We start from the raw sequence: 72,089 nt of genomic DNA, 5'->3' as shown, positions 1-72,089 counted from the left end.
GCACCGCAAAAAGGAAAAATCGGACGATTATGGAGATGGCTAGGTGCTTACTTCATGACAAAGATTTGCCTAAAAAATTCTGGGCAGAGGCTGTAAATACTGCAGTGTTTTTACTCAATAGACTGCCAACAAAAGCTTTACAACAGAGAACGCCTTTTGAAGCATGGTACGGTTACAAACCTGAGCTGTTTAATTTAAAGATATTTGGTTGCTTGTGTTTCTCTTATATTCCTCATATTAAGAGAGACAAATTGGACAAGAAAGCAGAACCTGGAATTTTTGTAGGCTATAGCTTGATTTCAAAGGCTTACAGGATCTATCTTCCACACAAAAACAAAGTTATTGTTAGCAGGGATGTGAAATTCTTGGAGTTTGACTGTTGGAGCTGGAAAGACAACAAATTCCCTGAACAATTTGATTGTTTGAACTGGAAAGCCAACAATGAGCTTGGATTGCAGGAGGAGAATGAAGATGTGGATGATGAACTTGTCAGAGGAACAAGATTGCTTTCTGACATCTATCAAAGGTGTAATGTTGCTGTCATGGAACCTGGTGGATATGAAGAGGCTGCAACTGACAAAAAATGGATAAATGCTATGGAAGAGGAGCTCAAAATGATTGAAAAAAATCAGACGTGGGAGTTGGTGGATAGACCTAGTCATAAGAAGGCCATTGGAGTAAAGTGGGTTTATAGAACCAAGTTCAATCCCGATGGTTCTGTGAACAAGTACAAGGCAAGACTTGTTGTCAAGGGATATGCTCAGATGTTTGGGGTGGATTTCTCTGAAACATTTGCCCCAGTTGCCAGGCTAGACACAATAAGATTGCTGCTAGCACTAGTTGCACAAAAGGGTTGGCTTATACATCAATTGGATGTAAAATCAGCATTTTTGAATGGATATTTGGAGGAAGAAATTTTTGTGGAACAGCCAGAAGGTTTTGCTCTTCAAGGACAAGAAGACAAGGTTTATCCACTGAAAAAGGCATTATATGGTTTGAAACAAGCACCAAGGTCTTGGTATAGCAGAATTGATGCACATTTAATGAGCTTAGGCTTTGTGAAAAGTCTGAGTGAGTACATCTTATATATTAAAAAGGTGAATGAAGATATACTTATAATATCTCTGTATGTTGATGACTTATTTGTTACAGGAAATTGTAAGGAGATGATTGACAAGTTTAAAGAAGAAATGGAAAATGTCTTTGAAATGACAGACCTTGGAAAGATGACATTTTTTCTTGGTATGCAAGTGCAACAAAAGAAAAATGAAATATTTGTGTGCCAAGAAAAGTATGCAAAGGAAGTGCTTATGAAGTTCAACATGGGAGAGTGTAAGTCAGCTGCAACTCCAATGAACCAAAAAGAAAAGTTCTGCAGAGAAGATGGTGCTGAAAAGGTTGATGAAAAGCTGTTTAGATCCTTAATTGGATGCTTAATGTATTTAACTGCCACCAGACCAGACATCATGCATTCAATGAGTTTGTTATCAAGGTACATGCATTGTGCTAGTGAAATTCATTTTCAAGCAGCAAAAAGAATTCTTAGATATGTTAAAGGGACAATTGATTATGGTATATGGTTCAAGAAAGTTGAAAGCTTAAGTTTTCATGGTTATTCAGATAGTGATTGGGCAGGATGTGTTGATGATATGAGAAGCACTTCTGGTTATTGTTTCTCACTTGGTTCTGGAGTTTTTTCATGGTGTTCCAAAAAACAAGAAATTATAGCCCAATCAACAGCAGAAGCAGAGTATGTTGCTGCTGCAGCTGCTGTAAATCAAACTGTCTGGATAAGGAAGATCATGGCTGATTTACACATAGAACAAGAAGACAGCACAAAGATTTTTGTGGATAATCAAGCTGCAATTTCAATTGCCAATAATCCAGTTTTTCATGGCAAAACAAAGCATTTTAAGATAAAACTTTTCCACTCCATGTCACTGATTTGGTTACTTGCCCTTAAACATGCCTCTTTTACACTGTCTTTGAACATGTCACTGTTATGTTGTTGCTACGTTGGCATGTTGAGTGTTGTGAATATTTGTTTGTGTCTGTTGTTACCGAATATCATCGTCACCCTTCCCGCACCCACTTCTATGGTCCTATTTCTTTTCTCCGAGCGAGTCCATCTTCTCAACTTACAGCCAAGCGAAATCCATTAATAGATAACAAAGTTATGCCCCCGTTGCCTATTTCCACCTCCGACCATCAACGGTGAGTTTGAATCAATGAACTGATATTCACCAGAGAAATACAACAGAAAGAAAAATGACAAAACAATACTTTCATATCATTCCATTCACCTGTAACCATCCCAACTTGATTTCCTTCACCCAAACAACTCATGACTACGGCGTAGGGGCACCGGCTCTCTCTTATCCGTAACTTCCAACATCCATTACCTCCAACATCCATTACCTCCAACACTAAACCCCAAGATTATCATCTTCATTCATCATTCACCTCTGCCCACTCTCCATCAGCTCCAACACCCGTGAACTCACTCCCATCTTCACCCATATACTGTTTCCCATATCATCATCTTCACCTTACCCCCACGGCCAATACCTTTCTTCCTCCATTTTCATCACCTCCAAATACCCATCATCATCCATCCTCTGCTGCAACGCCCACATCACTATCCACATCACCCCCGACATCTCCAACATCACTTCTACTTTCATCATTTTCAATTATCAAAAACCCCGAAACCATTAAAACAAAAAAACAAAAAAATCCAAGAGCCAAACTAGATATTGATCCTCTGTGCCCACGGCCCAAGGATTAGAGTCGCCATTCGTGAAGCAAGAAGGGTGCCAGGGGACCCGAGACAAAGGCGGCCTGGTTGGCGTGCGTGGTGGCTGGTTCGCAGAAGCAGTGGCGCGGAGACAGTCACCGGTAGCAGCGGCGGCGAGGATGCAAGGTGGAAGGCGAGTGCGTTCTCCTCTCGCGCACCGCGGTGGCCGTTTGGACGAAGGTTGGGAGGTGGTCGTTGAACGGTGGAGGTGAGCGCCTTTGGCTTCTCTTGCTCAGAGAGAAAAAAGACCCTTGGTCTCAGTGGAGTGAAATCGTGTGATGAGAAGAATGGAGAAACCCCTAAGGGTCTCCTGAGCTGAAGAATGGAAAGGCCTTGGGCCTGTTCGTTTTTCCTCGACCCAGCTCTCTCTAATAAACCAAAAAGTAAAAATAAAATAAAAACATTTTTCTCCTTCACGCACCCCCCGGTTCTCACCCGCACACCCCCTTTCATTTGGGTTTAAGCCCCTCCGTTTCTGCAAACAAAAATAAAAAAAAAGGGAGAACTGGGCCTGACGAGCAAATACTCAATGCACCTCCAGTTTTATCTTGACACCCCTAGCGAATACAAAGACAAAAGAGGGGATTTTGGCCCAAACAAAGGAGCATCAATTTCACACTGGTTTTATCTTTGTACCCTTAATTTTGTTAATTTTCTCTTGTTTTATTTTTTACGCTTTAGTTTCCTTTTTCTTATTATTTGTTTGATCATTAATTTTTATTGTGTAATCCCCTTGTAAGATAACCCTCATCCCTCTGTACTGTTTTTATCTTGTTTATTTATCTGCATACCTTCACTTTTTTATAATGAATAAAAATTACAAAAAATAAATAAATAAAATAAATATAATAATGAATTCGACAAAATCCAAAAAAATATGTTTTAAAGGTTTAGGCACATGTGTGATCGCACGCATCGTCCTTGTGCCAAAAACCTTTTCTTTCTCTTTCATCAAAATTACAAAAAATACGTTTTAAAGGTTTAGGCACATGTGTGATCGCACGCATCGTCCTTGTGCCGAAAACCTTTTTCTCTTTCTTCAAAATACCAAAAATACGTTTTAAAGGTTTAGGCACATGTGTGATCGCACGCATCGTCCTTGTGCCAAAAACCTTTTCTCTTTCTTCAAAAATACCAAAAAATATGTTTTAAAGGTTTAGGCACATGTGTGATCGCACGCATTGTCCTTGTGCCAAAAACCTTTTCTCTTTCTTCAAAAATACCAAAAAATATGTTTTAAAGGTTTAGGCACATGTGTGATCGCACGCATCGTCCTTGTGCCAAAAACCTTTTCTCTTTCTTCAAAAATACCTAAAAATATGTTTCAAAGGTTTAGGCACATGTGTGATCGCACGCATCGTCCTTGTGCCAAAAACCTTTTCTCTTTCATCAAAAACACCAAAAATATGTTTTAAAGGTTTAGGCACATGTGTGATCGCACGCATCGTCCTTGTGCCAAAAACCTTTTCTCTTTCCTAAATAAAAATAACAGAAATGTAAAAATCATCAAAAAACTAAAAAAACATGCCTTTTTCAAAACTACAAACAATATCGCCTTGTAGAACTACGTGATCCTTGATTCTCCATCAAAAGTGGAGATACGTAGGAGCAAGGCCAGTCCTTGTCAGGCTCATTCTCCCAAAAATCCAAATCATTTTCCAAACAAATTCTCAAACAATTTTCAAGCAAATTTCTCAAACTGTTTTCAAAAGAACTACGTAACCCTGATTTCTCACATGAGAATACGTAGGAGCAAGGTTAATCCTTGTCGGGCCAAGAAAGCTAAAAAATATTGTTTGTTTCTTTTGAGTTTTATTTTAAGGGGAAGTTAAATACTTTGAAAACCTCATCTACATTCGCACATTTAGTTAAAGGTACTGCCTTAGGGCAGGCGTTGTAGGGTGCTAATACCTTCCCTACACGTAACCGACTCCCGAACCAAGAATCTGGTTCATTTCGACCATGCCTTATCATTTTATGGTTTTTCCGTAGTTTTCCAGAATAAACTATGGTGGCGACTCCAAAATCTCTTTTCAATAAATAATCTTTTTTTTATTGGATCGTCGTCCCGTCGCGATTCCGGTTGCGACAGATGGCGACTCCACTGGGGAAGCATGAGAGTCAGGCCATTTAATTAGATGTGCGAATTCAATGTGGTTTTTCTTTGTGTTTTTCTTCCCTTTCTTTTTCTTTATCTTTGTTTGTTTTTTGTCATTTTTGTATACATGTTGTTTTGTTTATATTGAACCCTAGGGTAGAAAACATGTTATATCTGCCTGGGATTTTTCTGGTTGTTTTGCAGGTGAGGGTTTGGGGTGTATAATTGCATTCTCCCTTCACACACACACATCACATGCATATCATGAGTGGGGCCCTATACCCGGGTCTGAGCGCAACTTAGAAATAGAGGGGTTGTGTAGCGGTGTCATTTGGGACATACTTCCTGTTTGGCTATCGTGAGAACCCCAGCCAGAGTCTGTTCTCTTCATTTGTGTCTCCACATCTAGTTGATTACTCTGACTGTTGTGGAGAAACGGTGAAAAGAGCCATAGCTCTGGTGGCCTTAATTTAAGCATTAGGAAGCTATCCTTGTGAGTGCATATATTTGGCCTTAGAACTTCAGTCATCCAACCTTTGATAAGGCACAAAAGGGAGAAATGTGTATTCTTATAACCCTCATGTTTGCTTAATAAAAATCACGCACCTTGTACATATCATCATATCTCTTTATCTTTTTTTCTTTCTTTCTTTTGTTTTTTTCTTTTTTTTCGCTCATTGTTTTTCTTCATAATCTTGTCACGTTTTGTGGATTCTAGTCAAAAATTATAAAGTTGTGATTAAGGCCTTAAGCTAAAAAGGGGAATTAACATGGAATTTTGAGTCAAGAGGTACTCGAGTTCATAGATTTTGACGAAAAGATGCACGTCGAGTAAAGGAGGATAATATTGGTGGGGTATAAGAATTTGTTGAGTCTGTTAGAGGTGGAGGTCCAAACATCAGCAATTACTACTTTAGCCCAGTACTATGATCCACCACTAAAGTGCTTCAATTTCCAAGATTTCCAACTAGTACCACCAGTGGAAGAATTCGAGCAAGTCTTAAATATGGAAAAGACTCCATACAACTACCTTGAGCAGTATATCCTTGTCTTGCAGTTAGCGAGGATCAGGAAAGTACACTCAATGAAGTTGGAAAGCGAGTTCACAATCAAGGGCAAAGTGAGGGGCCTTCCTCAAAGATACTTATAGGAATACCTACATCGCTTGGCTTAAGAGGAAAATTGGGAAATGTTTACAGATGTATTAGCCCTTCTCCTCTATGGTGTCATGCTTTCTCCTAAAATGTTAAGAACCTCGTCGATTATGCCGCTATGAATGCATTTGTGGGAGACAAAGAGCGCTATGAGAATCTAGTCAGTGTCAACCTGGCTGAAGTTTATGAGACCCTTAATCGTTGTTATGAACTTAAAGGGGGAAGGATGTTATGTTGTCTACCAGTGTTGTATGTGTGGTTCATTTCCCGTGAGACTGGATGTAACGTCCCGATTATATAATAACCAATATTATATAATAAAGACGTTAACATCCAAATATAGAGAACAGTCGGAATATGACGTGTAATTAAATGTAATAAATTACAGTCATCCAAATAAAAGAAACTGAAAATTCAAACTTGAACATTTGAAAGGATTGAACAATACAAGTGTTCAATCAATAAATTCTAAGAAGACTATCCTGCGACATCGGTAACCTCCAGCTCTTGCTCCAAGGGAAACTCCGCGACAACATCTCTTGAAGACCTCCTAGCAATCTTGATCCTAGAAATACAAGCGTCTGGATCTCCTTCCAACTCTAAAGTTCTTCACTTCTTCTCTCCCAGCAACTTTCAAACTCTCTTCCTTCATCTCGGCTTTTCCTCCTTCCAACCTCTCTTCTTGCTCATTCCTTTATGTTCCTTCCTTATGAAGCAAGCAGCAGCTGCCACACCCAAGCTCAGACTGTCACGGCTGTAAGGAGAAGTTGATCATCACCTTGCTCACGGTTCACGCAAGGTGCAGCCAGCAAAGAGGAGAAGCGTTCCATGCACAACAGCGTCCAGCATGCTTCCAGGTGGTGAGACTCTTAAGCCTGCTGCCCATATAAAATTTCTCCCCCACCTCTTCAACAGTTGTCCCGTGAAGCTCTTCAACTTGTCCCGTGAAGCTCTTCAACTTGTCCCGTGAAGCTCTTCAACTTGTCCCGTGAAGCTCTTCAACTTGTCCCGTGAAGCTCTTCCCTACCATGCCAAACATCAAAGGATGCTCCCACCACTTCACATGCTCAGCTGCCCACATGGGGCCCACCTCCACCAAATTTTCTTTTCTAATATACGGTCCTTACATTCTCCCCAACAACAACAATTTTCGTCCTCGAAAATTAAGCTTACCAAAACAAGTTGAGATACGTCTCTCTCATCTTGTCCTCTAACTCTTGGGTAGAGTTCCCATCCCACTACTCATATAACAAACTTATCCGGGCAGTTCCCACCGCTCAAAGAGCTTATCAGAGCAACTCCCACCACTACTCTAGTGAGCTTATCAGGGCAGTTCCCACTGCTCAAAGAGCTTATCAGGGCAACTCCCACCACTCAAAAGTTTATCAGGGCAACTCCCACTACTCATCTAGTGAGCTTATCAGGGCAGTTCCCACTGCTCAAAGAGTTTATCAGAGCAACTCCCACCACTACTCTAGTGAGCTTATCAGGGCAGTTCCCACTGCTCAAAGAGCTTATCAGGGCAACTCCCACCACTCAAAAGTTTATCAGGGCAACTCCCACCACTCATCTAGTGAGCTTATCAGGGCAGTTCCCACCGCTCAGCCAAGGTGACAATTCTATGCCAACATACATATCACATCTCACACCAAAATCAGGTCATTTTTCACTTACTCACATAGCAAGAGATCTTCTCTAATTGAATGTCTCATACTCTCACAATGTGGCAAAAATCGCAAGCTACAAAAATCTTTTTTTTTTTTTTTTAACCGATACTATTGAAGACTCCGGTATGCATGACCGGAACTGTGGACACAGTGAGGTTCCTTGGCTATAAAACGAGGTGCTAGCCGCGTTGGGCGACATTTCGAAACGTTGAGATCTGAGAGAGAGATCTGAGCACTGAGAGCTTTGAGTGTGAAAACTTTGCGAGATCTGAACGACTGAGCGTGGTAGATCGGAGAGCCTTCCGGCAAGCTTCAAATCTGCAAGTTCCAAGGCTTTGCCCCGCCTCGAGTAAGTATTTCTTTTCTCTTATTTCTTTCTTTCCTTTACCCAGCTTCTCCTTCTCCTTTACTTCTTACTTCTTTTCTTTCCTTTCTTCTTTCTGCTTCCTTTCATGTACTTTCCTTTTTCTTTTTGTTTTCTGAGCTTTTATTACTCGCACTTACATTCTGCTTTCTTCTTTACTTTCCGCTTGTTATTTTCACTTCTGCTCCTGCGTTTACTTTCCTCTTCTTCTATTTTCCATTTAATAACTAAAATCTAAGAACACACTGCCTTAACAAAGATAAGGGGTATATCGGCTGGAAACCAGACGTTAATCTCCCCTCGATTGAGGGTATGGCAGAGACAATCGGGTAGAACAACGCCACGTACCCCATAAAAACAGAAAACTTAAAAAGAGGAAATTTATTTGTATGTACGAAATGGACATAAACAAACTTGGACGTAGATCCGTTTAGGAACATTTGCGAGGACCGTGAAACAGACCAGAGACTAGACACCGAAACAACAAAGACCGCCTGGACGAAGTAAACTTAAAAGTAACCAAAACAAATAAAGAAAACACTGACGATTTTTGTTTTATTCTTTTTATTTCCTTATTTTTATGCTTTAGAAACACTTTGAAAGGAAGGATGAGTGAGATGGAGATGGAGAGGTTCAGCAGTCAGTGGTGGAAACCTACTGATGATCAGGTCAAAATGATGGCCAATATCTTCAACCACGGGGTCACACATCCCAGCAGAGCCCAAGTCGCCGAGATTGCATCTCGACTCAGGGCCTTCGGAGAAGTCAGTGAATATAATGTACACTGCTGGTTCAACAATCATGGTAACCGGATCAGGCGCTGGCAAGCGGAATTAGACCCCACTGGCACCGTATTTTCTCAGCTGCCGCTGTACATGTATGGTAAGAACCCTAATTACCACTATTTTTATTTTTATTTATTTTATTTTATTTTTCCCCTTCTATTATTGACACAAATTTTTTTTTTTTTTTTGTTTGAAGAATACGGCTGGGTAATTATGAAGGCGCCAAGGCTGCTGGATTTGTTCCCCGTTCCTATCATCATCGACGATGACAGGGACGAACGAAAAATCCCTCAACCCATGCCTCTCGCATTCCGAACCAGAGCTCCCTCGACGGAGCTCTCCCTTAGGCCACCACAACCCGTTCGAGAATTTTTCCGTTAAATTTTTATTTTTATCTGTAACTTAATGATCACGAGTGATCGAATCCCGAACATCCTTTATTTGCTTTTGTTTATTTGCCTTATTTGCGTATTTTATGGACTGTAATATTTAACGATCACTTATGATCGACTCTAGAACATCTTTATTTTAATTAAGCATTGTAATATTTATCTGCCATGCTAGTTTGCTGATTATTATCTTTATTATCAGCCCCGCCAATTATATATTTTTCTAACGATTTATTTCCAGGTTAACGTCTTACCAAACTCAAGAGTATCAGAAGAGAAAAACCTCACAGAAACTCAACCACCTGTTTGTAATTTTTTTATTGTATTTATTTAAAATATACATATATATGTACTTGTTCATAAATTCAGATAAATTAATTTATTACGAAATTTTGAAATTTGACTCAGAGTTATTCTCAACTATTTTATTTTTATCTGGCCCAAACGAAAAACATAATAAGTTATCAATGAGTTTGAAACGCATGAAAATTATGTCTAAAAATTTATCAAGATTTTAACGATACTTCAATACTCGATGAGGTAAACAAAACACTAATTTGCCCCCAAACATAAAACAACCTTTGTGTTTGCAGACTCTAAATTAATCAATAGAATTTCACATTAAGGCAAAATAACAAAGTATTAATGAACTTTGAAAACACAGAACACATACGTTTAACACAACCTGAACTGGGTGAAACTGAAAAATTAGATTGGCTCACAATGACATTGAAAACAAAAGACATAAGAACGGGAGCCGAAATCTGGTTTAGACACATAGAGGTTGATAACCCAAAAATGATACATGTTAATGAAATGAATGAATGTTTAAGGTTGAACACGACAGGATTAAAGCATTAACTTGATGACAAAAACGGTTTAAACAGTGTTTAGGCTTAAACACGAGCAAAAGACCAAAACATGGCACATCAAGGTTAAGACAGGGGGAATTAAACTCATAATGATAACAAAATTTTTTTTTTTTTTTTATAACCGTAGTCATGGTGTACAATCGGAGCAAGTGCTCAAGCCTGTCTGCATACTCAGTCACGACATATTTCCCGGTATTAACTGAAGGAATTCAATCTCCATGTCATACCTTACACTGTACGGAAGTACTCAGCATATGATACCTCGTTCTCATCTGGACATTTCTTAGCACTACAAATTCTCTCAATGTCCCTTAACCATTGATCAGCTTCATTCGAACTGCACTTCCCATCAAACCGGGCTGAATGATGTTGCAGAAAGCTTTCCAAATTCCACTCTTGGACCAGAATAACTGAAGAGAAAACACCCTGAACGGTCCTGCCACTAGTCAATCACTTTAATGAATTGTCTTTAAGTGTTCTCAGATGTTACTCTCGCGTTCTCGGCAAATACCCTTGCGGCTTCTAGATTATGCAGGGTTATGGTATTTTACTCTACCAATGCAGCATTCTGTTCTTGCAACGCTTGGAACACCGCATTCAGCATCTGATTAGAGTCAGACGGATCAACTCCCTGGGACGAAGGAGGAGAAGAAGTAGGTACCATCTTCTGTTCATACAGGAAGAAAGACCATTAGCCTGACTCAAACCAACACAACTTCCAACCCGAGACCAAAGTACATAATCACAAACGAATCGCACCCACAACCTACAGGTTTCTAAGGAAGAACTGCTCTGATACCATTAATGTAACGTCCCGATTATATAATAACCAATATTATATAATAAAGACGTTAACATCCAAATATAGAGAACAGTCGGAATATGACGTGTAATTAAATGTAATAAATTACAGTCATCCAAATAAAAGAAACTGAAAATTCAAACTTGAACATTTGAAAGGATTGAACAATACAAGTGTTCAATCAATAAATTCTAAGAAGACTATCCTGCGACATCGGTAACCTCCAGCTCTTGCTCCAAGGGAAACTCCGCGACAACATCTCTTGAAGACCTCCTAGCAATCTTGATCCTAGAAATACAAGCGTCTGGATCTCCTTCCAACTCCAAAGTTCTTCACTTCTTCTCTCCCAGCAACTTTCAAACTCTCTTCCTTCATCTCGGCTTTTCCTCCTTCCAACCTCTCTTCTTGCTCATTCCTTTATGTTCCTTCCTTATGAAGCAAGCAGCAGCTGCCACACCCAAGCTCAGACTGTCACGGCTGTAAGGAGAAGTTGATCATCACCTTGCTCACGGTTCACGCAAGGTGCAGCCAGCAAAGAGGAGAAGCGTTCCATGCACAACAACGTCCAGCATGCTTCCAGGTGGTGAGACTCTTAAGCCTGCTGCCCATATAAAATTTCTCCCCCACCTCTTCAACAGTTGTCCCGTGAAGCTCTTCAACTTGTCCCGTGAAGCTCTTCAACTTGTCCCGTGAAGCTCTTCAACTTGTCCCGTGAAGCTCTTCAACTTGTCCCGTGAAGCTAAAGACAATTGGGGGCAATGTTGTTCGCTTCAATGAAAGGCCCGAGATCATGAACTGTTAATGAAAGTTTCCCTTAGCCAATGAATCACAGAAAGGGTTAAGACAATCAAGTTGTAATGCAGATTAATTTCCCCTACCCAAATTATGAGAAGAAATTTCAAAATGATGAGCAGTGGATAGAAGCAACAATGACAAAACTAGAAGGAATGTCGGCGTTTAGCTAAGAGGGAACATAAAGGATTGATGAGTTAGATGAAAAAGAATATGTTGTTGAACAAGGACAAGTTAAAAGAATTGGAAGAGAAGTCTCTCATAGCTAGCTTCCCTTGCCTATGGAGTTATTGAAAACGTCCCTAAGTTCTTAGCTGATATTGAGTTTGTAATGTCAATCATCAACCCGCTTGAGGGGACTGAAACTTTCCTCAATTGCTGCAAGAAATTGATCAGACAAATGAAGAATGTGATGACCAAAGCCTGCGATGGTTGACCAAGAATTCCTATGTCTCGCATTTTGGGAACTTCTGAATGATGAATCACCTTATTGACTCTGTTTCGTGTTAATTTCCAAAATTATACCGGGCCAAATATTTTCACAGCTTTATAGTTTCTGACTAGAGAATTTGAACTTGGTTTTCTTTTCTTTTCTTTTCTTTTTTATTTTTATTTTTATTTTTTCTTAATTTGTTTCACAAAAAAAAAAAAAATACAGTTAAACATCTAAGACACCCTAAAGGACACGAACCAGTGGCAAAATCATGGAGAACCAAGTAGAAGTTCAAGAGGGAATGAAAGCCGATATCCAACAGCTGAAGGAACAAATGAGACAAGTCCTAAGGACCCTGGATGCCTTACAAAGTCCTGGATGTTTATGCACACAACGATCACAACAAGGAGTTCCAGAAGACACAAACTTTCCCTTCCTATGGTCTTCCCCCGAATTATACTCCACCCTCAGAAATGACTTGAGACATCTTGACGCTCAAAAAAAAAAAAACGTCAAAGGGGACACAGTTGAAGTATGAAACGAGTTTGGGGGGCAACCGTTTGGATGGTCCTTAGGAGAATTATTGTAAGCACTAGGAGGACAAAGCCACCTGAGTTGAATAAATCTGGTCACCATGTCATCACATCAATGTTGAGGTTGTCAGGCACAAATTTGAAGAACTGTAAAAATTGTGAAAGCCATAGAAGGTGGATGAAATGCCAAGTTTGAAAATGTTGCAAAGTTTGAATAGGCTCAGATCTGATGGTACTTCCAATATTCAAGTTTCCAGAGTTTGAGAAATATCGGGAAAGAGCTTATCCCTAAAGCCATCTATGGCAAGAAAATAATGGTTCATGCATGTGATGGAAAGTTATTAATTCTTCTGTTCTGAGAGATGGGCTGGCATTGCCTCTAATGGGAGTACTCATCTCGAACCTTGATGCATCGGCCTAGGGAGAATCCGGTGGATGGTTTTCTTGAGACAGCGCAAATATAACATGGATGAAACATCTCATAGAGCATGACAGAGAAGGAGTATGAATTATTCAAAGAATATGCCCAAGGTAGAGAGAAATTTTCTTCTCAAGTAGAACCACCTCTGAGCAACAAGAAGGTCACTACTGTACTCTACAACCATCATGAACACATGATAAGCAATGAGAGGTTGAAGGTGGAAGAGTCTCTGACAGGGTGCGGAGCTGAACCAAAGTACAGAAACGCTCGACACAAGCACACGGACAATCACCCAATGGACGACAGAGAGTACTTCACTAAGAGCACAAGTGGACGTTCGTCCAATGAACAGAAGAGGACGCTCGTCCACAAAGAAGAAGTGGACGTTCGTCCTGTGAAATGGACGCTCGTCCTTCAGCTAGAAGTGGACGCTCGTCCAAAATGAGGCAGCCGCTCGTCCAACCAATGAAAGCGAACGCTCGTCCTTCAGCTAGTAGATGACGCTCGTTCAAGAAGCGGACGCTCGTCCAAAGTTAGGCAGCCGCTCGTCCAGCACACTGAGGTGGACGCTCGTCCAATACATAGAATTGGATGCTCAAGTGGACGTTCGTCCACAAACTGAAGAAATGGACGCTCGTCCAGCACACACAATTGGACGCTCGTCCGTAAAACTGAGTAGAACGCCCGTCCAAGAAGTTAACGCGCGTCCATAATGGAAGTGGACGCTCGTCCTGCACGTGATCGTCCAGGGCGTTCGTCCTATAAGTGGACGCTCGTCCTTCAGGCTGAAATGGACGCTCGTCTATGCTGAAACGGACGCTCGCTCGAGCACAAATGGACGCTCGTCCAAGCGAAATAGACGCTCGTCCAAGCTGAATTTGACTCGCCTCTAACGCGCTCGTCCATCCGAACAGAATTGGACGCTCCGCCTGCCTTTAGAAGAGAACTCTCATTGACGAGATGGAAGAGGATGCTCGTTCTCCAATGAGAAGATGATGTTCCTCGAGAGAAGCGCTCAATTGTCGCTCGTCAAGATATCGGTCTGTTAAGATTTCAGTGAATTCTCGTGCGCGATTTTCCAGAGAGCTTCAAGCCCGGGCGCGAATGAGAAGGTGTCAGGCACGACGTTTGCAGATGTATCTTTTTAACCTCAAAACGCGAAGGAAAAACGGATCTTTTGGTTCATTAGAGGCGCAAATTTCATGGGAAAGATAAAGAGAAGAGCTAATTCACATTTTACTGCCTATCCCCAAATGTCGTATTGAGGAGGTTGCCAACTTCACTCCAATCCCTATGACCTATGCAGAGTTACTGCTAAATCTTCTCCGCAGTAACCTCATAAAGATTTGTCCAACCAGGCCTATACAACCTCCGTATCCAAGGAACTATGACGTAAATGCCAGGTGTGATTATCATGCAGGAGCGTGTGGACATTCAACTGAGGCATGCAAGGCTCTGAAACGTAAAGTGCAATATTTGATTGATTCAGGATGTTTAAAGTTTGAAGAAAGTTAATCCAGCACTGTGGCAAGGCGTGAGTTCACCTCTACAAATGCCATGGACGAGTGAAGAGGACTCTCGGATTATTTGGAAAGCATAAATTATTGTAAAAGTTGGAACTGATGTTGTTTTTCTCGAGCTTTAATTTGCTCACTATGAGGTTTATGCTCATTGATATTACGCTTTCATCCATGAACTTTTAATGTGAACTTTCATTACTTGGTATCTCCAAGGTTTACTGGAAATCATGTCCTAATAGGGTGTCGCCAAACAAAAAAATGATGATATAAAAAAAAAAAAGGGGTTGTCGAAATTCGAATTGTGCAAATTTTGTTTACAAGTTCATTGTTCCTCTCTTCCTATTTTTGCATTGTCTCATATGCCTAATGATTTCAAAATTCTGTTTTTCATACTCATGGCGTTCACTTTGGTTTTCATTTCTTTCGAAGTCATTTTTTCTGTATTTTCTTTGTAAATATTTTTATTTTCTGTTATTGTTTCGTTTAGATTAGATTTTTTGTTTAAAAAAAAAGAGAAGTAAAAAAAAGATGAAAAAACCATAAAAAATCTATTTCATTTCACCATCAGGAGAGATTTTACAGTAAGGTCGGAGATTGGATTTTGAACAAGGATATCTTAACATTTGATAAATAAGATAAAAATGCATAAAAAAAAAAGAAAAAGAGGCAGATATAACAAAAAAAGTGCAAAATCACAATTTCAAACACAAAAAAAAAGAGCTGAAAATAAAACAAAAGCAAATAAAAGATTGTGCAAGGTTCGATCACTGGTGATCGTTAAGTTACAGACCAAAAGAAAAAATAAGTAAAAGGAAATTTAGCGAAAGTATTCCCGAGCTGGTTGCGGTGGTCTGAGGGAGAGCTCCGTCGAGGGAGCTCTGGTCCGGAATGTGAGAAGCATGGGTGGAGCGATCTGCCGTCCGTCCCTGTCGTCGTCAATGATGATCGGAACGGGGAACAAGTTCAGCAGCCTCGGCGCCCTCATGATCACCCAGTCGTTTTCTTTCAAAAAAAAAATAATAAAACAAAAAAAAAAACAAAAATTGTCAATAATAAGATGAGGAGAAAATTTTCAAAAAAAAAGAAAAAGATGGAGGTGATCAGGATACTTACCATACATGTATAGCGGCAGTTGTGAAAACTGAGTGCCAGTAGGGTCTATCTCCGCTTGCCAGCGCCTGACCCGATTGCCGTGGTTGTTAAACCAGCAGTGCACATTGTATTCAGTAGCGTCTGCGAAAACTCTTAGTCGAGACGCAATCTCGACAACTTGGGCTCTGCTGGGATGTGTGACCCCGTAATTGTAGATATGGGTCATCATTTTGACCTGATCTTCAGTAGGTCTCCACCGCTGACTGGTGTACCTCTCCATCTCCATCTCGTTCATCTTTCCTCTCTAAGTTTTCTGAAACACCAAAAAAAAAATATGAAAATAAAAAGAACAAAAAACAAAACAGAAGCATACAACAAAAAAGGGTATTTTCAAGTGTTTTCTTTTTTCGTTTTTATTTCCTTTTGGTTTATTTTGTCTGGTCAGTCTTTGTTATTTCAGGTTCTGGTCTCGGATCTGTTTCACGGTCCTTGCAAGAGGGTCCTAAACGGATCTATGTCCTTTTGTCCTCGTCCTTTTGTCCTTGTCCATTTGGTCCATGTCCGGTTTTTACAATTAAATTTCTCTTTTTAAGTTTTCTGATTTTATGGGGTACGTGGCGTTGTATTACCCGATTGTCTCTGCCATACCTTCAAACGAAGGGAGATGAACGTCTGGTTTCCAGCCTATATACCCCTTAAGTTAAGACAGTTGTGTTTTTAAGTGTTTTAAGTTTTTTTAAAAAATAATAAAAAAAGAGAAAAGAGGAAGAAAGAGGACTCAGAAAGAAATCCAGAGAAGGGTGAGACGGAAATAAAAGCAGATAAAGCATAAAGAAAATAGAAGAGCTTGCAGAAAAGAAAGCAGAAAAGAAAAGCATAAAGGGGAGAGGGGAAGTAAAGCAAAAATGGAAAGCAAAAGCATAAAAAGAAAAGCAGAAGCAGGAAGCTAAAGAGTAAAGAGCAAGAACAGAAAGCGTGAAGGAAAGAAAAGCAAAGAAAACGTAAAAAGAGAGACAAGAAGAGCAAGAGAAGGAAAGATCGGAAGAGCAGAAAGCTTAAGAGAGGAAAAGCAGGAAAGAAAAAAGGAAGAACGAAAAATTTAAGGAAAGAAAGTAAGAGATCAGAGGACTTACCTGGAAGCGCAAGGCACACAGAAGCTCGTCGCAGCACTGGGACGCCTCCGAAAGCACACGGGGCAGAGGCTCCTCTCAGAAATCCAGACACTCAAGGAAGATAGAGAAGAGAGGAAGAGAGGAAGAGAGAAGGATAGAGAGAGAGCGAGATCAGGAAAATGTCGCTCGACCCTGAAGGGATACCCGTTTTATAGCTGAGCAAATCCACTGTGGCTACAGTTCCGGTCGCTGCAACCGTCTGGTGTCGGTCTGATTTCTTTCTGAGTTTTCAAAAAAAAAAAAAAAATAATAATAAAGATTTTTGAAAATCTGAAACGGGTAGAGTTTTGTTGGGTCGATCCGGCCCAATTCAATAGACCATGGATGACCCGATTTCACAAAAAAATAATAAAACAAAAAATCAAAAAATATGATAAATAGAAAATTTTCAAAAAAAAATAATAAATGGAGTGATGTAAAATTTGAAGTGTTCAAAATTGTTTTTCATTTGCTTGATAAAGAACTTTTTTCAGGTTCATTGGGCCTCATTACCATGTTAGCTTTCTTTGAACCCAATTCTTTCTGAAATAAATTTTAGTGAAGAATTATTTTGGGATGTTTGTAATTTTACATCACACCATTTTGTTTGATTTTTATTCCTTATTCTTCTACATTTTGAATAAATCTCAGATTGAAAGGGAATAGTGCTCGAGCCCATTAGGCCCAATGACCTTCGTGGTTTTCTCTCGAGTCCACTTCTTTTGAAAATATGTCAAAAATATTTTGTTTTCACATTTTTGTTGTTAAATAATGTTTGGTACTTTTGTTCAAATTGTCCTGTGTGATTTTCTTTGAATTGGTAGTAAAAAAAAAACAAACAAAAAAAAAATCTGAAAAAAAAAAGAATAGTGCTCGAGCCCATTAGGTCCAATGACCTTCGTGGTTGTCTCTCGAGTCTACTTCTTTTGAAAATGTGTCAAAAATACTTTGTTTTCACATTTTTGCTGTTGAATGATGTTTTGTACATTTGTTCAAATTGTCCTGTGTGATTTTCTCTGAATTTGTTGTTAAAAATCTGAGAATGAAAGATGAACAGTTTTTGAGCCCATTAGGCCCTTTCGGCATATGTGGTTTCTCCTGAACCAGTGCATCTGAATTTCTGAAAAAATAAAAATCCTTGTTTGTGTAAATTTTGTGTTTTCAATTCATGATCTCCCTTTTAATTTGTGTGAATAAGATATTTTGTGCTGAAAAATAAAGATAAAGGAATTCAGACCTTGTTTGAAGAATTTTTGTCATGGCTGTAAGAAAAATAGTTTTGGGCCCATTGGGTCGAGAGTGTTGTGAAGCTTTCTTTAATTCTATTTTTTGAAACCCTCTGATAAAAAAAAAATAAAAATAAAAAAAAAAAATCGATTTTCTTTAGCTTGTTCCATAAAATATGAAAAAAATGAAAAAAATATTTTCCTTTGTAACTCTCCTCTGTCAAGCTTTCACGGCTCAGGTCATCTGATCCATTGGGTCAATGTGCCTGGTAAGTCCAACTTCTTTTTACTTCTCCTTGGGTTCGATCCGATCTGGATTTTCCCGTGTCAGAAAGTAACAAAAAAAAAACATTTATTTTTCAAACGTTTTTTCTAAATCAAATTTTCTCATATCATTTCCTGCATTGCTCACCAAGCCTAGTTTCTGCACTGATTCCCAAGCCTTTGTTTCCATTTTGGCCCATAAAAGCCCAGTTCCTACACTGGCCCCCTAAGCCCAGCTCACACTGGCCCTTTAAGCCCAGCTCACACTGGCCCCCCTAAGCCCAGCTCACACTGGCCCCCTAAGCCCAGCTCACACTGGCCCCCTAAGCCCAGTCCATACTGGCCCATAAAGCCCAGTCTTCACATTGGCGAATTTTTTTCAAATCACAAGTTTCAAAAATTCTCAAAATTCAAAAGCCCAGTTTTCTCACTGGCCCACAAAAGCCCAGCTCACACTGGCCCCCTAAGCCCAGCTCACACTGGCCCCCTAAGCCCAGCTCACACTGGCCCCCCAAGCCCAGTTTTCTCACTGGCCCTTTAAGCCCAGCTCACACTGGCCCCCCTAAGCCCAGCTCACACTGGCCCCCTAAGCCCAGCTCACACTGGCCCTCTAAGCCCAGTTCTCACACTGGCCCCCTAAGCCCAGCTCACACTGGCCCTCTAAGCCCAGTTTTCACACTGGCCCCCTAAGCCCAGCTCACACTGGCCCTCTAAGCCCAGTTCTCACACTGGCCCCTTAAGCCCAACTCACACTGGCCCCCAAGCCCAGTTTTCACACTGGCCACCATACGTAATTTTCTCTTAAAACAAAAAAAAATCTATTTTTCAACTAGCATCATCATTTTTTTCATTTCATTTTACTTTTCTTCATGCATAAAACCAAAAAAAATACGCAAAAGTTGAGTCATTTGTTTTCGATGCAAATCATCCATTTTATGAGATTTCAAAAAAATAAAATATAATGGATGTCATAATCTCCTGGAGTCAAATGATCAAGTCACATATTCTTAAGAGATATCTGTGTGTGCATTGCTTGAAAGTATCATCCTTCAACCTTCGCTATACCAAGAGATTGACCCAATCATGTTCTTGAGACCAAGTAATAAACACCAAGTTTTACACTGGGGCAGATTTTCCTTTACCTTCACTAGCGTTCATTTGGGAGATTCCTGAATCCGTTAGGACAAAACAAAAACAAAAAAAAAAAATGAATAAAAAAAATGACTCTATTGAGATCAGTTAGTCTTTGTCTCCTAATTAATCTTTTGAAAATAAGGCAATCAAAATTTGAAATGATGTGTGGCCATCCTTCTTCATCCAAAAAAAAAATATAAAATATATCCTTTGATACCCATTTTGAGCCAATAAGAAATTTCTTTTCAAAATTTTACCCAAGCAAGGGTTACCATCACAGTAGAAGTCGACTCAAATTGCAAAGGAACACGCTTAGTGATCAAATGAAAAAATTTTTTTTTTTCAAAAAGTGAAAAAAAAAACACAAAGAATCACAAAGTGATGGTGAACAAAGAGTGAAATTTGTAAATTAGCAAGGAAAGTCAACAGTGTTGACAAATGACTGATACAAAGTGCAGATGGTAACTCTTGTTTCAAATTACCCACAAAAATTTATTTGAGCCTTTATATCCTTTCTTTCAACACCCTTTAGCCCAAGCCACATTACAAGCCCAATAAAAGTCCACACAGATTGAATGATGGTTGTTTAATTTTTTCATGAAGCTTAATTTTGAGACAAGACAAAAATGACCAACGATGCAAAAAAAAAAATGATAAAAAAAATGTCCTCGGATGAAGGGAACTCCCTATTGATCAAATTTTTACAAAGGAAAATCAAGCCGTTTGGGGCAATCTGTTCAAGCCAATCCTTTTCATATCCATCACAAATTCCTGAACACATTCAAATCCCATTCAAACTCTTCCCTCGGATCCCAAACTTGGGGCAACTTTGTTTGTCTCAGATTTGTTACATCTGTATATTCAGTTCGTACCAAGACCGGGGCATCCCTCGTTGGGCCTCTCAGATTTGTCCGTACTGAAATTCATGGATCCACCCTCAAAACAGGGGCAGACATTTTGGGGCTTTGTATGATTTGAGTCCATCTTATCATTTGTAAACCCAAAGTGGGGGGGCAACTTCTTGTGGAACCTTGCTTAATTGACTCATACCCAAAACCAAGGCAACTTTGTAACTTTCATATGTTTCGACCCATTCAGAGTATTGAGCAACTTTGTTAAATCACCAAAATTTTTCATCTGAATATTCAAAGCTCATACAAAAACTGGGGCATCCCTTGTTGGGCCTTGCATGATCTTGGTTCGTCCCGAACTTCAAAGAAACCTAAAACCACCAAAATTGGGGCAATTTGCAAATCCCACATGATATTCTCACTCCTTGATTCCTGACTTATTCCCTCTCAATTCACAGATACATTTGTCCATACCAATACTTTTACCATGTTCCAGAACAACTTCTGGGTATCTACTACCTCACATTGGCCTTTGTAGCCATTTTAAGGAGTAGAAGGCTCAAGTAGCCAACCCGGTACTCTCCAAATCCTTCCAATCATCCTCCACATATTTTAACCAACCCCTGATATCAAGCATGTACACACTAGTATCTCGTCAAGAAATGTGTGGCACACAAGCTTCATTTTGAACAGTTGACTTTAGAATTTGGACATCCATTGAAAGGAAATTGGAAGTCTAGATCGTCATAAATTGGATGATTTCAAAGGAAACAAATTGACTCTAAAAAAAAATGTGTCACAGTTTCATAATCTACCCATACATCATGTACATATTTTCATCAACTTTGAATTTGCCTCCATGTATATTCATTAAATTTTTTTCTTCCTTCAAAAAGCCAAAAAAAAATGCATCAAAGTTTTCCCTTCCATGTATATTACATCAATTTTCCTTCTTTCAAAAAGACAAAAAATCAGCATGCATCAAAGTGTTCTTCTCATTTCAAAATTTTCATCAACCAAGTTTCTCTTGCATATCAAGATTCCATATACTTGTACAAAAATGCAACACCTTGTTTCTTAATTTCAAAATCAAAATCAAAAAAGGTTCTCAAAATTTCAGCAAATTCAAAAATTTCAATTTTCAAAACAATCAAACAATTTTACTTTCTGTCATTGGTATCTCGGCCCTCTGTAAGACAATGGTCGAGCCCAATTTTGCTTTTTGCCATTGGTATCTCGGCCCTCTGTAAGACAATGGTCGAGCCCAATTTTGCTTTCTGTCATTGGTATCTCGGCCCTCTGTAAGACAATGGTCGAGCCCAATTTTGCTTTTTGCCATTGGTATCTCGGCCCTCTGTAAGACAATGGTCGAGCCCAATTTTGCTTTTTGCCATTGGTATCTCGGTCCTCTGTAAGACAATGGTCGAGCCCAATTTTTGCTTTTTGCCATTGGTATCTCGGCCCTCTGTAAGACAATGGTCGAGCCCAATTTTGCTTTCTTGTCATTGGTATCTCGGCCCTCTGTAAGACAATGGTCGAGCCCAATTTTGCTTTCTTGTCATTGGTATCTCGGCCCTCTGTAAGACAAAGGTCGAGCCCAATTTTGCTTTTTGCCATTGGTATCTCGGCCCTCTGTAAGACAATGGTCGAGCCCAATTTTGCTTTCTGTCATTGGTATCTCGGCCCTCTGTAAGACAATGGTCGAGCCCAATTTTGCTTTTTGCCATTGGTATCTCGGCCCTCTGTAAGACAATGGTCGAGCCCAATTTTGCTTTCTGTCATTGGTATCTCGGCCCTCTGTAAGACAATGGTTGAGCCCAATTTTTGCTTTTTGCCATTGGTATCTCGGCCCTCTGTAAGACAATGGTCGAGCCCAATTTTGCTTTCTTGTCATTGGTATCTCGGCCCTCTGTAAGACAATGGTCGAGCCCAATTTTGCTTTTTGCCATTGGTATCTCGGCCCTCTGTAAGACAATGGTCGAGCCCAATTTTGCTTTCTTGTCATTGGTATCTCGGCCCTCTGTAAGACAATGGTCGAGCCCAATTTTGCTTTCTGTCATTGGTATCTCGGCCCTCTGTAAGACAATGGTCGAGCCCAATTTTACTTTCTGTCATTGGTATCTCGGCCCTCTGTAAGACAATGGTCGAGCCCAATTTTACTTTCTGTCATTGGTATCTCGGCCCTCTGTAAGACAATGGTCGAGCCCAATTTTACTTTCTGTCATTGGTATCTTGGCCCTCTGTAAGACAATGGTCGGGCCCAATTTTACTTTCTGTCATTGGTATCTCGGCCCTCTGTAAGACAATGGTCGAGCCCAATTTTTGCTTTCTGTCATTGGTATCTCGGCCCTCTGTAAGACAATGGTCGAGCCCATTTTTACTTTTTCAAACGACCCTCTGCATGGCAATGGTCAGGTACAGTTTTTACTTTTTCAAAACGACCCTCTGCATGGCAATGGTCGAACCCAATCAAATTCAATTTTCTCATTTACTTAATGTCATTCATTTTATTTATGCACTCAAAAAAAATTTATTAAAAAAAAAAAAAAAAAAAAAAAAAAAAAAAAAAAAGAAGAGAAGGGCAAAACAATTTTTGTTCCTCGTTCATTTCATCTGTAGCTTTGGTACACCCTCCGAGGTTGTCACACTTCAATCCTCAGCTTTGTTTGTTTGTTTTATTCTCTGTTTGTTTCTTGTGTATTTTGAAATCCAGACGAAATTAGTGTTTCTATCTTTACATATCTTTTACTATGATTATATGAAAACATTGTTTATCATATCATCTAGTAAAATCTAAGTAAAGAGCGGCAGCTGTCAACACTCAATTTCGTCCGGGTTGATTAAATAAAATTTATTTTCACCAACAAAAGACATAAATAAAAAATAAATAAATAAAAATACAAAAAAAAGGGGGGGGTTTATAATAACAAAAAAAAAATAAATAAAATAAATAAAATGGCAATAAAAAAAAAAGGGGGACGTTCGTCCCCAAGCGCCCATCCGGAGCTCCAAAAGAAGCACGTTCGTTCGTTCTTGATCATCACATCGTTCGGCCCATCGGTCTCATGGACGTTCGGCAATCATTAAGCGTTCGGCATATACCGTTCGTCCGTACCTGACCATTAGCGTTCGTCCTGCATCATTGGGCGTTCGCTTTTTCCTCTTCGAAACGTTCGTCCACCTTGTGCGTTCGGTTTATATTTGTCTTATGAGCGCTCGGTCATCACTTGAACGCTCGGTTTCTCACTTGAACGCTCGGTTTCACTTTTGAACGCTCGTCCTATGCACTGTTCAGCTGTTCGATCATAATATTTTGATGAACGTTCGGTCGCCATGAAGATTATATTCAAGCGAGCGTTCGGTTTTGAGCGCTCGAGCGAACGTTCGTCCTCTCCATTATGCGACCGTTCGTCCTTTTTTCACTATTCGACCGTTCGGCCAGTATTCAAGCTTGCGAGCGTTCGTCCTCTTTGATCAAGCGTTCATCCTCTGCCGTTCGTCCTTCCTTCAACCGTTCGTCCTTTCCCACTGTTGGTGTGGCCGCTCGTCCAAACAGTGACCGTTCGTCCAAATAGTGAGCGTACGTCTTTCCTCACTGTTGTTCAACCGTTCGTCCTTCCCCACTGTTGTTCAATCGTTCGTCCAAATTGTTCAACCGTTCGGTCGTTTTGTGTCAGTGAACGTTCGGTTCTGAGGTTATTTTATTCTCATTTGAACGTTCGGTGTTGACTGATGATTAGCGCTTGGTTTTGGGCGCTCATTATTGGGGTGTGATGGTGTTTAGCGTGCGGTTTTGAACGTTCGGCCTCTTACGTATTAGTGGCGTTCGTTCTTGATATGGCTTTGTTCTCAGTTAAGCGAGCGTCCATTGTCACCGTTCGGTTTAATTTTTGGTTTGAATCTCAAGCGTTCGGTCTTTGGAGTAGTGTTTGTGAGCGTTCGTTTTTCTTTGGTTGACCTTGTGAACGTTCGTTCTTTTCTTCTGTTTGCGTTCGGCCTGTATCAGATTGTCTCACCTCATGAGCGTTTGGTTTGAGCGTTCTTTTAATATGAAGGTTCGTTCGTTTTCTGTTCGAACGAGCGTCCGAATAGTGGTGGCTGCACTTTAAATATGATCTGAACTTTCCACCGAGGATTCCCACCTCCAGCCGCCGCTGTCCGCCATTGACCGTCTGAAATCACTTACTGTATGGGTCTCTGGAGATTTAAAAAGAAAAAAAAGGAAGAAAATCAAGCTGCTGGACTTCACCTGAGTCTGCCTCCCACTTACCTCTGCTTCCCACTCACCTTTGACACCCTGTTTCCCCAATAATAAAATGTGAATGCATAGTGGATACCAGGGGAAAGAATAACACGCGCCCAAAGTATGGGTTTCTGAAGAAGAGAATTTTTTTTTTTTTTGTTGACACCTTCACTCTTGGTGGTCATCCACGTCAGTGCACACCCGGTGCCCATCTTTCACCTCTGTAAAGGGCTTTCTGTACTACAAGATTCTGGATTCTCAGCAAAAGACGGAAACAAAAGGGAGTTAGCTAAAAAAAAGAAAGGGGGGGGGGGGGGGGCACTCACGAAAAAAACAGACAGAGGCTCACCAATATCAACACATTCATCTCCAACACTACTACCAACACCCTTCCAGCCACCTTTTCTTCCACTCCCAATTTTTCACGGACCGGGGACTGAATCTTCAAGTTTCCCTTTATTTCCAATCACCAACACGCCCACGGCTACCGGCAACAGCTCACCATTCTTCATCCTTACCTCACGCTTTTCTAACTCAACAAGATCATCTCCCCTCAACCATCATCTTTATCCATATACCATGGCCGAACTCTAAACCCCATTCGCACCAAGGACACACGCACGACGACCATCATCAAAGACACCAGTAATAACCTCCAATAATCACTTCCGCATATTCGTCTGGAACACCGCGACCTCCGCCCAGAAACCATCCGACGCACTCCGGCCATCCACACACACTGCTATCACCCTTCCCTTTTCATTTTCACGGCCAAACAAACTTCATCACTTTCAACATCTTAACCTCACAGCCACCAACGTTCACCATCTTCATTCACCAAGAAAAATTAAAAGAAAGAGGAAACTGAAAAGAAGAGGAGGCAGAAGAAACATCATTTACTAAAGAGAGGGAAGTAAGTAGAGGGAAGGGTCCACTTTCGGGAAGCCAGAGACATCACAGGAAGGAGGAGGAAAGCCAGAGAGAGAGGAGGAGACCATCGGAAAGGAGCTTCAAGAGGTAAGTAATGCTTTCCACTCCATGTCACTGATTTGGTTACTTGCCCTTAAACATGCCTCTTTTACACTGTCTTTGAACATGTCACTGTTATGTTGTTGCTACGTTGGCATGTTGAGTGTTGTGAATATTTGTTTGTGTCTGTTGTTACCGAATATCATCGTCACCCTTCCCGCACCCACTTCTATGGTTCTATTTCTTTTCTCCGAGCGAGTCCATCTTCTCAACTTACAGCCAAGCGAAATCCATTAATAGATAACAAAGTTATGCCCCCGTTGCCTATTTCCACCTCCGACCATCAACGGTGAGTTTGAATCAATGAACTGATATTCACCAGAGAAATACAACAGAAAGAAAAATGACAAAACAATACTTTCATATCATTCCATTCACCTGTAACCATCCCAACTTGATTTCCTTCACCCAAACAACTCATGACTACGGCGTAGGGGCACCGGCTCTCTCTTATCCGTAACTTCCAACATCCATTACCTCCAACATCCATTACCTCCAACACTAAACCCCAAGATTATCATCTTCATTCATCATTCACCTCTGCCCACTCTCCATCAGCTCCAACACCCGTGAACTCACTCCCATCTTCACCCATATACTGTTTCCCATATCATCATCTTCACCTTACCCCCACGGCCAATACCTTTCTTCCTCCATTTTCATCACCTCCAAATACCCATCATCATCCATCCTCTGCTGCAACGCCCACATCACTATCCACATCACCCCCGACATCTCCAACATCACTTCTACTTTCATCATTTTCAATTATCAAAAACCCCGAAACCATTAAAACAAAAAAACAAAAAAATCCAAGAGCCAAACTAGATATTGATCCTCTGTGCCCACGGCCCAAGGATTAGAGTCGCCATTCGTGAAGCAAGAAGGGTGCCAGGGGACCCGAGACAAAGGCGGCCTGGTTGGCGTGCGTGGTGGCTGGTTCGCAGAAGCAGTGGCGCGGAGACAGTCACCGGTAGCAGCGGCGGCGAGGATGCAAGGTGGAAGGCGAGTGCGTTCTCCTCTCGCGCACCGCGGTGGCCGTTTGGACGAAGGTTGGGAGGTGGTCGTTGAACGGTGGAGGTGAGCGCCTTTGGCTTCTCTTGCTCAGAGAGAAAAAAGACCCTTGGTCTCAGTGGAGTGAAATGGTGTGATGAGAAGAATGGAGAAACCCCTAAGGGTCTCCTGAGCTGAAGAATGGAAAGGCCTTGGGCCTGTTCGTTTTTCCTCGACCCAGCTCTCTCTAATAAACCAAAAAGTAAAAATAAAATAAAAACATTTTTCTCCTTCACGCACCCCCCCGGTTCTCACCCGCACACCCCCTTTCATTTGGGTTTAAGCCCCTCCGTTTCTGCAAACAAAAATAAAAAAAAAAGGGAGAACTGGGCCTGACGAGCAAATACTCAATGCACCTCCAGTTTTATCTTGACACCCCTAGCGAATACAAAGACAAAAGAGGGGATTTTGGCCCAAACAAAGGAGCATCAATTTCACACTGGTTTTATCTTTGTACCCTTAATTTTGTTAATTTTCTCTTGTTTTATTTTTTACGCTTTAGTTTCCTTTTTATTATTATTTGTTTGATCATTAATTTTTATTGTGTAATCCCCTTGTAAGATAACCCTCATCCCTCTGTACTGTTTTTATCTTGTTTATTTATCTGCATACCTTCACTTTTTTATAATGAATAAAAATTACAAAAAATAAATAAATAAAATAAATATAATAATGAATTCGACAAAATCCAAAAAAATATGTTTTAAAGGTTTAGGCACATGTGTGATCGCACGCATCGTCCTTGTGCCAAAAACCTTTTCTTTCTCTTTCATCAAAATTACAAAAAATACGTTTTAAAGGTTTAGGCACATGTGTGATCGCACGCATCGTCCTTGTGCCGAAAACCTTTTTCTCTTTCTTCAAAATACCAAAAATACGTTTTAAAGGTTTAGGCACATGTGTGATCGCACGCATCGTCCTTGTGCCAAAAACCTTTTCTCTTTCTTCAAAAATACCAAAAAATATGTTTTAAAGGTTTAGGCACATGTGTGATCGCACGCATTGTCCTTGTGCCAAAAACCTTTTCTCTTTCTTCAAAAATACCAAAAAATATGTTTTAAAGGTTTAGGCACATGTGTGATCGCACGCATCGTCCTTGTGCCAAAAACCTTTTCTCTTTCTTCAAAAATACCTAAAAATATGTTTCAAAGGTTTAGGCACATGTGTGATCGCACGCATCGTCCTTGTGCCAAAAACCTTTTCTCTTTCATCAAAAACACCAAAAATATGTTTTAAAGGTTTAGGCACATGTGTGATCGCACGCATCGTCCTTGTGCCAAAAACATTTTCTCTTTCCTAAATAAAAATAACAGAAATGTAAAAATCATCAAAAAACTAAAAAAACATGCCTTTTTCAAAACTACAAACAATATCGCCTTGTAGAACTACGTGATCCTTGATTCTCCATCAAAAGTGGAGATACGTAGGAGCAAGGCCAGTCCTTGTCAGGCTCATTCTCCCAAAAATCCAAATCATTTTCCAAACAAATTCTCAAACAATTTTCAAGCAAATTTCTCAAACTGTTTTCAAAAGAACTACGTAACCCTGATTTCTCACATGAGAATACGTAGGAGCAAGGTTAATCCTTGTCGGGCCAAGAAAGCTAAAAAATATTGTTTGTTTCTTTTGAGTTTTATTTTAAGGGGAAGTTAAATACTTTGAAAACCTCATCTACATTCGCACATTTAGTTAAAGGTACTGCCTTAGGGCAGGCGTTGTAGGGTGCTAATACCTTCCCTACACGTAACCGACTCCCGAACCAAGAATCTGGTTCATTTCGACCATGCCTTATCATTTTATGGTTTTTCCGTAGTTTTCCAGAATAAACTATGGTGGCGACTCCAAAATCTCTTTTCAATAAATAATCTTTTTTTTTATTGGATCGTCGTCCCGTCGCGATTCCGGTTGCGACAGGTTCAAAATATTTTTTCTTCCTCAATTGAAAAATCAGTTGTTTCTACTCATTTTATTAGATGTTTACAATTAAAATTTATTTAATATTCTATTAATAAATAAGCGCTAATAATTGAAAGAAAGTATTATCATAGAAAAACATATCATTTATCCTTTTATATATATATATATATATATATATATATATATATATATATATATATATATATATATATATATATATATATATATATATATATATATATTTTGTTTAAACTTTTGTCAACAAGATTTTATGTAATTTAATTTCTTTATAACAGGTCTTGTTTAAAATCTAGAAAATATAATATATAGCTTTTAAATTATGATATTCGACTCTTTTATTTTCAAAATTTGATTATAGATAGTGTTTTAATAATCAAATTTTATTTTATAAAAATATTATAGGTTTTGATCTTCCTTTACATTTTTTTCTCAATCATTCATTTCATTGACAATGAGGAATTATTACTAGAGTTACTAGAGAACTTTACCTATTTATTCAAGATCATAGATTTTGTTTGGGTAATATTTCAATTTTGATCGGAGAATGGCTTGTTTTGAAATTTGTTATGGAAGTTTGATTTTTTTTTCTAATGGGTGTTTTAAGAAACAACATCATCTCCCACGTTTATTCGTGATGTCAACTCTTCTTTCCTATTATGCTGCTCTGAGTCACGTACTTTTATTGTTATTAACAAATCCAAAATGCAATTGAGGTTGTGCGGTGCTAAGCATGTAAACAATTTATTAAAGGATTGATGTTGGTTTCTCTCACGGTCATGAAAATAAGTTTTAATAGTTTTATTAAATTGTTGATGCTTGTTGTTTGCAGGTTTGCGATTCTTATGCGGGTTAATGATGGAAGAGATTGTGGTGAAAGTTTGGGTGGTTTTAGTTTTCTGATTTGGGTCTGTGGTGGTGGGAGGAGATGAACTGATATACAATTTGGGGGTTTTCTGGACAGTGGGAATGAAGGTTTTACGTTGGCCATAGAAGTGAGCGTGGTGGAGAGTAGTTGCGCATGTGGGTTTCTTGGTTGATGGTGGCGCTGGAGGTGATTGTGGTAGAGTCGGAGGGAGAAGAAGGTAGAAGAGCGGAGAAAGATTAACTAGTGTCAGAAAAAAAATGAAGAAAAATTATGGTTTCCTTAAGGAGAATGATCAAAATGTGTTTAATTTGAAAGAGGGACTAAAAATAAATTCTCTTGATAGTTTAAGGACTAAAAACATATTTAACCATTTATTTAACTATGATTGAAACTCTTGTTTTATTGGTAGAAGCATTTACAATTAGTTTTAAGTATGTAACTCAAATAAGTTCAAAGTAAATTCCTATTTAGTTGTGATCTTGGTGATTTGTATTTCTTTAATCTAATGTTTGATGAATTGTACTTCCAAGTTGAAATATACACTTCACCAAACACTTGATAAAGATCTAAAAACTAAAAAACTCAAATAAATTATATAATACTTTGTTAAGTTTTTCATGTATGTGAGAGTATATATTTATAAGAAAAAGATAACCGAACAACTCTTTTAGTTTATACTACAACATTAACCGAAGTTAATTGAGTCTTACAAATTGTATTATAAATTGATATAACTTACGTGGAATGAGAATGTTTAGGATAGGAATACTATTTTGTATATTAATGTGTGAAGTATATTATCAGTCAAAATGAGATTATCCTCAGCTCTACTAATTAAGAATCATAAATAATGAAAAAGAGATAAGAGGTCGAGAAAGAGAAGATAAGAATAACTTCTAACAAAAAAACATACAATCACACTAATTGGCCAGAAGACATATAAACAAGATATTTCTAAAATATATTGGAAAGATTGCTTGAATATATAAACATCTAACATATCCAACGTATGGTCAACAAAGGCAAAAGGCAATGTGAATGGTAGAATAATGAATTCCTCGTTCGGTAGTAGTTGGTGTCCGTTAAGGATAAGTTTACATGTAGCATGCACGGACAATGTGACAATTCACAAACAATCACTTCCTTCTCTCTTTTTTCCTCTTTATGAAATAACATTTCATTTTAACCTTGCTTAATAAATTTAAATAATTTGGGATATAATATCATTTTATCTTACTTTTATTAATTCAAAGTTAAGAAAACATAGTAATTTAAAAATTTATTAATTTGATGTAACGTGTTTTAAATAAAAATATAGTAAAATAATATAAAAGAAACAGAGGGTTCTTTGTTTAATAAAAGCAAATTATTGGAAAATAACACCAAACCACTATGACGAAAACTATTACGAAAACAAAACCTGTGGCAATTTATATATATATATATATATATATATATATATATATATATATATATATATATATATATATATATATATATATATATATATATATATATATATCCATTGGATTTATAAAAAAAATAGCTTTAGTTTTCACACACTATTAATATAAAAATATATACATCAATCAATTGAAAAATTATAAATAGATTTTTGTAAAATTATTGTAAGTGTTTTAGTAACTAGGTCTGAGACTGCTCTTCCTCCCTATTTCTTGTTGCACCAATGCGACCTTCATCAACGTAGCTCCTCTCCACAATGCTGATCGACCGTCTCCTGCAAGAAAATACTCTAACGCTCAAGTCAGCCTTAGCTTTAAGGATATCAAGGTTGTAATAATTCTGAAAAAAGGTGTTTTTATCTGGACATAAATCTCATATTTATAAACTTGATTTTTAATAATAATCATTAACTGCTAATCAATACCATATCCATGTCATATTTTATTTCCTATTGTTCGTTATCTGACCATTAACGTCATATGTTTCGTTTCTTACTGCATTGATTGACTTTTAATGCTTATTAACCGTCAAACATCTGTCTCCTTACCATCTCCGTCCTAACCGATCGGCCCACCTCCTCGTCAGGTTGAGGTTCCTTCGGTGCTTATCGAGTACACTACAGTAACCATGTAACCATTTTTACAAAATTACATAAGATAAGTTGAACACTGTAAACTTGTTGGCTGACTTTTTTCTAGTCATGCCACGAATAAATAGGTCGTTTTGTGAGTCTTACATTATAAAATAAATTCTGTTTATTTTTTTTGAAAATATTTTTTTAAAGGGATTTGATATGCTGAAATTAACTTAGAGACCAACATCAAAGAAAAATTATTACAAATGATTAAAAATCAAACTCATTTTTTTGTCCATGAAGTACAAATATATTTAATTTATTTATATGTAACATCCCAAAAATATAGTCGAATACTATATAGAAGAGTTATCACATATATGATATTATAGAATAGTTAATATAAAGTAATAACTTTATAGTTATCCAAAATAATCATAGAATTTAAAACTTTATATACAAGAAACTAACCAAAACTATATACAAAACTACTCTAAACCTAACTACTAAGCAACATCTCCTTCGTCCAATCAGAGACACTTCATTTCCCTCTACTCACACGCACAGGATGATCATTGCAAAAGAAATAACACCAAACACAAACAACAAACAACAGGGTAAGCTAGTTTAAATAAAAGATCAATCAGCATACTTATCAAGCCCATAGGATACAATCATACCATTCAATTAAACTCTAAAACATTTTATGCATGACACAACACTGACTTTGACTGTCCGGACTTAGAATTATTGGTGAGCTATGACGGGTTGTGCACTCGTGATGGCTTCTACTGCTTTGCAAAGTCATTGCCAATGAGTTTCACCCTACCACACTCACGAGGTTAGTCTGTACTGGGCCTTGGAGCATAATGGAAGCCTCCAAGACTAAGACCTCTTGCTACTCCTCACGACATGGATCAATGCTCTCTACGTGAGAATGAAAGACCATTGGAGTTTCAGGATAATCCCCTGCATTCATTCTAAACATACACTTGAATCTCACCAATAGATTCTACTTTGGAACTTTACTTTCACCACTTTGAAACCATACTTTCACTTTGAAACTTAACGAAAGCATGATCAATCCCATACTATAATACACATTCATACATACTGAGCAATGAATCCCAAAACTTCATTTAAACAAACTAGAACAAGAAATTAAAGAGTAAGCAAAACTTGAACCAGCCGCTCAGCGCATACTCTCGTTGAGCGACTATAGAGGTTCCTCACACAGCGACCCAGCTCGTTGTGCGAATAAACTCCCAGTGATTCCAGACCCTAAACTCACGCTTAGCGACACCACTGGCTCAACGAAACTCATCAGACAGTGGACCAAACCCTCAACTTGTTCGCTCAGTGCATCCATTTGCTATCCGAATAAAACTAACAGTGCTCCCAGACCTCAACCATTCGCTCTGCGCACCCTCTCACTGAGCGAAAGTCCTCAAGCAGAACAACCACTTCTACAACCACTCGCTGAGCGAATCCACTCGCTCAGTGAGTCTACATAATCTGCAGCACCAAAATATGCAGAATTACGCGACCTACACCAAGTTTACCAATTCCAACCATTTTTCCCAACTTCTAACTCTCCTAAATTGTATTATATACCTAATTATACTTAACCAAGGTTATCTAAACACTTTTAACCTAAATCTAAACAAGAGAACTCAAAATCTACCCCAAAAACTCTCAAAAACTTAACTTATAGACCCAAATTGAATTTTACCATTTGTGGCACAATTCTAAGCAATTTAAGGACTCTAGAAGTCCCAAATGACTTACCAAGACTGCCCGAACTGATCATTTGCACACAGAACCCGAAACTCAAGTTTTCACTACCTTACTTCCTAAAAATTGAGTTCTAACACAAGTAGAACTCTAATTCATTACCAACACACTTTACTAACTCAGTTTTATAACATTCCAAATGTTAAACAAACCCAATTCAGCTCATAAACACCCTTAACTTCACCAAAATCATCTCAACTACTCATCCCAACATTCTACTATCTTAAACTCCCATTTTAGACTAATTAATCTATACTCAAGATGTTCCTCACCTCTAACAGTTCCATTCATACATTTTAAATTCATTAACCTTCATTCCAACATCACCACATACATACAATAGATTTCATTAATTCATCCCAACTACTCATCATCATAAAATTCATCAATTTCACCAAAATCCCTAAAATTATCACAAACACAAATTTGCATTCACATCCAAACAATTTAATCTCTACCTACCATCAAATTACACAGCATACATCCATTTAAAAGCAATTAACTAACTTCCCTTACCTCTATCAAATTTGCACACTTAAGAAATACCCCGACCGAAGCTTTCACCACAAGGAAACTTTAGAAAAATCTACAAATCACCGATTGGTGATAGGAAATCAACCTTAGAACCTAAATGGAGTCAAGAATTTAAGAAAAAAAACTACTTGATACATGCAAACAGAAATTCCTTGCATGATCAAGAATCAAAAGTCCCAAAGAAAAAGGAAAACGAAATTTATCGACTCAAATCACGAAATTGATCGGTTGAAAATGTAGTTCTTGACGCCAGAATCGCCTAGACACCTCATGATCATGTTGAACAGATGCTTTAAAAGTGAGAAAGGTTAGAGAAAAGTGAGAGAAAAGGAAAATAACAGTGTTTTAGAGAGATAAAAGTATTTTAGATAATAAATGGAACTTTTAAAATGTTATATTTATATTACAAGATTATTTTATAATAAAATATTCGGTCTCATTATTTTAATACATCTATCTACTTTAATATTCTATTTTCAAAGTTCTATTAACTTCTGAAAATGTTAATCTTTTACTCGTAATTTTAAAAATATTATAATTTTCGTAATTTTTATTTAAAATCAAGTGTTTGTTAAATATTTTACATTCTTATTATCTTATAAAAATTATTCAAGACATGCACTCAAGCAAAAATAAACATTTGAAAACTAAAAGATTATTATTGCGTTTGCCGGGAGTCGAACCCGGGTCTATTGCTTGGAAGGCAATTATCCTAACCGTTGGACTACAAACGCTTGTTGATATAAAAAATACTTTAATTAATCTATATTGAATAATATATTGTATTTTCTTATATGGTGCTTTCAAATGTATATTTGTGGTTGCAGCTCTACTCTGCAATTTCAGAATTGGTGGTAGAAGCATGGAGGGAATTCCTGTGAGGAGTGTGATGCCTTCAGCTTCAACATCTCACTCTCATCATCTTCAAAGGAAAACAATCATACAACTATCATCTTCTTCAACAACAAAGCTTCTCACCCAAAACAGATGCTTACGTTTTTCTGTTCGGGCCAAACTGTCTTCCACTGATTTTCAAGGTACCCACATAATAATTTCTGGAGAATTTTATTAAAAATCTGGACTTTTACCTCATGGCTTCATGCCACTGAATCTCTGTACATAACTTTTAACAAATTTTAATAGCACCCTGTCCTTTTTATATTCACTTCAGTTGATGAAGGCAATGATTTACTTATAGAATATTGCCTTAACGTTTGAATAATTCTCTTCTTGTTATTATATTTGTATATTAGTTAAATTTATCATGCATAAACTATTTTCTTTATCGTAATCTGATATATATTAATTATTGATCATAACTATTAAATATTTTTGCTTTTGAAGTTTGGGGAATCAGATTATATCTGAGAAAAAACTGAGTACTGGTAGATTTATCTTCTTGTTTAATTACAAATATATAAGTTTATTGTCTTTTAATAATTACTCTAAAAATAGTACTGACCATTATTTTTTATTGGATGGTAGTATAAAATCTCAGGGCATAACCATTGATCTATAGTTTTTTTTTTTATAATTTTATCCTGCAAAAAAATCTCATGTTGAGGATGTATCCATTTATAGAATATATGCTGGTTGTGAAGACTGATACGGTTTACTCTTTACACAGATTTGCATTTGTGATCACTATTTTCAACCAATCTATGATCACAATCGATTATTCTTTAGTCACGTCATTTGTTTTAGTGGGTAAAGTATTAGTCAAATCCTTTACATTTTAATGCTGCAATTATGATTGCAACTTGCAAGATATTTTAGTGTGTGAGATTATTGCGATAGATCTAATTGGTTGATTTTTATTTTCCACGTGTGTGTGGTGTAACTTGGTTTCATCCTATTCCTGTATCTAGTGAAAGTTCAAAATTTAGCTGTTACTAATCACTGCAGTATCCTGGAAATTCGCCTTCTTTTTTAGCTCTAGCATGAGTGATAAACACATGAAGCTTGGTTTAACAACTTTTAATTTGGTAAAACTAATCAGTTTCTTATTTCTTGGGTCCAAAACGATTGGTGGTAGCTAACATGAAATGCTTTTCACCTTTTTTTGGACCAAAAAGTATTTCCCTAAATTCCCTGAGTGATTTCTTTTCTGCTAACATACAATGGAATTTATTTCGATCTTGTGACCAAACGGGGTAAGGAAATGTTCATGATCTACTAACACATCTTTCAATAATGAAGACCTTTTCTTGGTATACCATTTCATTGAAAACTATTAGAGTAGACATTTGGTCACTAATGTTCTGAAGAAGAGATTATTTTATTCACCGATCTGTGGTGTTCCCGTCACAGATTTTCGGAGCTATGCGAGGCCTTCGCATCTTTTGCCAGCCTCAGAGGTGAAAGTGTACACAGATACATTAGTAGAAAACATTTCATCATCTCTGAAGGAGGGTGGATCCAAATCTTTATATAGGGTCAAGTTATGTACAAGCAGCTTATATGGCTCAAGTATTAGTGACTTAAATGCTGGAATTCTCCTTTGCTTGATAGATAAAAATGGAAACTCCATATTGCAAAGAATCCCTGTTAGTTTGATGATGGATCATTCTACAGAATCAGGGGATATTACGAATATTGACATGCTTCATTTCCAAAGAGGTTCTGCAGATGAATTCATTTTTGAGGGTCCAAAAATTGCAAGACTTGAGGCCCTCTGGGTTAGTGTTGAATCAGGTATATTATTGTCGTTGATATGTTTTGGAATGATTGAAAGCTTCTGTAGACATCATCCCTGACCTACAATTTTAAAGTGCCCTTGATTAACACGCTTGTTTGTCCTCAAGACAAATACTAGTAAGACTAGTTTTAATTAGTCTTATGATTTTATAGGTTTTAATAAATTTTAACTGATAGGATAGAGTATGTTGGAAATTGTTAAAGAATGAGTTGCTTGGTAGCACTCCTCTTGCGCACAAATCTGTTTGAGTACCGAGCTAAACATCCCTTGTATATTATCTTCTAACATCTTAGGCGCAAATCCGAGTTTTAAAAGCACTATACAACCAATTTATGCTATTTTTGAAACATGAAGTAATTGGTGGTAGAATTATGAGTTCTTACCATATTGACCTGTTTAAACCAAGGCTCTCTTACAACATCCTCCTTCTGTCTCTAAGGTCAGGTCAGTGGCGCCTAGGAAGTGTATCCTTAATGGTTATTAGTTGTGAAGGGCAACCGTCTGGGTTGGAAGATGGGTTACAAAGGTACAATGGCTTTCAGTATGACTTTCAGATTGATGATGTGTTGCTTGGTGAGGGAACTGATCTGTCCATGTTGGAATTAAGACCTACCCTTGTGACTGAGCTGGAAGGGAATGATCTCACAAACATCTTCAACAAAGGACTTAGTGACTCTACCTTGCTTTCAAATCCTAAGATCTCAAAGGAAGATAGCATGAGGGAATATGCAGATTTGAAGTTCTCATTGTTATTTTATGATGCTATGCTTATACTTTTTGGTACAGCTGTGGCTTCATTCTCAGCTGGAGAAAATGCTGGGATTGATTTCTTGATTGGTGGGGTTGGAGGCTTCTTGTATCTGCTTCTGTTACAGAGATCTGTGGATGAATTGCCAGCTTCAGAACTAATCACTAGTGACAAGGGTAGAAGTGATGCATTATTCAGGGGAGTTAAGGGTCCAATAGCAAGTGTGGCTTTGGCTCTAGGCTTGGCTGTAATTGCATCAAGGTATAGCTCTGGAGATCTTCAAGTCATGCTAACACCAAAAGATCTCATATTTGGAATGATGGGATTTCTTGTATGTAAAATCTCTGTTTTGTTTGCTGCATTTAAGCCTATAGCACTAGGTTCAAAGTTGCCAACTGATATGTAACATTATACTTGTGTCTCCTGTGAAGTGGTTTAATTTTTAAACCCATTGTATCATCAGTACAATGATTCCAATTGTTGTATAGTGCTCATTATAGATGCATGGATTCCTCCTTGCTGGTAAGAGATTCTTCTAGAGCAAGGGTGACAACTTCTGTTTGAGGCTGGCAGTGAAAAAACCAGCAAGTCAATCAGAGTTATTTATCCTCTGTAATTGGAACCAAAACCAATGAACCTCAAAATTTAACTTGACATTTTGTCAATCTATGTCTTTCTATTGTTATATATATGTTTTAGTTATTTCTTTTATATTTACTTATTTTATATCTTTTTTGTACCAACGATATTGCTGATTCAATATTTAGAGTTGATGGTTTGTAATTTATATTCGACTTTAATGTTGAAGTGAAACAATTGAAAACAGAAAATGTATTCTTTTAAGAGAAATTTTCTGACAGCTTGAATACGAAGTTATCAGTTTTATCATTTAATCTGTAAGTATACAAAACAAACTATAAATATTAAAATATAAAAGTCTATCGCAGCGTTTGTGTTTCTTCGCGATTTGGTATCTCGTATTTTGATAAAAATTCTCCCATCCCTTTTCATCAGATTTTCTTTTCTTCCATTAAAAAACTAGATAATTTTCAGTTTTAAATACCGATAATTTTTAAGGAAATATGTTAGACATGGGAACACCATAACAATTCAAAAAAAATCAAAATTAATAAACATAGCATGAACGCATGAATTCTTTAGTAAGTTGTTTCAAGTTGTTGTAAACACAACAAAAGCAATACTATTATTTGTCTAATTATTATAATATCTAGCCCACGTAATTATTATAATATCTAGCGCACCTTATCAACTAATCCAAATTAATCTTGGAATGACTTATAGTTAGTATAAAAGTCAACAAAAATACCCTACATAAAGATATATGATTGGATGGAAATATAAAATAGCTATTATTATTACATGCTTAGTGCCTTTATTTAAACTTCTTGTAAATTCTACCTAATTAACGAACTCAACTACAAATAGTAGTAAGTTGACTCCAAACAATATTAACATGTAATTAATTAAAACAGTAAAAAAAAGAATTGCAAATAACTCAAGCGTAAGAAGACTTGTCTATTAGTGTAAATTGTCACCACAATAACAGATTCTAATTATGTTAATATTCCCCACAAGGTAAGAACAGATTCTGGAGAACCCATCTTGGAAAGAACCAATTTGACGACATTGTTGCAATCTATTCAAACTAAATGATAATCAAGTTCAGTTTGATTTATGCAGAGTTAGATTTACGACAATTTATATGACGAAAGACATTGTTTTATATTTTAAAATAAAAATGTCATGTTGAAAGAGTGCTTTAGGAGAAAATGGAGTGTTTGTGTATCATACATAGAAGGAGAATAGAAGTGAACGCAGGTTGTGGATGGGCAGAAAATGGAATGTTGTGGTTTAGTTAGGATATGGCATGTGATGCTTGACATGGAAACATAGGGTGCAAGTAATCTCTCACTACTGTATATCCAAGATAATTGATGAGCAGCTTTTGTTCTTCTACCCCTCTCAACAACAAATAAAAAAAAACCAATAATAACTCGTCACTTGTGAGAAATCCTTCCAGAACTTAATAAAAAAATCGAGGAAAGCAAATAATAATTAACTGACCAAGTAGGAAATAAAAAGTATATATTGATATACAAAATACGGCATTTGATTTACCATAGAAGATCATTTTTTTAAAGATAAATAATTTATTAAGGCATACGGTAGTTAGAAAAGCTATTGTTTAATTTTTCACTCAGGTTATCCTATCCGAGTATGAATATCATAATCATCATGAAAATCACCATAGATGCGTCTCTCTCTCTTTCAATTCAAACTCATTTGGTGTAAAATCAAGACTCACAAGGCGGGTAAAGAATCACAAAACACTCATTAAAAGATATGTTAAAGCATTATCCATCTACAGAAACCCACCCCCTTAATAATCCTAAATTAAGAAAAGAAAGGCCAAGAGTTTTAAATAAATAGAGAAGGAAAATTGGGGAAAAAACATTAAAATTGATACATTGCAAGCTGGAATGATACACATGCCCACAATAGCATCGCCTACTGCTCAGCTTCCTCTTGGAAAGATTCAGTTATAATTCAACTAAATAACACATCCAGCGAAGCCTAACTTCGAAAATATAAGTATCAAGATGAGTCATGGCTCTGATTTGGACAAGTAGATGAGCTTGCAGATTACTGCAGGGCATTAGTTGCTGTGCTGGTAACAGCAACTAAACCAAAGGAGTATCATAGGAAATAATCAGGCGTTCTCCTGGTTACATCTGGCTCTCCCCTCCTTGGAGCTGGTTCAAACTGAGATTACAAATATAATTAAGAATAGATCCAACATATTGCTTAATGCAAAACCAGCTAAAGAATAATTGGAACACCTAATAAATAAAAGGAAAGCTCAACCTGAATGAATGTGTGTCCTTTGCAGTCATCAACCTCGAGAATTGATGCCATGTTCCCACAACGGTAACAGTAATTAGGTGCACTAAAGATAGTAACCACCTTTTGATCCTGTAACAAGGGACTTATTTATCATCCATTTACCACAACGAATGAATACAAAAACAAACTAAATGATATGAAGTATTTACATGACCCCAGTTATATCCTTCCATAACCAGCTGGTGAGCTCTAGCAATCAGCTTCAAGTTATTGGTATGATTAAATTGCTCAGATATGTCCTACACAACAGCAATTTGCGTAAGCAATAAAAAAAGGTAATGGTGACAAATGAAGATAGTACAACCTTGTTAGATATAAAACTGGATTACCTGCCCAAAGGTATATCCAGCACCTCTAGGAGAGATGCCCCAACCACAACGATCATCCGGATCCGACCACAGAAGATCACACATGGGTCCCTCATGAGGAACTTCTTGTACGCGATCAAAATTACGTATGTTATCGAGGGTTTCAATAGATGGTGACAATCCACCATGAAGACAAAATATTTCAGATTCAACCTACCAAAGTTAACATATCAAACTTAGGCACCATTCAATTATTTAAAAACCGAAATCCATTGAAATACGGGAACTGCAATTGATTGAGCTGCATATCATGAAAATTAAAAAAATGCAATACGAGAAAGCTTCAGGGGCTTATTTTTTCAGAAACAAATAAAAAACAAAGCTTAAAAAGAATCAAACTGAATTCAGAGTACCAAGAACAAAAGCACACGGAAATAGGAAAGGTTGTTAAAATCGAAATCCTACTAAGGAACAGGAAGGGAAGGGGGCTAACGATCATCAATCATGACATTGAAAAAAGGATTGTAGGATCCTACAAATTTCATAGTATGTGTATGCTGCATATAAAATTCATATTTTTGTCATTATACTACTAATATATCAATCTCATTTTATATTTTGATAGTAATAATAAAAAATACAAGATGCGGATGATACTGAATGGTTTTATTTTAAAAGAAAGGCCCAAAATCCCGTTTCTTAGGTTTCAGAAACACAAAAGCCACAAACTTCTTCTGCCAGCCCTTGCTTCCACACAGAAAGCAGAGCACAAATAGATCAGAATCATGCTTCAGTCAGATAGATCACAAATATATCAAAATGACTTCGGAACAAAAACAGAAACGAGCAGAAGATTTCAAACGAGATCAAAAGGTTAAAAATTGGATGTAATTGCTGTCATGAGATGGGGCTTCGTGCTTTTTTAAAAGAAATGGGTTATGCTAGATCTAGAATCTCAGTAAGTGACATTCAGGGACCAGGTGACACGTGATTCCTGATCAGGGGAAAATTGAGGGGCAGTGAGATCATCCGCTCCAGCAGATTACATGTGGCCACATGGCACAATCTTACATGTAGCCAGCACACTAATTGCACCATCAACCATTGAAACAAACAAACTACCATAGGCCTGAGAATAATGAGAATCTAACAAAATATCCCATGGTACTTTCCAACATTATGAAATGACGGTATACTAACCAATGCTGTCAATGGAAAGTAGTCAAACAAATCTGTAAAGATCTTCCAAACATTAGCAGAACCATACCTGCAAATCAAATAAAAACATTCAATACTAAAGGACTGCACAACTTCAAATATGCAAGCTATAAAAAGAAAAAAAATCTATATAAAAAGGATTAAAAATGAATAAAACAACAAATGCTATATAAATTTAATCACACCAAAAGACAACAAAAACACACCAGCAAAAGACCATGGTACCACAACACGATATGAATTCCAAATCAAGCTTCACTAAAAAAATTAATTTGGTATACTTTATAATAAATATAATATATAGAACTTATTCACTCAGAATGGCAGGACCCACCATCATTCGTATAGGGTCCATAAATTAGTTTGTTTCTCATAACAAGGAATCAGCATGTCAATAAGGAGCGTTAAAGAGGATGCAAATCCTTAACCATAGAACGCAATTAAAATCATGTTTGTAATTTTTATTAAATCACATCAACCAATGAAGATGCAGATAAAATACCTAAGTAATTTAATTGCTTACTACTTAATTCAGGAATTCCATGTAGCATGCAAGTAAAACCTAACTTAACTGCCAGTGAAAACCTTAATTACAAGGGCGAAATGTTTTCTGATACTGAAGGTTTATCTAAGTAGAAGTCTTTGCTATCTATTGGAGAGATAAATAATACTTTATTTTTCATCAATGTCACCAAGTTTGGATAAAGGCTGTTGTTGCAGTTGTTGATATCATCAATTGGGGAATAAGAAAATAACTACCTAATAATATGCTAAAAACGAAAAATAACAATACGAATACCACTTTTATAATAACTTTTAGATCACCTCAGTGGCACGTCCAAAAAAGGTAAATTAAATCCATAACAGATAACATGAAAGGAATACACGTTGATTACAGTGCTAATAAGGAATATAGGATAAGCAATAAAAAAATTTAGTCTAAAAAGAAAAAAATGATCCCAAACAAAAGCACCCATAAATAATGAATTTAGCAGGTACTCACTTCCGTAAGCACTCATCATAAAACCCATAAACTTGAGTAATCTGCAACAGAAAGCTAAGATCAGCCATTACCATTCAAAGCTAAAAACATACAGAAAAGACTGAATAAACTATTAAATTGACGATGTACACAATACTATAGTCAGTTGCTTAAAAGAAGTTCTAACTCTAACTACTTTGTGAAATTAATGGTGTAGTATTTTTATATGCAATTTTGGTTCATGTGATACTAAATGATTTCCTCAAGATGGACGTAAAGCATTCAATTCACAGCAATATGAAAATACAGTAGTATTTTAACAGACAAAATCTGTCAAGAACTCAATTGGTACAGACTATGCTACCTCCAAGGGCCAAAATATGATTTTTAATCTAATCTGTAATTCACTACTGTCAGGAAGTTCACGTAATTTTAAAACAAACCTGACGACTTTCATGATTTCCCCTCAGAATGGTGATACGCTGACGATAACGCACTTTAAGGGCAACCAAAAGCTGCATTATTATTTTGGAATTAGCACCAAAAATGTTACAAAAAGAAACACCATCTTAAATATGCAATTAAAAAATAGCAGTTATCAACTTTGTGCCACAAAATCAGTTTAAATGTCATTACATATATCCCCACAGGTTGATTTTTATTTATATGTTAGTGTAAGACAATGGTATCCCACATGTTCAATAGACACAATATATTATGTACACGTATAATATAATTATGGCTTATTAGATGAGTTTGCACTCACTTATATACACTTTAAGTCTAACTTAATCTCACAGAAACTAACTTATAAAATGGAGTTTGCACCCACTTACATAGTATGATGTGGTCATATTTATAGTCAATGTGAGATCTCTAATAATAGTTATAGTCCAACAAAAGGAATGTTCAAAAACAAAACAGCTGTTGATAAACTAAATAATTATCTACTCCTCTAAACAGAAATCAAATCACTAATACAAAAATACTCCGATATCAAATCACCAATGACATTTCATAGAAAATCCTAATCAAATAATCACATATAACTTATGAAAAGTAAATAAAATAAAATATTTCATGATGAAGTTGAACTCTCAAAAATAATAAAGTACAATAGTTCATATTTACCGTAACAGTTTCGACAGAATAATAGCCACGGTCAACGTAGTCTCCCATAAACAAGTAATTTGTATCTGGACACTACCAACAAAAATAGTGACTAGAAATCAGTATGTAATCAATAAATTTCATATTTCAACTAGAAACAAGAAAAGAAATACACACACACACCCACATATATATATATATATATATATATATATATATATATATATATATATATATATATGCGCAAAGAGGGGTTAAAAATAACGATTCACCCAAGAAAAAAATAAACACAAGAATACATTTGTTTTCAAATTTCAAATAAGATAGTGAGAAGCTGAGTAATGAAACTGATTTAGCATCTTTCTCAAATAAAAATAAAACTTTGAGGCAACTGCATTAGAAAATAAGAATCACATCAAACTGCACGAGTGTTTCATGACTTTCCATCCAGTATATTACCATTTCCAATAAAAATCCAAGCACAATAATACTCCCTAATTACATGCATGCAAATTTAAGAGTGGATCTACTAATTTTTTGAGACTAAGAAACTCAAAGAAATTTTCTATTGTATTGCTGCTAGCCAAATTCCAAATTAAAATACAGCATCTGGCAACTGGAAGGACCACACTGTTGTAAACATTTAATTAAGAGTGTTTTACTATGACATAAGAAACAAATCAAACTTAATTTCACAATACAACGTGAAAGCCACAAAGAATTTCCTGAATTCCAAGTACTATTTATCACAAACTTATAAATAAAATCTATATGATTTAATAGATAAATGTTGAATAACCAACTATCATTAAAAAAAATACCTTTCCTCCAATGCGAAAAAGCTCTGCAAGATCATGAAACTGCCCATGAATATCACCACAAATTGTAACAGGACTTTTAACAGGCTGCAATTATAGGTAAATGAAAAATCCTTTTAGTTTTTTTTTTTTTTTTTCATTTATTCAAAAAACATCATGTGTTAAAGTCCTATAAAGAAACTCATAAATCAAAGAAAAATCCCCTAACCTGAAAAGCAAATAAGTATAAACTAAAACATGCTGACATAAATTATAAAAATTAGACAGACCTGCACATTGCTCTCTTCCATCAAAATCTCTTTTGCCTTATCACACAAGATCCTTACCTGCATACACAAGTGCAGCACGGAATAAAAGTGGGATCACTAAATAAAAAGGAATCACGACACTCTAAATGTCAAGCCTATTTACAGAGAGTAGAGTAAAATCGAACAATTAATGGAATAAAATAAAATAAAATAACCACAATATAATTTATGTTCTGCATCTTTTGGTTTTCTTTTATGAAAGCAAATCATCCTAAATCATATATTCAATAAAGATTGCACGCATTCTATTTTAGATTGAGAGATGAAAATATACGTAGATATGTGGAGTCAGAGAGTCAGTAATGAAGCTAGATATACAATTTACGTGACTTTTCTATCAGAAATTTGTTATAGCCAATATGATATTAATTTGGCCACAGACTAGAAAAGGTAAAGGTGGATCATTATTTCAATACAAAACAAACTGGTTGGGAGTGATTGTTTATGTTTAGTTGTCCAATTGGAACCAAATTGATTTGTTCCCAAATAGGAAAAATTGATTGGTTCAGTTTGGAGGACATTTTTCCCCAAAAACAAAGTGTTGTTAATGCAGTATAGATCTGTGAAGTGGCCATCTACAAAATGCAAGATAGTGGATAAGAATGATGCTGTAGCAGAATAGTCTGAAGGAAGGTGACTTCCATGGTGAAGATTTTGAGTGCAATATTGAAAATAAAAAATTACAAGAGTTCAAGGCATGTTTATGAAAATATCATGAGAGGCATATTCATCAAATCATCAAAAGTCAGTCTGGATATAAGCAGAAGTTATACAATACAGAGGCAACAGATCAAAGACAAAAAAGGTGAAAACAGGGGCTGAGTTTGCTAAAAAAAGGAACAGGTTTAGCCATAAATCATGTCTGGACCATAATTATACTTCACAAATGCCAGCATGGAGTGGCCAACCACAAAGACGATATAGCACATTTTTTATAGTGGGTGGAGAGATCATGTTTGAAAACCTAAAATCCCTTTGATTCAGAAAAAAAAATGAGTTTAAATTTCAAAATCACAAAATAGAATTCCCAAAAATCAGTTGCAGTAATAAGAAAGGTAGATAAAAACAAACAAGGATTTCATCATGTTCCAAATAGTGGCTTCTAGAGATGTGAATTTGTCTGAGAATGGACATGACCTCATCCATGGTTTGTGAGAAGCAAAAACACAACACGACATTGCGATTAAAGCGGCTAGAGGATCCTCTAACCCCACATCACCACAATAGCAGGTTGTTGCTACTAACTTTGCAAAAAAATGGAAATTGCTCTAAACCCACAAAATCCCAGATAGCACTTTCTTTTGATTCCCTACATCCCACCCATCAAATACAATGACATGTGTGAATAACAATGAAAGTAGAACTAATTGGAAATGTCTAACTTGACTAATATAGATGCTTCACAAGATAGGCAGTAGGACAAAGCAGTAAGGAATTTTTGGTCATTAATTATTAACCAGCGCATTCAACTGCTCTATCTATTTCCCTCCAGTTTTGCAGACACTCTACAAGTGCAAGGAGACAAATTAATCCTGCCATTAAATACACCCTTTTTCTAATTGTATGAAAATAAGACAAACATCATGCATCATGCATCATGCTTAATGTCGTTGTTGCCATGACTTGGATAACATTCCCAAAAACTAAACCTAAATTTCTTCATAATAGAATTCCAACAAAACAAAGACAAAAAGGGAAGACTAACTTCTCATTTAGCATAGTGCCATCATAGCTCGTACACACAACTCCCGGAATCAGCAAACTAGGAACAAATCCAATTACCCTAACTTACTGTGATGAAAACACATCTTGTATTTTCTATTTCTTACAAAATCAGAATCACTGTTCTTAACTTGCAGAGTTAATGGGAGGAAATATTCATTCAATAGCACTTATTCCCCTCCCTAAGGTATGAATCCAGTCAGCCTGCTTTTCTTATAAAACCATACAATACACAAGAATATAGAAATGTATGTTTTCCTCAATTTCAAATAATCCTAAGCCAATGCTAACAATATAGGCTCCTTAAATGCAGAAACATCTAAGTTAATGGTGACCAATAGATTTAGGACTAAAACTGACAAACCAAAATGAAATGATATGCTCAAAATAAATTCAAAACCTATAATAACTAGCGAAAAATCGTACAAATCTGAAGGAATTCTCAAACAAAAGACTCATTCTAGACACCATTACAATTCCATGAGAAGACACATTACACCAAAGAAAAACATGTTCAAATTTCACTACAATATCCCTGGATCGATGCTAAGGAAGCAATTTGAACAAAAGACACAAAAGCCATGAGAAACTAGAAGAAATTATCTCGATCGGCCTGACATTTGCTTAAAAAATTAGTAAAACTCAGAAAGAAAAAATAAATAAAACTATCTGAACATTACCTCTTGCTCGGACAAGGGTTTGCACTGCATGAGCTGAGAAATCTGCTCATCGAGGTTTCCATGTGAATTCGAAGGCACCGAATCCATGCTCTAATACTCCACCTCCTAACCTTGCCTTGCCTTGCCGAGATCGTTTGATGAATATCCTCTCACCTAATCGATGGAAACCCTAGATCTCACTAGGAAAACCCCTTTTGCCTTTTTCCTTTGTGTTTATTGTTTCTGGTTTTAGAGAGAGAAAGAGAGGTGAAAGATGGTGGTGGTGAAGAAACCAAAGCATTGGAGGCTTCCGTATGCTCGTTTTGTTCGATAACCACTCCTTTTTTCTAAGGGCAAAATTGAAATTACATACATGAACTTCACATTTTGATTTTAAATATTGCAAAGTTCTTTTAATTAAAATGCACCAACTCCCAATAGTAATTTTATATTTCTTGTTGTTGAATTAATATTTTAGATTTTTAGGATTGTAGAATATTTATGTCTTCACCAACAAAATATATACATTATAATTTTAGTTTATGATAAATATTTTATATTCTAATGTATGTTATTTTTAATCCTTAAATATTTAAATTATAAAAAAATCATTTTAAATTGAGATAAAAGAAAGACAATTAAAAGGGCCACACAATTAAAAAGGTAAATATATAATTAAAAATAAAATAAGGATAATTTAATATGTTTGAGATAGATTTTTTTTTAATCACATGGATAGTTTACAAAATAACTAAGATGAATTCCTGTTGTTCGAAACTAGTTTAAATTTTGGGATAAAGGATACAGCATGGTACCCTAACATTGGATCTATCTAAAGGTTATTAAAATAAATCTTAATTTAGTAAAAAAATTGTTGTTGTAAACACTTAAAATGTAACTTAATTTTATACTTTTAAAAAGGAAAAATGAATTTGTGAACTCATACAAAAACTCAAGTAAAAATCAAGTTTTTTTATTAGAATAGAAATAAGAAAAAGTGCATTTTTATTATTGAGTTTATATTTTTTAGAAAAATAATCATAACGAGGATAAACTAAAAATTATATTGAAAAAAAAAATATTGATAAAGGTATATAGGATTTAATTTGTAATATTTTTATTAAACACGGTGTAATTTGTATATTACATTAAAATAAAATATATAAAAAACTAACTTTCAATTTATTAGAATTTTGTTCCTATTATAATGATTTTTTATTGTTAGTATTGATGCTCGATGGGTTCACGTATTATACTATTGTGTCTTATTTAAATGGGATTAAAATTAATATTTATATTAATTTATAAATTTATTCAAATGTAACATTTGTACTACTTTCATATTTAATATATGTGATTTATAATTTAAATAAAAATAATTTTTAAATAACAATTAAATTATATATTTGTATGAAAAAATATTAGTGTGGAGTGATAAAAATGTATGCAACTATATCTACAACAATAATATTTTATATTTTTTTCTTAAAATTAAAATATAATTAAGACTAAGATATATAAATATATACATAAAATATGAGAATTATTTTTATATATTGTGATATAAATATATAATTGATAATTGAAATAAAATATTTTTTCAAAGATAACTAAATTAAAAATCTCCATGAAAAAAAATATACTGTGAAGCAATTAAAATGTGTATGATTTCTATTTAACTAATGGCTTATGTTTTCTATTTCAAAATATAATTAAGGGTAAAATGAAAATATAAATTTTGTATATAAAATAGAAGAATCCTTATTGTGTGTTATTAATAAAAAAGAGCACCTCTTATCCTTATATTTTTTTTAAGAAAAAAAATTAACAATGATAAGTAATTACATAAGAAAAAATATTATGTAGCATATATTGTGTTTTTGAATCTATGTGTATAATTACCTAATTTTTTTTTGTTTTTTTTTTTGTTTTTCAGTACTAAAATGAAATTAAAAATAAAATAGAAATATATAATGTGTGCTAAACAGGAAATCCTTTTATATATATCATTAAAAATTATATATTAACAAAACACCCTCTATGTTCATTTTTATTCACTATGTTGTCATTTTATTATATATAAAAATAAGATAATTAAACATAATGTATTGCACATTTATTAAATTTATGCTGTGATAGAAAAAGTGTAGTTAGATGCAGAAGGTAGAGAGATGTTTTTTTTTTTTGCCAGAAGTGAGGTCACTTTCTGTATTCTTTATATGCTCATAAATTTTAATTTTTTTATATAATAAAATTCTTTCATTAAAATTGTTTAATATGACTTTAAAGTGTTATTAAAATTTATATCATATATGACATTAAAGTATTATTAAATGTAAAATAGAAAAATAGTTTATATAAACCAACAAATCTTTATTATATACTATTATAGATTATAAATTTTATCAATGTTTTTATTATAATATTGATGTTATTATTATTATTTTTCTACTCAGATTAGTTATATTATTATTTAAATTTTAATATTTTGAAGTATAAATTAAAAAATATCTTCTTAACTTTTAAAGTTAGTTATAATTTTAGAATTTTTAAAATTTACCATTTTTAATTTTTTCATACAAAATTTTAACTTTACAAAACTAGTTTGAATAGAATTAAGGGTAGAGTATTAGAATTAGTCTATATATTTTGTTATTTCAAATAATATCAATAATGGACATTGTCTTTATATCTTAAAATTTTAGATAAGTGTAACATCTAAAAAAATATAGTTAATCATAGAATCTTCTATAAATAAAAATAAAGAATAGTTATAGTTAATCATAGAATCTTCTATAAATAAAAGTAAAGAATAGTTAACTAAAAGAATACATATAAAATAGAATTACAGTTATCTAAAATATAACTATAAATCAAAACTTTATATACAAGATATCTTATGTTACTAGTAAATCTATAAAAGACCTAAGGTTCTTTAAAAACATTGAAAATAAGTTAAATGACTTTATCTAATGGTCAACATTTGCATCATCGAGCACATGTTTCACTAAAATATTTTTCTCTGCTCACACCAAATAGGTGATCATTGCCGAGAGAAAGATTCACACAAAACAAAAAAACACAAGCAACAAGATAAGCTAATTTTAAAAGACTCAAACATGTCATTCAATCAATTCAAAATATAACAATTTCATTCTCAAAGTCCATCATAAACCAAATCCACATACATATATCTAGACTCTAGACTTGATCATTTGGATACATGTATTAGTGTCGAACTCTTAAGGGACATGCACATGTATGGTAAAACAACAAACTATCACACAAGGTTAATCCATCAAACACCTATGGTCAAAATAACCTTAGGCTAAGGATCTCCTGCTATTCCTCACCACATAATCATCCCTCTCAACTTGAGATTGGGTGGCTATTGGAGTGTCAGAAACATCCCACCATTTTGGAGCCCTCACAACAATACATTACACTGAGCATGACCTCAAGATTTTCTCCATGGAATTCCTTTTACCACATACTTAAATTGAATACACATCCATCATTACCATTCACAGGGAATTCATGGTTTATCACGAACTATACATAACATTTTAAACAAACACAAACTAAAGAGTGTATCTAGATAATTTACAATAAGCTTATATGCCAAAACGAATATTGGAAAAAACCATTGAAGCAAGAAAAATTGCAAGAAGAAAAGCTTTGCAAAGGCTCTTGGCGTTGAGCGGCACATTCTTATCATTGAGTATCATTCTACTCGCAAAAATAACGCTTGAGTGCCACTTCTGTACCACTGAGCATCAAACCTCTCGGCTTTCTACTGCTTGGGCATCGTTGACTATCGTTGAGTGTCATACCAAAAGATGAAAAACCTTGATTTATGATTTGGTTGTATTCACAAACCTACCCAAATGATCAAATTGATATCTTTAACACTAGAATTTATTCAAAACATGTTTATAACTAAAATTGAGTACCAATTTGCTTATTTGGCTAGGAATTAGCCTCAACAGATTAAACGAACAACTCAGAAGCTCCCAACTTAACTTATACGTGTTACAAATCAGATTTTAGTGATTTAAGTGGCTAAACAAGTAAAAAAATGACTCAAAAACAGAGCTCAAACATTTAGCTTCTTCTCAAATTTGCTCCTTTAAAGTTTCACTTGTCAAAACCATAAAGTAAGCCAAAAACAACCCAAAATTCAACTTTATTAACTACATCAAGAAGTAACAATGGACTTCAATTAATTATGACCTTATAATCTCATCTCAAGTGATTTAAACAGTCAACAATCAACAAGCATTTACATCAAAGTTCTTCTAACTCATATAACACACATTTAGTTCAATTTCAAGCACTCATACTATCATAATATCATATTTCAGCAAGCTACCTTTTCAATACCACATCAATTCAATTTCATTTCAAATAAAGCACATCAAAACAAATTAATAACTTACTAAGACTTTATAAACACACAATTAGTTTTCCTTACCTGATTGGAAGCCTCAACAACTCTAAGACACCAATAACCACTCCCTTAGCTCACATAACTCTATCTACACCTACAGATCATGAAATCATGATCATGGTATGTGGTTAGAACCACTGATCAATAGAGAACATACCATAAAGCTAATGAGACACATGCGACATAAGATTATTCACATGCATGAAAGAGAGAATACAACTAAAGAAAAATAATAGAAATTAACTTACTCTTTTAAGAGAATCGAATGGATAAAGATGAAGATCTTGTTGTCGCGATCAACTAAGCACTTCATGATCTTCAAAAATATGATTGTGTGGTTGGATTTTGAAAATAAAAGGCAATGGAGACTCAAAGAACAATTTTTAGAGAAATAGTTTATGTTTTGAGTAATAAAACCTTTAATGAAATTTTTATTTATACTTTTAATTACTTTAATATTAAAATAATATAGTCTCATTATGTAAACACCATAGTGACTCTTAAGACTAAATTTTCTGGATTATCACAATAAATGTTTCCATAAACTATTTTTATGAGAAGAAATAGTGGGGAAAAAATACTAAGTTAGACCCACTTTTTTTTTAATTTTCTTTTGCATGATATTGACTATTTTCTCCTTCATTCCTCTCTTTCCATGTTTTCATGTATTTCACAATCAATTCTTACATATACAATATCTCACTTCTTAGGATATTCTTTACCCAATTAAATAACAAGAAGTTTTATTCTAAAATATCTATTAATTCATTCTTATATTAGTATTTGTGTTTTATCATTTTTTTTCCAATTGAAAAAAACTATCTTAGGAATTGGTTTAGCTCTTCATTAAAATTTGAAATTGCTTGGACGGATATGTGGCAACTAAGTTTATGATTTGGAGTTCTCACTACTTTCTCACAACAATGTCGTACAATTAAATTTCAGATAAGAAAGATATTTGTGTATTTTAGATTTATTTAGGTAGTGAGTAATTATTAGAATGTTTTCTATTCAAGTTTAGGTTGAATTTGAAATTTTAATTACAGTGAATAATAAAAATTGTAGATTTGTATGTAAAAAAAAATTCTATATAGAAGTTTAGCTTTGATGAAAGAGTAAAATTGTAACATCGGTTTTAACATCACTACAGAGCATCACATATTTAATAAGAAATAATAGTTAACTTAAAAGAAAATATATAAAATGTTATTACGGTTATCTGATCATAACTATAACACCAACTTTATATACAACGATATTCTAATATTAAGACTTACTTTATATTGAAGCTAAAGGTTTTAATAGAGTTTTATAAAACATCAAATATACACATGAAATTACTTATATTGTATGCATTTGTACCTTCGTCGTCCAACACCTGTTCAACTAAAACTTGTTCCTCTATTCACACCATTAAAATGATCATTGCAAAAGAGAAATATAATCATACAAGCAAACAAAAACAAAATAGTAAGCTAATTTTACCAAAGAAACATCCATACAATTAAGTTATGAATATAACATTAAACACTCTTAAATCAAACAAATCATATGTATACCCATTGCCTCTAGACTTCATTGTCTGAATACATGTATTAATACCAAACTCTAAGGGTCCATCACTTATGTGTGGTAGGACAACTTGCTCACTCAAGCTACCACATACAAGGTTAATCCGTCAAATATTTGTGGCCAAAAAAAAGTCATTAGACTAAGGACCTCCTGCTACTCTTTACAACATATCACACCCTTCTCTACTTGAGACTCAATGGTTATTAAAGTGTCAGGATAATCCCAAATACGAAACCCATACATCAATACATACACTAAAGAGCACCATTACAATCTCCTGGAAATTCTTCTCACACCACATGCCTTACATAATCAAAACCATATTTACAATCCATGAATCATTCCCAATTCCAAATAAGCATGCATTGAATTCATTTTAAACCACTTCAAGCAAAACAGGAATTAGTAAACACAAAACATGCACTAGCTTTGCAACAGGGAACACTCAGTGCCAAGTCTAGCGCTCAGCGCCAAAGCTCTCGCACTTTCTTTCATTTAGCACTAGAAACCTATCGCTCAGTGAATTATCAGTAAATTAAGTTATAGACCTACAATGGTAATTGACACTCGGCACTACCCTACCACTGCTCAATGCCAGACCATTTGCACTTTGGACCACTCAGTTGCAAAAGTGACGTTCAACGTCATACCAATAAACTACACATTCTCAAACTTTGATATGATGAACCAAGTACCAAATCAAGTGACCAAATTAGTATTCCTAACTCAAAGACTTATCCAAATATGTGTTTTAGTGTTCAAGAGAATACCAATTTGTTTAAACAACTATAAACTTAGTTTTATCAACTCAACCAAGCCAAATTAATTCTATAAACACATTCATTTTGGAAACAACATATTTCAACACTAATATCAAATAATCAATACCTAATTTCATCCACTGACCGACAACACAAGTGCACTATCAAACATCAATCCCAACAAAAATATGTATATTATACCACCAATTCTAGACAATTTCAAACATGTTAAACTACATTCTATTATAAATCTTAAACAAATTTTCACAATGATAAAATCAAATCAAACATTAATTCCAAATAAATCACAACCGTTAATCATGCACACACTAATAAGATTACATTAGAACTCAAGAGCAATGGTATTTAACTTTCCTTATCTGTTAAAAGCTCAAGTTGCTCTAAGACACCTAAAACGACTCCCTCAGCTCAAGGGACTCTATCTATTACTACAAACCACATAAGCATGATCCGAGTACGTCATTAGGACCATTGATAAACAAAAAGTACTATAGAGGACTCAGAGAACACATGTGTTGACCAAAAGCTCACATATAAGAAAAGTACTAAACCAGAGAGAAAAACAAAAACTAACTCTTATACAAGAATTGATCAGACAGAGTTAAAGACTTTGTCGTAGTGATCACTTAGGTACTCTATGATGAATAAGGCGTGAGAAGACTTAGAGAGATGGTAAAAAATTCTCAAGAGACATGTTTTAGAGAAATAATATATTTTAGATAATAAAACTTACTAACTAAACTTCTATTTGTATTTTTGAACTTTTAATATTAAAATAAGTCAATTTTATTATGTAGAACATCATATTACTTGTCATACTCAATTTTCTAGATCTATACTCAATTTTCTAGATCTTCACAGAAATTATCATTTTAATTTATACTAATTTCTACATATGTGTATAATATAATTATTCTTTTATACATGTTTAACTTGTTAACACATTGGGAAGAGAAAGAATTTTAGTTTAAAAAGAACATAAAACATTAAGCATAATTTTTTAATTAAATTTGTTTTTTGAATTGACTCTCTTATAAATTATATAATTAATTTAACTATATAAACTATTTAAACATTGGTGTATGTTATATACTTAGTGCAGTGATAAATGATAAGTTTTGAATGTGATTGTTTAAGTCACCTTGTGACACATATATTAATTTGATTATGAATTTATTAATAAAAGGTTGTGGAAAATATTACATATATGAAATATATGCATGTACACTAATATTATACACTTTTAACTTACTATGAACCATGAACTCTGAGTTTGGATACCTTATATGTTTATAATAGTTAAGTATCAATATTTGATAAAACATCCTTAATACAAATATTGTGAAAAGCGTTAATAATACTTTTTATTGAATATTCTAGGTTTAGATTCATGTGTTGATTTTTATTTATATAAGATTGATTTATATTTATATATATATATATATATATATATATAGAGAGAGAGAGAGATATATAGATAGATAGGCACTGTAATCACAATTGACATTATTATAGCATATTGGATTACATGGATTATTTTTGACATAAGAAAACATATCCAACATATTTTCCATTAATAAGAGAGTTAACTTTTTTGTTTGCGATTTCAAATTTACATAATTTAACATTCAAAAATATAATTATACCGAATACAGTTAAAGCGGAAGAAGTGGCTGAACACTATTAAGGATCTAAATCTAACGTAAGGCCGAATACAGTTAAACACTAATGTAAGACCGAATACTACTATGAGACCGAACACTATAATAACCAAATCACTAGGGATAAACTGAACGCCTATAACTTAGACCGAACACTTTAGAGCTTAGACCGAACTCTAAAACATGACCGAAAGATCATTAACAGATAAGGTCCATAAGAGACCGAATGTAGTTAATACCGAACACCAATACAAACAGAGTATTAGTGTGAGACCGAGAACTTAGACTATACCAGATACTTTATCTAGGTCGAACACTAGGTCAAGACCGAAAACTATAACTAGACCGAACGCTATATTCAATCGAATGATAATACAAGACCGAGCATTACTAAGACCGAGTGCTAGTACAAAACCGAGCACTACTAAGACGAATGTTAGTACAAAATCGAGCACTACTAAGACCGAATGCTAGTACAAAACCGACCACTACTAAGACCGAACGGTCATGAACTGGGAAGACTTTAAAGAAACTGCATCTAGTTAATGACCGAACACTTGAATATGACAGAGCGGTCAACAGCGTGTGCTCAACTTTCTGCATTATTCTATATAACTTCTGCAGAATAATGAACACGCTAGACTTTATCCAAACTAACATTTTTTCCAACTTCTAATCCTTCAAACCTGAATCATATACCCATTTACACCTATCCAATGGTACCTAAATCTTTCTAACATCATTTCAAAGAATCCCAAACCAGAATTCACTCCAAATTCTACATAATCTACAACTCAATGACCACAACATTTAACATCCCACACAAACAATGTCGAACACACAAACATTCAATTTCACACACATGCAAAACCATCAAACAACATTTTCATACATCATCAACTAATCAATTAAATTAACTAGCTTTCCTTACCTCTTAACCGAACCGAAGGGCTTCTACCCTTCTAGAAATTTGCTCACACCTCCAGAAAATCCTAAGAACACCTATAGTTTACTGATTTGTGAGAAGAGACCAACCAAATTACCAAAAATGAAGTTAGAAAGGGGAAGAGAAGACTGATGAACACATGCAAACAACAAGGCTTACTTGCATGTGCTAGAAATTCCAGAAATTCACAAGAATTAAAGGAACGAAACTTACCAACTTTAAACACTAAAACAATCGGTGGAATGGAAAGCTCTCGACACCAGGATTGCTTAGGTTTAGTCTGATTGTTGAACAAATGAAGTGAGATTGAAGGAATCTAGAGAGAAGGAGGAGAAAAGAAGATAGTAGAAGAATTTGGAGAGATATAACTATATTCAGATAATGGGACGAGACTTTTGAAACTTTCATTTATATATTACTCTTATTTTAATCTAAACCGCTCGATCCTATCCTTTGCTTATACATGTCTGCTCCAAACTTCTTTAAACATCTTTGCTCTTACATATTGTAACGAGGAAAACATGAACATTGTAAAAAAAATTATTATCATTTATCAATTTATAAAGATCAATCACATCCATAACTTTTTCACTCATTCTTTTTTACCTTATCTTACAATTGTTTACTTAATAAAAAATTAATTATTATTCTCTCTTTTTTTCTTGTCCATTTATTCACTTTCAATCATCACATTCAAACATTATTAGTGTTGTTTTTTTAATTTAAAAAATTTGCGTAAAATTCTTCCATTTACTAATAAGTGAAAAAGAATTTCAGTAGCAGTTCCAAAAAAAAGTATTGGAAATTTAATCCTATATGCATTTTAAGAAAAAAAATTATTGCGTATAATTAAAAAAAAAACCTATGCTGATTTAATTTAATCAAATTATATAAAATAAATTTTGTTGGTTAGTTTTCAACATTAAAGAAAAATACATTATGCATGATGAAACCTTTACAAGTAACTATATACTTTTTATCTATCACTATTTTGAATTAGTTATCAGTTCTTGCCATTAAAAAAACATTAATTATAGATAAATAAAATTGATTGACAATAGATTAAAATTTATTGATTAAATTTACTAATAGATTATAATAATAAAAAATTATTGAAAAAATATTTATAAAAATTTAATCAATGAATTGATAACTACAAGCTTTTAGATAAATATTTATCTATTGATACAAAATGTTTGTTAGTTAAATTTTATTGATAATATTCATCAGTGATTATCGATAAATTTTGAGCGTTGGTCAAATATATTGTTAAATATCATTATTAAATCTATCTTCCTATTCCGTCTCCTTATGTTTTTTTTTTTTTGTTTTTTTTCTTCCTTCACTTCTCATCCTCCACGTAGTTGCCGTTGTATAGAGTTTCTACTCCTCACCACCTCTATTAGTATTGACGTGACATTTGTCGTTATTTCGCATGTACACCATTCCCCACCCCTTTACCCTTGTCTTCTACCACTAGTACAACCTTTAAATTCTCCTCCTCCCTTCTTCTTCTTCTATTATTTCTTTCATTCATCTACACTTAATTTATAAAATTTGTCATATTTGACGAAAAAATTGGTTCTTATTTTATCAATAGATTTACTAATGAAAAAGATATATGTCAATAATAAAAATTCTAGATTTTTAAAAAATTCAACGGATGGGTATCAACAAATTTTGAAAAAAAAAACATTACCATTGCATTTTAAAGAAATTTAATCACTCAGATCTAATATTATCATCGAATTTATTTTTGTCGGTAAAATTTTATTGATAATTATAAAATTTCTTATAATGTAATAACAATGTTAATTGCATTTAATAGTGGTGTAGCATGAATTAAGGTTTTCAAAGCCAAACTTTTAATAATTATATTTCATTTATTAATATGGAATTAAAGTAGAAGGAGATAAAAATTAGGCATGACAGCTCAAGAGACTCAATCAATTTTATTTTGAATTATAATGAGTTGAATAAAAGATATATTAACTGATATGGATCTATTCAAAATTTCAATAAAAAAGATGGATCCGATTTAATCTATTCAATAAAATCCAATTCATCTATTAACAAATTTTATTGTAGAAGTTCATCCATTTTTCTTTTTATATATTTTTTTTAAATTCCAAAAAAGTTGAGACAATCTTAAGAAAGTTTTCAAAAGGATAAATTTTTAGTCAGATTTAATCAAGAAAAATTTAGTTGGAACAATGTTAATCCATTAAGTCTTGAAAAGATCATTTATTGAATTCTTAGAAACAATTGATAAATTATTAACTCTAAAATTAAATAGATAAATTCAAATATGTATACTTTTATATGTTGAATGCGGATGAATTAGATAGATTTACTTTTGAATGAGCACATGAGTGATGAAAAAAAGCCAATTTTATTGGTAAAGTCCAATCAGATATCTTCAAATACATAAAGATATTTAGAAAAGTTAACAAAATTCCAACAAATCAAATAATCAGCTTCTGAGTTATGAAATTTTTATTTAAAAAAGTTACAATAAATTATAGATTAGATGAGCGCCACTTTGGAGAACCAATTCTTGCCCAAAAGCTCAAAAAAGTTGCTTACTTGTGAAAAACAAGTGACGAAGGAGAGAAGAAAAACACATGAAAGTATAGTATATTACTAGAGAAAAAGAAAATATATCAAAGGTTCTTGATGAACCCACATTACCAAAAAGGAGTTCTGCCTATGTTCTGCACTATTTTTCCATCTTATTCCTTCTTCCCTCTCCCTTGAAAGCCTTCCATTGGACCTAAAATAATTTCCCTGGACCAGCTTCCATGCCTAAAGCGAGTTTGTATGTTGCTGGAACAACAATCTCACGTGGTTGTGTCAATGTACCTACTAAAGTACATCTTATCCACTACCTATTCAACTAACATTAACTTGTTGTCACCAGAGAGACCTCATTATTCTCTCCATGATTGGCTACTTTGCAAAAGAATCCTAAACGCTCCAACAAGGCCTTCTGTAACAGGAAATGTCAATTTATACATACCACCGATAACTTTCACACAGAAGAGGCTAAACAAGTTTAGAATAATGACTCCGATGATTTGAATTTTGAGATATTGACAGTCAATAAAGTTGTCTGAAAGTATACTGTTGAACATCAATGTTTCCTATCAAATACATAAACTTTTCCTTGCCTCAAGAGCAATAATAATTTATATAGCATAAAACTACCCAGAAAGAATAATGCCTCCGCAACCTGAATACATGTCCCACTGCTTGATTTATTAGTATGGAAGAGCCTGGTTAAACAAAATTCCAATCTCCTCGTGGATTTGAACAATATCTTTATGACCGGTCAAGAGGGGTTTAGCAACGCCCATGCTATTGAATCCATTTGGTAGCCAAGATACACCTGCATAAAATATTCTTGTGAGGCTTTCCCAAATTTTGCTTCATAACACGGTTGACGAAAATATCATCCGTCAAATATGATGTACGGTTAAGAAAACATCATTGTAATCCACATAATCATCATACTGATATTCTAAAATGACAAACAAATGCTCAAAGCCACAAATCTTGCAAACAGCTATCAATGCCCTGGAACAAGTCCTTATATTACATAAAAAATAGACAGACAAGTTTGATCCACTACAGGTTAACGAAAAACAACACGTAGTCAAGCATTTGCCCGGGATTCAAATGATGTTCGAGACAAGGCTGAATGATTATTCCATGTCCAATGGCAAAATGAACAATCCCTTTGACAAGTGTTTTGTATTAGAAAGTGAGTTTATGCCTAACTCAACCCCACAAAACCGGCTTGTAAGGTGAGGTTTGCACCTCACTTATATATTATCATTTGGCCTTATCTCTAGTCGATGTGGGACTTCCAACACACCCCCTTCACGCCGAGGTATAGACATCTCGTGCGTGATAGTAGAAATTGGGTGGTCCGATAGCGGCCCGATTGCGGGTGGAAGAGAAGAATAGAATGCCCACTTAGAACTCGCTAGGATAGGCTCTAACCTGGCTCTGATACCATATTAGAAAGTGAGTTTATGCCTAACTCAACCCCACAAAACCGGCTTGTAAGGTGAGGTTTGCACCTCACTTATATATTATCATTTGGCCTTATCTCTAGTCGATGTGGGACTTCCAACATTTTGCGCATGGGATTCATGGATTTAATTTCTTTCATTCTCTGTAAGACGCAGTTACATCAAAGACAGAAATTCCAGGGTGAATGAACGCAACATCACCCATGCAACAGTCCACCAGTTTTATATAGAAACTATTAGTATACTTCTCTCTCATAATGTTGCCTGTACTTAAGAAAAAAGGGAAGGATCAACAATTAAGAGTCAATACTTTTACATTTAAGTTACTTAACATGGCCCACAGCTCCATTTTTCATTTCATTTTGTAAACCCAAATATAAATTGCAATTGCAACTCCTGGAAGTGAAAATTAAAATCTAATTTTGATCTACTTTCGAAAGCAACATTAGAATAAGGATATATTCACAATATCAATTGGAGATGTACCTCTCATAACTCTCTGGTTTTACCATAGCATAGAGTTTTATAATCGTTAGTCGGCTTAGAAAAGGTATAGCAGCATTAAACTACCTCTAGGCTGGAGTTTTACGGGCAAATTTCATACCGTGGTTGGATATAATACATACTTTAGAAACTAAGCACACAATACATTGAATAACCATGGGGGTATGTGCCACGGATAGATTTTATGTAAGTTGAGGTTAAGTATACTTATACAAATATATGGTTACCCAAAATGCAGTCATTTCAGTTTATTATCAACCAGTAAATAACAAAGGAAAACCATTAATAAGAGGCAAGCAGTACCTAAGTTCATGTTCACCAATAATCACGGCAGGAGCATAGCCCGTCTTTAAAATGGTGGAACCTTTTTGCATCTCGAATAATGAGTTCTCTACCTACAAGCTTAGAAATAATCTTTAGTGCTGTGTGGCAATCACCACAAACACGGAGGTTCTTAATAACTCTGATGGGAGAGCGAGCGGAGCTGCTAAGGAGACCATAAGCAACAGCAAGTCTCTCACTGTGGGCAAGAAGAGCTTCTTCTTTGCCTTCCTGGTCTATGTCATGCAACACAAATTTTGTTTCCGCAATATAGCCAGCTTCTTTCATTTGTGACCTTAGACCTCTCAACAAAGCATATATCTTATCATTTTCAGGATGAGATGTATCTCCTGCTCGATATTCATGAACACGACTCCTTACTTCAAGAAGATTTTTGCTTGCTAACTTTTTTTCTTTCTCTTTTGACAAGTCTGAGGCTTTAACAGGTACAAGGCCAGCCTTTGATTGTTCACTTAATCGAGATGAATCTAGCTGCTCAAGTAGCTCAGCACAGCGATCCCCCAGCCCAGAGTTCCCATGAACTCTACACAGATTCATCAAAGTCTCCCATATATCAGCACTTGGCTCCATTGTCATTTTCTCAATGAATTCAAAGGCTTCATCAAGATGCCCAATGCTGCCAATCATGTCTACTACACTGACAAAATGAGTCATTGATGGTATAATGCCATAATCTCTGATCATGGATTCAAAGTGCAGCATTCCCTCATCAATATCTCCCAGCACACTACATGCAGATAGAACTGCAATGAACATCTGCCCATCAGGTTTAAGTCCCAGGTTTTTAAATTGAGTAAACAGATCAATTGAATCTTCTGCAAACCCATTCTTTGCAAGCTGTGTTATCATAGTATCCCAGGTAGTCAAATTGCGCTCAGGCATAGTGTTGAAAATGTTGAGAGCATCATCTACAGAACCACATTCAAAATACATCTCTAATATTCTATTATAAGTGCTGACTTGCAGAGGTGACAGATGTTGTAAAGCATGTCTGTGTACAATTTTCGCCTCTTCAAGAGATTTAGTCTCCCCAGATTGGCGCATTAATTCCAAACAGCGAGGCAAATCCACAGGAATAAGTAGTTTTTCCAGTAATTCCAAAACTTCAACAGCTTCCTTCACTTTACCCTCATTGCAGAAACTGTCTAGTTCCTCAAGTGTACCTCTATATGGACTATCATTAGATGCCTCATTTGATTCACCACCAGGATTTGCATTGTTCGATAGATGAGAACCAACAACCATTGATCTCTGTGAAATATTAAAGTTTGGAGAATATTGACCATCTTTAAGACTCTGCTGAAACTGTCCAGAACCTGAGTAATGTTGACGCATCTCATTACCCTCTTTGTATTGAACAGTTGATGGCTGCTGAAAACAATCACTGTTTTGGTTCAAGCCCCCTCTAGGATTTCCCTGTGATTCTAAAAGCCTAGGTGAAGTATATGGATTGAGAGACTGCATCCTTTGTCCAGGATCTTGTGTCCAACCATGATTATCAGCGAATGCATTTGGATGCATCCCAGATGCCCGTGCATTATCAACTCCTACCCCAACTTTTTGTTGCATTTTCATGTTGTCTTGACCAAAGTATCCGTTGGCATTTCCATTATGTCCCACCAAATTATTCTTAATGTTTATGGGCACATTTATATGGCCTCCATCTGCAATCTGACGAGCTGCATAAGAATTTTGCTCCAAATTTGCATGATTATTCCAATAAGACTGACTTGAATTTGCTTGGGCAACATAATCAGGTCTTTGCTTATTCAAAAACTCATTAGTATCAGCCTTCTTCCGGCTTTCCTGATAAAACCCAACATGACTTTGCTGGTAACCTAAAGAATCATCATTTTGATGACCACCACAAAACTGAAAATCAGTCCTTTCAACAGCAGTGCTCATAACCCTCAATGTATTCAGGCCTTTGATACAGTCTGCAATGTGTTGTAAAGAACATTGTTTGCACAACTTCAAAAGAGAACTAACAGTAACTGATGAGGCTCTCTTAGTTGACATTAGTTGGGAGTTAATATAATCTGAGGAAAGACATTGAAAATAAAATCAAGTCAGAAAAACGGAACTGACTTAGTGCTGAATATGTACCTAACATTTTCTACTTCTTACGAACTAAGGTTCAAAGCATTGTTCTTAACTTGCAGAGTTAATATTAATAGGACATATTCATTCAATAGCACTTATTCATCTGCCTAAGGTATGAAACCAGTCAGCCTACTATATGTACAAGTCATATGAAATCACAAAAATTCTTATAATCACAAATACACAAGGATATGGAAAGATATGTTTACTCAATTTCAAATAATCCTAAGCCAATGCTAACATTATCAACTCCTACACAGCAGAAACAATGTTAATAGCGACAGACCACAATAAAATGATGTGCTCAGAATAAATTCAAAACCTAAAATCAGTTGAGGAAATCCTACAGTCTGACGGAATTTTCAGACTAAAGGAACCTTCCAAACACCATTATGATTCCATGGAAAGACAGATTTCACGAAAACTACAAAAATAATTCACTATTACCTACAGCACAAATCTGTAAAAACTTAGTTAGCTAAAGATTGTCTAAGGTAAAAAAAATCCGATAACAAAATTATAGCAACATAGGATGACCTATAGAGATCACATTGCCAACCTTTCCCTAAACTTGACTGGTTTAACTATTCTCTCATTCCCTCCCCTGTTTTAATATAGTTTCAACTTTTCATTTTATCCCTTACGTTATCTGAATAATCTGATAATTTGCTTTTTAAACACAAGAATGTCAATTCTCGTGTTATCCAAGAGATTGTGGTTTATGAGAAGTATTTTAAACATATAAATCAAACTTTATTGCAATTATCAAAAAATCAAATTGCAACCTTCCAACCACAATCTGTGAATAGATATTATTCAATCTCTGAAATGCTCAATTTAGAAATAAAATCAGAATCATACACAAAAAATATGCAAGCAAATTAAAACACCACAGAAAAATTAATGTTACATATGACCCCAACAAGCACAGAACAAAATATAATCCTTAATTTCCAATAGTAGTCGCTTTTTTTTAATTTTAAAAAAGAGACAGAATTCCAAACCCTAAATATTGATATACACAAATTCCTCACCCAAATTGGATTGTATCAAAATACAGCGTGTACACAGTTAAAACGCGGACAGAAAATTGCAAAGGGTAAAGGAATTAAGATGAAGAGGGGGAAGAGAATTGAGAGGGATAAAGGGAAAGGAGGAAAATGACAACCTGGGAGAGTCAGATTAAAATCTTAGCTATCACCAAGGTTCAAAGGATAAGAACCTTTCACCAATTCAAGAATATTGTGCCACTTCCAAGCTACCCCTGAGTCCCCTGAATCCAAACAAAATAAAAAATGTTTAAGACAAAAAAAAAGTACTGTCATCAAGGTCAGAGCTTTCTAATTGGGGTTCAGTGACGAGTGTCATAAGGGTTTTTATCTTGCGAAGGTTACAAAGGCTTCAACTTTGTTCAATAACCCTTTGTTTTCAATCGCTCTTCAACCTTACATTCAAACACCAAAGCGTTAAGGTATGCATGAATATTACAGTGGCAACAAGATTAGAGGGGAGGTTAAGAACCGGTTAAATTTTCCCTACAACAAGCCACGGTTCAAATTAACTGAACTTGAACACTGAACAATGGTATAAAAACTCGAACACTTACAAATCATAATCAGCAAAACAAACTGAACACCAACGTTGCAACAGAGATGAAGAGGTATAGAAGGAGAGTCTGAGAGTGACGAGAAGAAGGGTTCTTCGACAGAGTGGAAGCAGTGTTCCTTACTTCGTAAAGACGAGGGAGAAGCCCATTAGGGTAATGACAAACCGGATCAACCCAGTTTCCTCGACCCGACCGGGAAATCTCTGACCAAAATATTGACAGAGAGATTGGTATTGATGAATAAAACCAACAATAGATATTAACAATTAAATATGATTTTAATCTTTTTAATTTTGATGCGAGAATGTAATTTTTTTATTTTAAATTTTAATATAATTTAGTTTTAAAAGTCTAGAAATAAAAAATATAATTTAAAATGTAGATCAATACGTAAAAGAAAATTAATATGATTAGATTAAAAAAAATTATTTATTTATTTATAAAATTTAAAATCAAAAAGTCAAATTTTAAAAGGATAAATTTTAATTTTACTTCAAATTTAAATTTATAAACACATTTAATCCAAATATTAAAGTACATAGTTGATTATTTTTAATTATAGATGCTAATTTAAATTTAAAATAAATAACTTCTTAAATAATTATTTATTTAAAAAGAAAAATATTAATCATTAAATTGAGAAAATATATATTCAAATTATAAGAAGTTAAAAATATTAAAATAATATAAACATTTATTGCGGTTAAAATAATCTAACAGAAAATTATATTTTCTTTAAAAAAATAGAAAATAAAAACACTAATACGAATTATTTGCTTTGACGTAAAAACCAAGTTCATGCATGATTTACATACACCCTTAAATGAAAGTAATGGCACCCTGAAATATCTACACATCTTTAAAACAACTTATCACCTAGGTCTTCATAATCAACGCATATAAATTAAAATAATGATGGTATTTTACTAAATATTGTAAGAAAAACTCATGAATTGCAAGTACTTGTTATATACAATCAACCATTTTTACATGAATAAACCTTAATTATACTATTGAAATAATAATTAAAACGGTCAATTTCTTTATATACATGTAACACTAATTAAAATACTTTTGAATAAAATAATAATATTGAGGAGGTTTGGAGTATGTATTTTTGTTCTTATTTAAAAGCTGGCCGTGTAATTTCATTATCATATTCTATATATGTAGATAATATATTTGTTTAATATAGAGGATATATTAGAAAATTTAACATTTTTTTAGTATGGTACTTTCTTTGATTAACCAGGGAGCATATTCTCGTTTTCTTATTTTATAAGATGTCTCAATAAACTTTTTTTTAATCAAATATCTCTTCATTTTACTTACTTAGGTATGTCAATTTTTACAAAACTCCTCAGATACGATTTTTTTTAACCTTTGGTGATAAGATTCCTAATATATTTGTTTCTTAAAAATATTGTATATCTTTGTAAATATGGTGCATAAAGGGTTTTTTTTAATGCTTAGAAATAGTTTCTATAATGTGAATAAATGGAAAACATTTTGAATAAAACGATAAATCACAAATTTTTACTGGTTCACTCAATCTGAGCTATATTTGGTTTTTCCTTAAAAACTCTTAAAGGGTTCTACGAATCTTTTTCAAGATTACACAAGTTTTGTCTTTTTAGGATCTCATAGAATATTCTCACTACTCCTGGTTACAATGAGTATTAGTATAATTTCTGATCCATTAGTTAACACGACTAGAATGAGTTTAGCCTCTTTAGGATCTAGCTCTAGACAATTGTCTAGACGTTCAACTCAACCTTAGCTAAACAACCACTTATTTGAGTTCTTTTCATGATGTACAACAAATTCACAAATAGATTTTCCAGAAGGTGCAGACGAATAACTCTCAACGAAAGGATATATCTTCAAATACATTACAATTTACAACATTTGAAAGTATTTCTCACTTTATAAATATTTTTCTGTCAAAAGATATTGAGCGTTAGATTATATAAAAACACTTTAAGATTTTTCTCTCTTTTTATGTTGCTATTTTTCTTGCACTTTTTCATCAACAACGTATTCTCTTCAAGCTTTCTTCTATATATAGTTTCTCTTGAAAGATGACCATTAAATCAAGAAGTAAACTTCTGAAGAGTTGGTAGTTTTTCTATGTGAAGTCTGACTTTAATCTACTTTGTAGGGTCTGGAGTTTTTTCTTATAGCCTTAAGTGAAACTTGAGCTTGTACGATGTGACAAAGCAAATAGCTTCAAGGAAACATTGCCAAAATGTTCTTCTTTTCTCGCAACGTCTTTTTCGTGGGTGTCGTGATTTTGATCATATTTTTATTCTTTATTGATCTACATGGATATCAAGAACAAAGTATGCAAGCATCAAAGTAATTTTTCGTGCATGCATTAAATGTTTTGAACGTTGATAAGCGTTAAGCAATGTAGTGTGTTCAGAACATTAAATCATTTATCATTTCATTAATAAATGCATCGTTTGGTAAGATAAATCACATATGTTGATGGGGGAAGGGCCAAAAAATATAACAACTTAGAAAAAAAGTAATAACGCAGCGAAATTCAATCCCTCTTCTTGCGAGAATCTGCGAGGAACACCAAACAAATAGAACAAAAATAGAATCCAAAGCACAAAGAGACACAAACAATTTTTAACGTGGAAAACCCCTCAATGCAAGGGTAAAAACCACGAGTCGTCCAGAGTAAAGAAAAATCTACTATGATCAATAATAGGGTACAAAAGAGTCTCCAATAATAATACCAAATGGTGTGTTCAATAAGCCAATTTAAATAATCACAAATGCTTACAAATGAGAACAAAGAAGATGAAAATTCTCCAAAAATCAGAATGAAGACCATATGTCTGGAACCTACTGTCCAAAAATCAGCTCGATCCAACGGTGAACGACTTCACAACGACAAAAACACCAATGCAGGTTTAGGGTTATGTGGGAATAACTTTCCCTCTTCCTTTTTCTCTCACTTGGCTTTTGCCTCTCTTCAAATGACTCTAATGTGCCCTACTAATCTGACCCATCTTTATTTAACCTAGTGAGACATAAAGGTTCACATTATTTGGGCTTATTCTCCACATAGGAAGGGAGTCCAATAACCCAACATATGTATTCATCAAATGATATTATCATGAAATACTTTCAAAGACTACAGTGTTTTCAGATGTCATTCATCAGACGATGTTTTATATGGAAATTTTTGCTTGATATAACACTATATTGAATAAACATCTTTCTAACCTTAGTGTCTTATAAGAAATAGACTTTTGTTTTCTAAAAACCCTAGCTTATTTTACTCACATGGTCTATTGAGATATTTCAATGAGAGATGCTTTCTCCTAAACATTATTTATGATTTTGTAATTCATTTAAATAGTTTGGTCTGGAAAGTATTACTTCAACTTCAGACATTATAAGATGTTTTTTAATCAAATGCGACTATTTTAAACATCTTTACTTTAGACAAATTTTCTTAAGCAGCAATATTTTGTTTAATGCTTTTTGTTAAACTTCAAAGCATGGGTTACCTTAGACGGTCTGTTCTCTAGACGAGTTTGTCTTAACACATATGATATTGTTAATGAAAATACTTTTTGGACACTAAGTAAGGGTGATTATATTAATATTTAGAGTAATTGTTAGTGTTTTGGCATCTGCATATCCAAATTGACTTAAGTTTCTTATTTTGATAGAATAATGTTATACTCATTAGTTCAACTTGGACGACTTAAGTTTCTTATTTTGATAGAATAATGTTATACTCATTAGTTCAACTTGGACAAGTACTCAATGAAACTTTTCTCCTTTTGTTGTCAATTTATATGATTTTCTTCTTTAATGGTTAGTGAGATAAGGATGTGTCTAATTGGATTACTGTAACATCCCAAAAATATAGCAATAAACTATATATTAGAATAATCACAAAAATAATCCAGAATCAGTCTTGCACTAGAGTCGAGCGTACGCTCATGGCTGAACGGCCTTACACCAGGAGTTACAAATTAAAGCCGTTCAAGATAAGCTACCCTGACCGAATGGTTTACAAAAGAAAATACCGAACGGTCACATAGAACAAAAGAGAGGAGGTGACTGAACGATCACCTCACAACAAAATTACTATAAACTAGTCGAACGCTCCTATGGCTCGGCCTTCGCTTCCACTTCTATCAAATTTTCCTCTTCCAGTGCATCCTCCAACAGCGCGTCTCCATCTGCTCACATCCACACGGATGATCATTGCAATGACAAGACGGACGTACAAGGATGAGACAACACAAGGAAAACGCAGGGTAAGCTTATGTAATTTAATTCAAGAAAATAACATACGTTTATCAAATTCAAACACATCAAGTACATTTCAACATACTTATACAAACAAACCCTATCACTAGACTGACTGTCCGGACTGTATGAAATCTGCGTAGCTATAGGCGTTCGTGCACCCGGGTGATGTAGTAACTGGAATACTCTCATCAGCTGCCACCCGAGGTTAGTCCTATTCATCCAAAGTACCCCTAAGGACGGGACCTCCTGCCGTTTCCACACATGACCTACCCTCCTCTACGTGAGGACGAGTACCCACGAAACATCAGGATGAACAACCAGCACTAGCATGCCCACAATCATACTTTACCAATTCCAATATTCATACATGAGTCGTTCCTCCCCAGAACGCTCGATCAACTTCACATCATTTCATTCATATCACATTCTCTTCTTATTTCATTCATAATCATTCTCAATTCCATCTTTATTACCAATAAGTTAAATTTCATCTTTGTTCAAAAGTTTATGACGACACCAAATACCAAACGTTCTATCCTTACTCAAAACAAGGACGAACGCTTGGAACGAGACAGGGAGGTCTCCAATTCCATAATAGAGTAAGAGCGATTACAATAATATACCCTATATGACGAATGTTATTTACCACGTGAATCAGTTGAATGAACTGACTCTCGTGAGTTCAAACCCACACTAAAACAATAGAGTAAGTACGTAGGCTCTAGGCCGGATCCAAATGAATATAGGCACATCAAGACGTTAAAGAATCATATTTACAATAATTCAATTACATAAAACCTAATGTCCGTCAATGACCGAACACGGTAAAAGGATTTACTGAATTTGGACGAACGCTATTTTTCATCAATATAGATTATATAAGAATCGAATACGAGCGCTTGGTGTAAGACCAAACACTACTCAGTACGAGCGCTTGGTATAAGACCGAGCACTACTTAGTACGAGCGCTTGGTATAAGACCGAGCACTTAAGAACGACGAAATTATACCATTATATATATATATATATATATATATATATATATATATATATATATATATATATATATATATATTACTTTATCAAGGGATATTCGGATACAACTATGCTTGGCCGAACGCTCAAACATAGTATTACCACACGAGGACGCTCGTCCTCAACTAGGGTTCTCTCCAAATGAAAGAATCCCATTTTTACTATGTTTACCAGGAACACCGAACGGTCAATGACCGTTCAGTGACGAACGTACTTTTTCATATGAGACTTTCATACCAGAATTATTTCTTTCCAACAATCATTTCTTAATATATATACTTTCATAACTTTATACATTCCTATCAGATTCAACTTTCATACTTCAAACAATTCATATCACATAAATCTCATATAACTCATACATCATACATAACTCAACCATATTTCATTTCCACTCATTAAATAAACGAACGTTCATGAAATCCATTCATATCAACCATCATGTCAGTATTCATACTTGATATATTCATTCACCCAATCAGCAACATGCATTCATTTTCAACAAGCGTACAACAACATACAATTAAATTAGATAAGCTTCCTTTACCTCTTAAAGGTGGTCGAACGTTCTCAGATATGTGTTAGGGTTCTCCTTCTAACAGAGGTCTCAACGTTCTACAACACTTTCTACAAACTATAACCAACATAGACCAGACAATTACTCAGAATGATAGATTCAACTTATGCAACCAAGAATCTGGGTTTGCATGTTACGGAAAAAGGCACGAATGGAGAAAGGATGAACTTACCAGTTCAGAATCTTAAACTGATCGGTTCAAACGATCGTCCTCTACGCCAGGAGTGTAGAACTGGTGTCTGAATGATGATCGGAGAAGAAGAAGGGTGAGTTTTCTTAGAGAGAAGGTAGGGTTTCTAGAGAGAAAGAGGAGAGAAAGGGATTCTTCAGAAATCTGGAAAGGGGTGCATGCAGAGAGTGGGGTAGATTTTTCTGAAAATTCAAGTTTTGCTCCGCGCGTCAGAACGAACGTCCCCTCTTCAGTTGACACCTATTTTCCACTAACTGACTTTCTGATCCTCTTTGCTTGACACCTGGCGTTCGTCGTCTGAGTGTCGCGCCTCCCTCTTAACACGTGAATTCCACTAAGCGAGACGTGCTTGAATTTTACTGGTTCTGACAATTATTGATAATATCGATCTCGTTTCTCAAAACGTTGGTAAAAACTTATATTCTTTTAGTATGTAATGTGTGGATTAAGAGAATTTGATTTGGATAAATGTTGTTTAACCACTTAATACTTTTGGTTCTTTTGAAATTGTTGTATGGTCATTTACATGTTGATTTAAAGGTTAAAACAAGGAGTGTGATTTTATGCTTTGTGTGTTCTTTGTATAAGAACAATGTTGATTTTTTTATTTCATTTCTTCTTTCATTGTTCTAGTACTATGCAATCACGGAAATGATTGAATGAAA

The 72,089-nt window shown here is 35.0% G+C and overlaps 3 protein-coding genes and 1 non-coding gene across 5 annotated transcripts; 1 reads left to right on the top strand and 3 right to left on the bottom strand.

Moving 5' to 3' along the window:
- Positions 1-34,501: 34,501 nt before the first annotated feature.
- On the bottom strand, positions 34,502-34,573 carry TRNAG-UCC (transfer RNA glycine (anticodon UCC)). The gene has a single exon. It is a non-coding gene; the product is annotated as a tRNA-Gly (tRNA).
- A 97-nt stretch (positions 34,574-34,670) lies between these two features.
- Positions 34,671-37,948, top strand: LOC108324046 (uncharacterized). Its single transcript, XM_017556847.2, has 3 exons — positions 34,671-34,876; positions 36,150-36,533; positions 36,982-37,948. The coding sequence occupies exons 1-3, from the start codon at positions 34,702-34,704 to the stop codon at positions 37,689-37,691; spliced, it is 1,269 nt and encodes a 422-aa protein (XP_017412336.1). The 5' UTR covers positions 34,671-34,701; the 3' UTR covers positions 37,692-37,948.
- Positions 37,949-39,619: 1,671 nt separating this feature from the next.
- On the bottom strand, positions 39,620-47,648 carry LOC108319749 (serine/threonine-protein phosphatase PP2A catalytic subunit). Its single transcript, XM_017550990.2, has 11 exons — positions 47,357-47,648; positions 44,916-44,972; positions 44,650-44,733; positions 43,850-43,921; positions 43,162-43,233; positions 42,740-42,780; positions 41,719-41,785; positions 40,540-40,731; positions 40,360-40,449; positions 40,172-40,279; positions 39,620-40,069 (listed from the first exon to the last, which is right to left on the bottom strand). The coding sequence occupies exons 1-11, from the start codon at positions 47,441-47,443 to the stop codon at positions 40,004-40,006; spliced, it is 936 nt and encodes a 311-aa protein (XP_017406479.1). The 5' UTR covers positions 47,444-47,648; the 3' UTR covers positions 39,620-40,003.
- Positions 47,649-59,791: 12,143 nt separating this feature from the next.
- LOC108321305 (pentatricopeptide repeat-containing protein At4g32450, mitochondrial) lies at positions 59,792-65,552 on the bottom strand. Of its 2 annotated transcripts, XM_017553027.2 has the most exons (4): positions 65,339-65,552; positions 64,901-65,005; positions 61,591-63,668; positions 59,792-60,134 (listed from the first exon to the last, which is right to left on the bottom strand). In XM_017553027.2, the coding sequence occupies exon 3, from the start codon at positions 63,646-63,648 to the stop codon at positions 61,603-61,605; it is 2,046 nt and encodes a 681-aa protein (XP_017408516.1). In that variant the 5' UTR covers positions 63,649-63,668; positions 64,901-65,005; positions 65,339-65,552; the 3' UTR covers positions 59,792-60,134; positions 61,591-61,602. The 2 variants fall into 2 exon arrangements, with proteins under 2 accessions (XP_017408516.1, XP_017408521.1); XM_017553032.2 differs by lacking the exon at positions 64,901-65,005.
- Between the last annotated feature and the right edge of the window lie 6,537 nt (positions 65,553-72,089).

This window comes from Vigna angularis, chromosome 1 (assembly GCF_016808095.1).
Source record: "Vigna angularis cultivar LongXiaoDou No.4 chromosome 1, ASM1680809v1, whole genome shotgun sequence".
Taxonomy (NCBI): domain Eukaryota; kingdom Viridiplantae; phylum Streptophyta; class Magnoliopsida; order Fabales; family Fabaceae; genus Vigna; species Vigna angularis.
This window is presented reverse-complemented; position numbering and strand designations above follow the sequence as displayed.

Coding starts and splice junctions, on each gene's coding strand:
- LOC108324046 (XM_017556847.2), top strand. CDS start 34,702: ATGGAGGGAATTCCTGTGAGGAGTGTGATGCCTTCAGCTTCAACATCT. Junction 34,877..36,149: donor GTCTTCCACTGATTTTCAAG/GTACCCACATAA, acceptor TTCCCGTCACAG/ATTTTCGGAGCTATGCGAGG. Junction 36,534..36,981: donor CTGGGTTAGTGTTGAATCAG/GTATATTATTGT, acceptor CTCTAAGGTCAG/GTCAGTGGCGCCTAGGAAGT.
- LOC108319749 (XM_017550990.2), bottom strand. CDS start 47,443: ATGGATTCGGTGCCTTCGAATTCACATGGAAACCTCGATGAGCAGATT. Junction 44,734..44,915: donor TGGAAGAGAGCAATGTGCAG/GTCTGTCTAATT, acceptor CTATAATTGCAG/CCTGTTAAAAGTCCTGTTAC. Junction 40,070..40,171: donor AAGGACACACATTCATTCAG/GTTGAGCTTTCC, acceptor TTGTAATCTCAG/TTTGAACCAGCTCCAAGGAG.